The 56,154-nt window shown below is 39.7% G+C and overlaps 1 protein-coding gene across 2 annotated transcripts; it reads right to left on the reverse strand.

The window, feature by feature from the left end:
- Window positions 1-852: 852 nt before the first annotated feature.
- map3k7 (mitogen-activated protein kinase kinase kinase 7) lies at window positions 853-38,701 on the reverse strand. 2 transcript variants are annotated; one of them, XM_075459708.1, is made up of 18 exons: window positions 38,460-38,701; window positions 37,850-37,969; window positions 37,669-37,779; window positions 37,407-37,472; window positions 37,268-37,313; window positions 35,945-36,083; window positions 27,984-28,112; window positions 27,027-27,151; window positions 26,594-26,724; window positions 25,653-25,734; window positions 18,325-18,455; window positions 17,800-17,947; window positions 17,090-17,170; window positions 13,708-13,775; window positions 10,671-10,770; window positions 9,848-9,909; window positions 9,431-9,546; window positions 853-2,425 (listed from the first exon to the last, which is right to left on the reverse strand). In XM_075459708.1, exons 2-18 carry the CDS (start codon window positions 37,940-37,942, stop codon window positions 2,245-2,247), a joined length of 1,809 nt encoding a protein of 602 aa, XP_075315823.1. In that variant the 5' UTR covers window positions 37,943-37,969; window positions 38,460-38,701; the 3' UTR covers window positions 853-2,244. The 2 variants fall into 2 exon arrangements, with proteins under 2 accessions (XP_075315823.1, XP_075315824.1); XM_075459709.1 differs by lacking the exon at window positions 17,090-17,170 and having other exon boundaries at window positions 38,460-38,700.
- Between the last annotated feature and the right edge of the window lie 17,453 nt (window positions 38,702-56,154).

Below are 56,154 nucleotides of genomic sequence, written 5' to 3' on the forward strand. Positions count from 1 at the left end.
TTTTGGACGATGGGAGGAAGCCGGAGTACCTGGAGAGAACCCACGCATACACGGGGAGAACATGCAGACTCCACACAGAAAGGCCCCAGCCGGGAATACTTCAAATACCTACAGTTTTACATTCCTGTCCACATCAGATAGACAGGACCAGCAGGTGTTATAGGCGTTTACCATCATTTTACATGATTGGTCTCATCCAGCAAAGGCTTAAAATTAATTTATGAGCATGACTCTGTGACCGAAACTGATAAGAAAAAGGTTCATTCATCACCTGTTTTTTTGGGAGCGCAACGGCTGAACCTGTTATGAGTTAATGTGTTAAACTTCTTTTTTATGCAAGTTGCACATTTCCTTACTTTGCCGAGTCAATCTGTTTATACATTTTTTATCATCATGAGAGGAGTAGGTGGTAATAATATGGTAGTAACTGCACCGGTTTGAATGATTGAACCTGTTAAAAATCTGCGTAGCAATAAGCCTGAGAAAACCTCCTATTGTTACGCTGTAGGTCAGCCTCCAAAACCCAGCCATCCTTTCCAACACAGTTCCATGATGCACGCTGATGACAGGGAACACGATGTTAAAGGTCTGGTGAGAATGAGTAGATCAACGGATCTAATACCTGGGCCCAGATCCAGATATCACACTGTAACAACAATCTCGTTTAAACGCTAATCCAGGGATGGGATTGGTGAAGCCGCTTGGGTATCTCTAGCTCATGCTAAAAACAGAACCTTAAAACATTTCTCATGTGGATCATCAGCGCTTCTGAAGCAGAACTCATTAGTTCCATACCACACAAGGAAGTGATCATTTGGAAAAGCAGGAATCAATGAACATGCATCTGACACAGTCTTTGCACCATTTTGTTTATTTTATCATGCCTTGCTCATCGTCATACTGTACCTCCTACTCCTATAACAGGAAACTCTGCTTACACAGCGGGGGGGGTGTGGTAGATCAAAAACTTATGAGGGGGACTGGTGAGTTTAAAAAATTAAGACTCATCAAGTCTTTCGCTTTTTAAAACTGAATAGCTTAAATAGAAATAATATTATCTACATGGCCAGACTAAACTAGGTTAATGTGCAAAAGTACTCATGAGAAATGAGACGACAAGAAGTAAAAAGTACATGTTGTAGTCCTTGATGTAGAGTGTGTGGGAAATATTTATATTATCAGCTTACTGACATACTTTTTCCTCTCCAGAAAGTATTTCAATCATGTCCAGTACATTAAAAAGATCTTTTTACTCTTCATCCCTACTAGATGTCACATAAAACAATCACTTAAATGCAGGCAAATTCTAAGGCAACATGTGAACTAAAAACAAACTCGATACTGTACGGTGAGGTGAAGCCTCTTTCTTTTTGTCCGCAGGGGCGTTTCCAGACCAGAGAAAATATATCCTAATGCAAAAAAACAACACAAAAGCTATCATACCAGGTGAACTACTCAATAAAAAGTACAAAAAAAACATTGACACACAAAAACAATGGTGAGGTCAAACAATAAGGGGATCCCGGCTCCTCGTGTTTTTCTCTGGAAGCTGGTAGAGGATGAGGAACAGATCACTAAAACAAACCCGATGCTCTTTACTCTGCTGTAACATCTGACCAGAGGTCTGTGAGGTTCGGGCTTGTGATTAGAAGAGGGAGAGGTTAGAGATAAATACATTGATTTCAAGGAGGGAAGGTGTGCTCTGCATAACAAGGATCCCATGCGCGCACTGCAGTCTCGGACATCCTCGTCGCTTCTCGTCATTTTGCAGACGTCTCGCACGTTTAGCCGAGAAGCCTTCGTCTTGGTTTTCACATTCTGAGGAGTACGACGTGGCTGCCGGTCGCTGAGGCCTGCGAGCACACACTGACGAGCCCCGAGGCCCTGAGAGCAAACACAGAAACCTACAACCTGCACGCCTCAGGCTGCCAGCGTGCTGGGTCCATCCTAAAGCACAGCCACAGCGTCTGGGCTCATCAGGATGGGAAAGCAGCGACTGTTTGGTCACACTGTGAGGATGTGCAAAGGTATGTACAGAGGGCTTCCTGCTGGGTCTACGGTGCAACATGCAGGACACAGTAGGATGCAGGTCTCTTTACAGAGATGGACATGTGTGTGTGTGTGTGTGTGTGTGTGTGTGTGTTGGGAAGCAGAGTGAATAGTGTTACAGTTCAGGAGAGAGGAAGATTGGGGGGGTGCTCAAAAGGAGGGGGTAGTAGTAGCACTTTGGATGTCTCCGTCTCATCATGATGTGCCCTGTCTCTTCTGTTGCTGCACCCGGATCAACTCCAGCTGTTTTTTGCACTTCTGGTAGTATGTGGACAAACTCTTGTTCTCCTCCAGCAGTTTTTTGTGCTCCTGCACCAGACGTGATGTGTTCTGCTGGTCCTTCTCGTCTTGGTCCAGTTCAGCGATGAGCTCATTCCTGCACAGACAGGAGGGGAAACCAGGTTAAGTATGTTTTCAGTCCCTTTCATTTACAGGCTGATGGCGCCAGCTCCACACGGCTCATCATTTGAAAAAAAAGAAAAGAAAAAAAAAAGGCTTTTTGATCAGACTGGTAAGGATACGAAAATTGTCCGGTGACCTAGAACTAAAAGTTTTAACTATGAGCTAACACTGGAATTCATTTTTGATCTCTTGATTTCATATAGTCATTCATTACTTCAGCACATTATCAAACCTTCAAGCAGAACAAGCATATAGGTATTTTTTTTACATTGAAACCAATGTGAGGGTTGCTCCTAGTCAAGGTCCAGCAATCCAAAATCATTTGGACCCAACAGCATTCACCCAATTCTGCAAAATAGCACCTTCCCACAGTATAATGCTGCTGATTTTCTAATAGTTTCACACTGGTAACAGTTTATTTCCGATTGACTGCTTTGTCTTTGGAATCACTGCTCACTCTCTAGCCTGCTTAAGACGACAGATGGTGCTACAGAGTGAAGGGCAGTAACAATAACAGTAAAAACTATTTTTGTAATTCTAAAAAAGTTTTCAGACAGACAGAAGGCAAAAAGAGACTGGGAATACACAACCAAACAAATGTTGAGTGCAGTATGCTCCACCATAGCACCGATATTTTCAAAGTACGACCTCTGTACAAAGCTGTTTAGAAGGTTCAAAGATCTCCCAATAAAATGATCTTTAGTAAACGTAATATTTGCTTAAACTTTTTGATCAAACTTATTGATCAACGTATAATCTGTCAGCTCACCTATCAATTATCAATTACTGTTTTCATTGTGTCAGTCTTTCCACAATTTGACTCCAGATGGCAACACATCACCAACTACAAACAGATTGATTGTCATGGCATTCATGTTCTAAAGATGAACTTTAAAAACTTTGGTGACCCTCTGATCTCACATTATCCTCACTGCCACTGGTGAAAATTTGGTTTCTTTTTTTATACACTTTCAATAGTAATGACATTCCCAACCGCCCCAGCTGTTCTCTGACTTCCAGATGGTCACCTAATATCTAATCACCATCATGTAAGATTTGGTCTTCCAGCCTCAAGTTCATTCATCGTATTATATTAATTGTAAATGCTTTGGGGCAAACAAGTTTAGCCAAAGTAACTAATCTAAAACACACTTCCTGAACCGGAGTCCTCCCACAAGCAAGGTTGTGCTGAAACATACTGGAGTATGTTGATTAGTAATACTGGTACTGCCCAGCTTATGGACTATCTATCAAAAATAATAATTCAATCTTACCTGCCTGTGTTCGGCATCTATGCCAGACTCATTTGTCAAGTTTGTTTCTAGCTTCTCCACTAATATAATAGTCTGGAGTGTCACATCGTGCAGTGAAATCGAACCATCCATCCCTTTTCTATACCAGCTTTATCCAATCAAGTTCAACTTTAACTTCAAGTTACTGTGGTTAGGTCAATTTAGAATCACCAATCAACTGAGTGGAAGCCAGAGTATCCAAAGAAACCCACACCTGCATGAGGAGAACATGCCAACTCCACACAGAATGGCCCCGATTGAGATTCGAACCAGGAACCTTTCTGCTGGGGACCTTGCAAACCACCCCACCACTGTGCAGCCAGACTGGAACCACCCCATGCAACACAAATACGACATCTGCAGCCGGCTATCGTGCGGTTTCAGTGGTGGTAGAAGTGTTGCAGTAATGCTCTGTCCAGTGCTGGTCACAGTACTCTGTAGGTGTGGAAAACTCTTGATTTTAAAAATAGGGCTGGGCAACGATTAAAATATTTAATCTAATTAATCACACAATTTCCCTGATTAATCACGATTAAATCCAAAAGTGGTGTATAGCTTTTAGCATTTAGTTTTATTTTAAATGTGCTCCCATATGAATGAAAGTGCCATAACATTTGTTGTGCAAACACACTTTTAACATCAGCATCTTTCTGTAGTTTTCATGTAGAAGCCTCGCTCCACTGTCTGTTTCCTTGAATGACTTGCTGCTATCAGTTGTGTGTTTTGCCTTTAAGTGATATTTTAGACTGGAACTACTACGCTGAGAAGACATTTCAACTTGGCAGAGTTTACAGATGACTTTGGTTCTGTCGACTCCGCCGTCTGGAAGAACTTTAAAATGAAAATGGCCGAGTAAAAGTTCCGTACCCTTCTCCGTGTTTGGTGGATCCGCCGATTACTTTCTTTTCCGGTTCCGCAGCAGACAGCTACAGACTTTTACAAAACAAAAGCCTGTGAGCAGCAGACTTTTACAATAATAAAACCCGCGTTAATGTGCGATAAAATATTTATCGGCTTTAAATACTTAACAAGTTAACGCATTAATAACGATTTAACTCGCCCAGACCAATTTAAAAAGCACCTTGATGTGAATGATTCTGAACCAATGCAGGAAGATAATATAATTATTGTTTGCAGCCTACACAAAATCATAGTATATAATCATTCATTTATTGTCCCAAAATTTTAATTTCAATCATTCACTTAAAGTTGCATAGATACGTCAGTAGATTATGTTCAGCAGTTGTAAAACACCAGTGAGGAAATTGGTTTCAACATTATGGTAACTCCAGTGCCAGTTGATATGGTGGAGGGATATACAGCTCACCTCCACGTGCACACACACACTGTCGCACTTCTTTTTCCAGTAAATTAGTTCAGCAGATGGTTTGCAATAGAAATCATGGATTATGCATGTGAAGGCTGCCACTGATTGGGCCACGTATGTGTGAGCTACAACAACTTTCTGTATCATAGCTGACTTTTGCCACATCAACAGAGCCACACTGTTCAAAACTCAGTTTTAGCAATGAGGCATCAGCCATACCCTGAAGTAACTGAGGTTAATAGGCTGCCAGCTGTGAATCATCGTGTAAAACATGTCTGTACTTGTTACCACCAGGTACTGCTAACACCGTTGTTTCCTCAATCGTGGCCTGCAGATGTTTTAGGGTGGGTCACTGGTCATGCTTGTGAAGTGGAAACGTAACTGGATCATGTATGTGTGAGTTGTAACAACTTTCTAGTTGATAGGTGACGTAAGTATTCATTATTAAATCATTGAGTGAAAAGTCACAACAATTCAAGGTGACATATGTTGCCTTTTTAACAATTTAAATTCTTTTGGAGATGCATGGTCAAAATACCTGTTAGTTTGAGCACAGTGGCTCTCTGTCTCAGCTATGTTTTGACACCTCTTTGTTAACAGTTTGTTTTTGAGGTGGAGACTCTGCAAGTGCTCAACAGTTCCTCTACCTGCGCACCCAACCCACCACCATCACTCAGCTGACCCAGCCGGGCCGACCTGCTCAAAGTAAATGGCATGAAGAAAGCTTCCAAACAGAACACGACTGCCTCTGACAAAACTGTGGAATTAGATCGGTTTCAACACTTCTCAATGATGGCTATACAATGTGTTTGCATACGTAACCTGCCATCAAAACCTGGGCATCCATTGTGTAATGTAATGCAGTAACACCAAAAAACACTCCAGCTCATTTTATAGATATAGATAGTTACCCTATTGACCACTGTACTTGGACACCTACATCTTTATCAGAAACATGGCGATAATGTGATATTAACACACAGAGAGCAAAACATGGCGCTCAGTGTGGCAACGAGTGTGACGAGAGGACCAGTGTTGTGTTGAAGACACACCTTTCCCACACAGCTGTGGGTGGTCCGAAGTACAAAACATAATCTATAAAACTGCAAAGCATTTAGTTCAAGAAATGTGGCAACAATAATGTTAATCTTTTGAAAAGTAACAGCAAAAACCTCTTAGAAGTTGGTCTAACTTCGTTGCCAAAGTCGTTAGCGTTAGCTGATGCTAAATGAAAATATAAGACACTCTCTAAGACACTTGCAACTCCCTCATCTGAAGTTCAGGCACAGAGTTGGAACTAATTCCTTTGTGGCTCAGTGTCTACAGTGCAGCTTTGTACCGGACCAAGTTGTTCGGTAAAAAGTGGTTGCTGCACATACAGTCTTTAGCTAAATCTTGCTAGAACAGTATCGTTCAATGTACTTTTCCCACTGGACTCTAAGGCTCAGTACAGCTGACAACAGAACATTTCAAAGCCAGCTGGATTCATTGGTCTAGCAGCGTGGAGCTCAGAGGTGGAGCCTTAGCAGAGAAGGTGGAGTGACTTACTTTTGAAATGAAAATTGGAACGGCCCGTGAAATGAGGAACTTTCAAACAAAGGGAAACTGAAAACAATGCTAGAATTTTACATTTGTTGGTTAGACACCCTATTATATGCCCCCAAGAGCAGAAGAAAAGTTATTTTTGCATAATATGTCCCCTTTAAGGCCTCAGTATGCTTACGAAAGGCAATTCACCTCCCGATCAGTAGGCGTCGCTATGTTAGACGACCCAATCTCGCGACGTCTATCGTGAAAGTCGTTGATTGATTGTTTGCCTACCGGCTCCGTTCCACTCCTCACAGTGAACGATGGCGACCAAGAGAGAAATACTGTTGTTGGAGTCAGAGCTTGTTGATTTTGAAATGCAAATAATTTTGACCAAATGTTGACTGGCACACAGTAAACTGTTTCAAAAATGGCGGTGTTGTTGTTGTGAGAGGAAGGCGCTAAACCGGAAAAGTGATTCCGAAAATGATGTCGTTAGCCGACCAATCACAACCCTTGCGGTCTCCGCGAGTCTCCGTTGCCTCGATGGATAGACAGGAATTTTGTCCAACGCACGCAAGCGACGAAGAGCGTCTCCGGGAGGGTCTCTGTAGATGCAGAGAGCTCTCCATAGGCGACCATAAATCAGCCTTTAAGCTTAAGCATCTGCTGACCAAGTTGGCTTTGGCACCGCTCCAAGGAGACGTTAGTGTTTGCCAAGCCAGCAGTGCCATGCAAGTGGCGATTCTTCTTCTGTAAGATGTCAGTGTCAATGCTTAAGGAAGCATCTCGAGATCAAGTCTGAAGTGGATGATGTCAAGAGGTTTAAATAAGTACATCAATACATATGCATTGCTGTTCATATCTGAAAATGACTGAGCTTCCTTCTTCATGGCCAATCATCAAATCTTCGCCATACCTTTACAGGCACAGGGAATGGAAACAATTCTTTCCACTTTAACACTGCACGCCTGTTTACTTTAGATTAAATTTAATTGGATCGACCCGATATTTGCAAAGAAAAAGATAGTTAGAATACAATATCTGGAATTAGCAAGTTCCTGTTAGTTTTACAGGATTCTTCCAAGAGGATTTTTTGTAGGTGTACTTAATATTTCTGTAATGTTAAGTATGTGTAACAACTCCCCAACTGCCATGACAGGGATGATGAACAATTAAATCGAGTGTTACAAAAGAACCACTCTTTTCTTAACTGGGCCACAGCATATGATTCATAACATTCCAAAGCTGTAATAGGGCCTTGGGCTCTGTGTAGTACAATGGGCTTTAAGTACGTCCCAAAATGTTAAATGGTCCACAATTAGAAAATGCTGATAGCACGTCTTATAATAACCTGAAAAGCGTGTTGAACCCTAGAACACCAACATTGGGTGATTTTCACTGTTGCTGCTGTCTCAGTTGCATGGGTCCTTGAGTAGCTTCATGCTGCCTTTTTTACCTTTTCTGAGGAAAATGTATTTCTTGTACAGCTGGAAATAAAAGATGAGAACTTCAATTTACCGTGTATTGTTGTGTTTGAATATATTTTGATGAGAAGTATTATTTTGGGTATATTATAGCAAGTAAAATGCACCCAACGTTAGTAATGGTGTTACAAAAATGTACGTTAGAGTTCTAAGGTTAAACATCTGCAACACACAGCTGTCTTTTTAAACTCTGTAGGCCAAATAATGGCACAATATAGTAAGCTAGTTACCAAATTTGAGTATCATTTCTTTATGTAATAAAACAAAAACAAACTCCTTGTTTTTCCAAAGTCAGAACGTTTCTTAAATCAAAATAAAGCCAACTTTGTGCTCTAATAAAACACGGAATCAGCAGCATTACTGTTACGTCTGTAATACCGGTTGTGGCACTGCTTGAAAAAGGTGTTTTTCTAAATCATCGATCCAATCCAATTACTTCCTGTTTGTTCAATAACTAAATGGAACTGCAGCTCAACTGAAAGGTACTCATCCTTGAAATAGATTCACAAAGTAATAAAGAAACAAAAGTCAAGTTGACGGGCAGCTGTGCGTTCATCAGTAGCCGGCACATAAGGAGTCGAGACCAGCCTGATTAAAACTCTGCAGGTAAGGCCATATTTTGTGTAGTTTATTTTATTTTTTACACGTATCAGGATTAGAAATAATAATAAATAAATAAATAACAATAATAAACTGATCCTTATCCAGTCCTAAAATTAGGTACATAAATGGTAAATGGACTGCACTTGTATTGTGCTTTTCTAGTCTAGCTGACCACTCAAAGCACATTCACACTACATTCACCACGTCTTAGCATAGGCTGCACAGTGCTTTCTGCTACAAATTCACACACAATCATACACCAATGGACGCATCGGTAAGCAGCGTCTCTCCCAAGTATGCTACGGCACATGGCCCGAGGACGCCGGGCGGTCGAACCACCAACCTTCTGATTGGTAGGCAACTGCTGTAAGATCCAACCAAAACATTTCAATAAAGCAGAGTTTTGGACTTCCACCAGGACACTGCAAGACCTGGATTCTTTCCTTTTTCAGCCAATCAGCTGTAGATCTGCGGCTGTGCTTGGGATTATTGTTGCTGCATGACTAATTTCAACGGTTGATTTACTGGTGTGGTTATTTTGGCTGTAGTTATTGATCATATTATGAATCATAGCCCTGAATGAGTAGTCTAGCATATTTTGTAAGACTAATTTATAAATAAATGAATAATTTTGTTCATTTCAATTCTCAATTAAAATTCCAAAATTAGGATTAATCATTCCCAAGATGGATTTTAAAAGTCTGACATGAAAATGTAGGAATCCCAAGAACAGCTCCACTTACTTCCTCTGGATCAGCAGGGCAATCTCTGTCTGAACTTTCAGGTATTCTTGGGCCATCTTGCAGTGTTGCTCAAACACAGCCATGGACTCTTTGGAGTTGGGACAGGGAGCGAGGGGCTGAAAACACACAAGCCATTAAGTCTTAGTTGAGCAGAAACGGTCTGCTCAGTGGTTATATCACCTGTGAGTTTAGTGTGTGTGCATAGTGTTTATTTTAACATGGCACTGTTAGGTAACATGTTTTCAGCAGTAATCCCAACATGAAGGAGTTGATACTGTCAGAGAAAAGAGTTAAGCTGCGGCAGAGTTAAACTTAACTCAAAACAGCTTACAACTGACTCAACTGAAACGAGTCGTCAAACAGAACAGGTTATATGTGATCTTGCTCTGTGAGCTGGCAGCTGATTGGATGGTATACCTGCAGCTGGTGATCCAAGGTGAGATAAGCCATGGGAATGGAGTTGTCTGAGCCGTTAGTGTCTAAGGAGAGAGAAAGAGAGATAAAGGGCAAGTTGTTGTCTGACTGCCCAGGAAAACAAGCGCTCAGAAAACACTTCCAGACGGCCTCTCCTCTGTCCTGCAACCCTTGACCAACAGTACAAACATCTTTGGACCCGTTTACATTGGTTGCTATAGTGACTCCTGGCTTTTCTGATCATGAGTGGACAGTTCCGAGTATGTGTGCTCACACGAGGGTCCACATCCTTCCTGACCCCTTGTGCCCACATCTCAGATAAGCAACAAATAGGACATCAGCACATCCAAACCATATCATTGATACATTCACATGTTTCAGATTCTGAGTCACATTTGAATTGTATCTGTAAAACAGCTCAACAACAGAGAAATAAAGGAGCATGAAATGAACTGGTTTGTGATCTGTTTGAACCCAAAGTGGAGTGTTTGAACGTTTTTTTTAAGCATAAATAAAAGAAGCCAATAAAAGAAGTTGATTTAATTATTTCCTGCTGCCTGTGGTAGAGTGTTTATCCTCAATCCTCTGAGAACTAAAATTTACCAGCAGACCGCTGGCTCCAAGGCGGCAAGCCTGGAATTATAACAATGTGAAGGCATGACATTGCACTATTCTGCAGGTTGTGTTGGACCACATCTTCTGACAAGCACAACTCTCTGAAATAATTGGTACAGTTTATTATTTCTAATGTCAGCGCCCTTTTCCTTTCTCATTCCTGGGACCATGCTGCTGAAGCTGACTGGAGAAGAAATGGAGCCCTGAGTACCTGTGGGGTCATCGGGGGAGAAGTAGCCTCTGCCGCCGGTCTTGTCAGGTTGCATCGTCCTCACACTCGGACTGGAGGAGCGGCTGCTGTTTCTGCTTCCCTGCAGCAGAGAAAAACACCCACAGACAATCATCAGGGAAGCCAGTCACAGCTTCTCAATGTTTAAAAGTACACTGGATATATGTCAAAAGAAACGTTCATGGACATCATGGAGATGTGCCAAAAAAAAAAAAAAAAAAAAAGACAATTTTACCAATTTAATGAGTCATTTGTCAGTTAGTTTAGTTAGTTCCAGCTGTCAGAGTGATGTTGGAAATGGCCAACTGTCCGGAATATAAAGATTTGGAGAAACTATTTTCATGATTTTACTTTTGTAAACCAATACAATGGATTTGATATAAGGCGATCACTCATGGCCACACTGCAGACTTTCAGGCTTAATCTTTGGGTTTTGACAAAAATACAGTTTTAACCAAAATGAAAAATTTTCAAAGGTCCCTCCATTTTAACAGACCCAAAAGTAATTTAAACTAACTCGTTAAATGGTTCCATAGCCAGGTGGGACCAGTTTTGTTGCTATTTAATGACAAATTAGGGAGATAAAAGGTCTGAAGCTGATCTTGCAGTTGGAAGATCGACTCTGGCTGTCAGTGGAACTAGGTCATTTTATTAATGATAGAACTGTTTAACAGACAGAAATAGCAGGATGAATTCTGCAGTGTGTAGAGCTGTACTCTCTGCTCAGCTTTAGTCCACTGGTGCAAAAATACAGGAGACAAAACAATGAGCTACCTGAGGCAAATATATAGGATGATCTTAGTTGGCAGAGTCAGTCACCTGACCTCAACCCAAATGAGAATGCTTTTCACTTCCTGAAGACAACAATCAACAGGATTAAAGGTGTAGCAAAGCATCTCACGGAACAAAATCTCACTGCAGTGATAAGCTGCAAGGGATTTGTATTAAAGTTTGAAAAACAATCCTTGTTTCAACAGTAGTGACGCAATCCCATTATTTTTGAGCCTGTGATAATGACTGGACGGTAAAAATACCTCTAATTTCCAAGTCTGAAAAGGTCACACAAGACTTTCAAAACTGCTGCCTACATTTCCAGAGTTTCCTTATTAAAATGCGTCATTACTTTTATCACTTTCTCCCCACTGATTTTTTACTTTTGCTTTGAAAAAGAATGTATGATATGCTTTCAGCATGGGACTCAGCCAAAACATACAAAACAAACGAGCTTAAGAGGAGGAACCAATCCACAACACCCTAACCCTTGAAGAAGTCCATCATTTAAGATGAAAGCCATAAAGAGAAATACTACAGTAACAAGCATCCATCTTTCCATTGTTCATTAGGGGTGGGACGATATGCTTTGGTCACGATTCGATTGTATCACGATTCTAAGGAGCCGATTCGATTGTATCACGATTCTAAGGAGCCGATTCGATTGTATCACGATTCTAAGGAGCTGATTTGATTTGTATCACGATTCTTGATAATTGCGATTCTACAAGTATTGCGATTCGATATAATCAGTAATTGCAATTTTCTTTTCCTTCTTAAAAAACAAACAAGTTGAATCATAAACTTCTAGAATGAATGTCATTCCCATAAACAACGCACATCACACTGTGTCAGTCAGTCCAGCAGCTGACATTTATTTCAACTGAGACAGAAAGAGGTGCTTAACATGTACAGCATTTTTTAAAGTTTACAGTTACAAAATTAATTGAAATGTCCACACGGAACAAATGTGGGCTAGTTTTAACATAACTTAATGTAACGAATTGATGAAGTTTTTCTGGACATGGATATGACGTAATATAATCGATTCAGTGGAGAAAAATCGATTTTTAAAATCATCCCATAAAAAAATTTGCGATATGTACATGAATCGATTTTTTTCGCCCACCCCTATTGTTCATACCCACTTAATCCAATTTAGCATGTCTTAGTCTATTATAATGTTACAGGCTACACCCATCAAAAGCAATGTAGGAAGCAAAGTGAACCACTGACTTTCAACAACTGCTCGTCCTGAGTTCCAGCAGCCCCAACAAGCAAAAGCAACCCAAACTTCTTATGTATAAGTAGTTCTTCGGGTCCCAAGAACTTTGCAGGCATATCCCAAATGAACAGTTCTAATTTTGAATAGGTGAATGTCTGCCACACTAATGCTACAATGGCTATGAATATACCTAGGCCTGGGCGATGGAACGATAACTATCGAGGAACAACTTTTCCTCGAGAGAGATATGAAACATGGTCGATATACTTTTCGATTCGTCCATCTGTTGACAGACAATGCGAAGTTAATGACAACGAGAGTTGCGCTGCGCTGAACCAATCATGTGGCTGGAATACAGCCATGCCAGCAGCTAGCCGTGGCGTGTTTGTTTGTGCTGCTGCAGCCGTATAAAAGAAGAAAATGAGTGCTCCCTCGGAAGAAACAACGGAAGACACAGCCCACGGCGTAAGGGATGACATTGTCGATAATTAGGGCCCGAAATGTTCGGTGGTGTGGAGGTATTTTGGTTTTTTGAAGACTGACGCGAAACAGAGTAGTGTGCACTGTCGGAACATGTGCTCGACATAATTTGCAAAGTCAGGGAATACCACTAATCTTTTTCATCACCTGAAGCAGCGCCACCCGTTTGAGCACAGAGAATGCAAACTGTTACAAACACAGCCCGGAACAAGTGCTAATCTTCCCCCAATACCAACGCCTGTGCAGCAGCAGCAGAAGACCACAGTCTGCTTTACCCTGTGCCGTGCCGTATGACAGAAAATCCAAGAGACACCGTGATATTACAAATGCAGCAGCTCATTGTGTTGAATAGACATGCTACCAATAAGCACAGTGGAAAATAAGGGGTTCAAGTGGATAAAAAAAAACTAAAAACTATGAAAACTAGTTGCTCTCTGATAAGTAAAAAAAAAGGAATTTAAGGAAGACATTAAGTTGTATGTTACAAGAAAGCAACACAGAGAAGCTCCAGTGATTTCCTTCTTGTGTTTGACTGAGTCTCACCTGGCTGGACTCTGTTCCGATGCCCGACAGATCCTGTACAGACCGACGTCTCTGAGCCTCGCACGTGGCTGTGAACAGGGTAAAGGGACAAGTAAAGATAGGAGAAGGAATGAGACACCGAGGGGTTTGGGTAGCAGTGGTGGGGAATGATTCCTGTAGATGTTTTTTTTTTTTTTTTTTTTTTTTTAATGACTTTAGGGAAAATTAGGCCTACAGAGTCATACGGTACAGCTGCACTGAATTCTGTTTTTTCAATATGCACGATGGAGTGACTGGCTTGGGAAAAGGGCACAGGTCACTGCTGAAGTAACTGCAGTCAAAAGATGATATATCTGCTCAATTTGCCTGAAAAGGACATTAACTCACGTATTTACAAGTCATGGCAGCCCTTACTTCCTCCACAGTTTTTATAAAAGACTACAAATAAAATGACAGAATAATTATTGGGACCGATACGTCACAGATTTTTACATTTTAGCAAGCAAGTTCATGAATCCTAAATCCATATTCTTAATAAATCGACAATTTTCAGTGTTTCAAAAATGATTGCTAACACCTGTGCATTTTAAGATCCACAAGTCATCACGTGATTGGGAAAAAAGAAAAAAAAAAAGGTTTATTAGTCACACTGCTGATGCAGTATAACTCTAAAAACAATGACAGCGAAAATAGTTAAGCCTCATCATACTAACCACTGACTCTTCTGTTTGACAATGTATTGTTTTCAATTAAAAGTGTGATAGATTAGATAAGTCCACCCTGAATAAAAATCAGGCAATTTGAAAGATGAAGTGATTTGTTGTGGATGCAAGTATTTTTTTTTGAATTGTTAATTTTCCAAGTTTTGCATGCAGGAATTTATAAAGCAGAGGGTTTCACAACAAACACAGTTCATAGCTAACATGGATGTACAGGTTTAGCTCACCTTGGCTGACTATAAGCACTACCCAAGGCACAATGAAACCACACACGTGAACAAACAAGCACTCAGCAGAATACAAAGCACCTCAGATTTTTACGTGGTGACGTAATCACATGAAAACCTGGATGCCACTTGTAGAGTTTTAGCCCCAGTTTGTCAGTTGTTACTGACCAGCAGGGGGGTACAACAATAGCTGTTTAAAATGTTAAAAGATTGAGAGCTATATTGTACTGAATTGTGGAATTTTTAACACATTTTCACTGATTTGCTGTTCAGGATATTTAAGGCGAGTATGAAAACAGGGCTGGAGAGTCGCATGTGAAGTTTTCAGGATAACACATTCAACGCATTCATGGTGACTCCCTCTCTGGTGAACCATGAGGATTCCTACACAATCACCTGCATAAAAGATGAACGGACAGACCGACCAGTTTTTCAGAATGAAAGTTTGTGTGTGAGAAGTTGGTCAGCAGCACAGGAGCACCACAGGGGATTGTGCACTTTCATCGTTAGTCTTCAGAATTCCAGTTTGCCTCCACCATTTCGTGGGATGGTGTGGGTGCACTCATCTCATCTTTAATTTGTACAAGGATCAGCATCACAGCTAGTGACTCAATGAAACTCAAACTGGCAAAGGCAGCGGATTCTGTGCTAAGAATTGCTCTGGAGCCACTACAATCAACTGTAAAAACAAGAATATTACACAAGTTGCTAAAAATAATGGACAGCACTGCACATCCTCAGTGATGAATAAATGGGATGTGTTCATCAGACTTCTTTAGCTCTGCTGCAACTAAAAACAATACACAAGGTCATTTTCTGCCCACAGCAGCAGCAACATGATGACTGTTTAATGACCAAATATTTATATTAATTCAACATCCATTTTAAGCCTCATAATAAACATAGCAGAAGTATTATCCTTTACATTTTCAGTTTTTGGTGACATTTGTAGATGTTGTCCACTGTAACACCCACAGCCATTGGCCATCAGTGATTAAGGCACAATGTCATTGTATGCACATGCAATGACAGGTGCCCTTTACTCCAGTAGCACACACTCAGAGACCGATAGTCACTGGATTAAAATTGTGAATGAACAGACAAATTCAGTGCGTCCTCAAAATAGAAGCCTTTTCAGACATTCAAAGCTGTTCCCGTTCCTCTCATCCATATCTCTGCTGGTAATAATAGCTGACCCTCAATGTGAGGGAAATTAATCAAAATGACTTTTTCAAAGTTAATAGATGTAAAGAGAGCAAGAGAAGGGAAAAAATAGCCATGCTATCTCAAAGTCCTCTATGCATGAAAGCCAAGGACAGGCTAAAACGCAAAAAAACTAGAGCCGATTTACTTCTGCTACCCGTGCACTGCTGCAGCCAAGCCAGGGAGATGGCAGAAGACAGAGCTCTGAGTTTGCAAAGTTATCTCATCTGTGTTCCTGAGCTCTTGCAATGGGTTCATTTCCAGCTATTTGATTTTACAGTAGGTGACTGAAAGTCAGCATTCAAATCTGAGGAAAATGAAGTAGATACTTGACAATGGGTCTAAATGGTGATAACAGATGAGAAAGCTTGGATATGAACTCATGCTCTGCTCTTGCCAACTAAAACACTAAAAATACAGAAATAAACAATAAAAAAAAAGAAAAAAGCACAGAAAACCCAGGAGACAGGAGGCAACTCTGATGTGTGTTACTCCACGTTGAGCTCAACTACACCATCTCAGGAATTAAACAGTAATGAACACGTCTACAACCTCATCTCCGATGCTCTGTAAAACCTGATCAAAAACAGGATGTAATGATTGGAAAATCTCATGAAGCAATATTTCCTTCACATAAGATAATGTGAGAAATTTTATGGTTTCATGAAATATTCAAACTCCTCTTCAGTTTGATGATAGCAACACATCTCAAAAAAAGGTTTGGACATGGCCATGTTTAAGTGTGTATCATCCCCATCTCTTTAAAACAGTTTGTAAATATCTGGGAACCAGTAGCTGGAAACAGAATGTTGATCTATTATTGTCTGATAAAGGGTTCTATATATATAACAGTCCCAGGTCATCTTTGCCATATTTTGCATTTTTGCATTGCTCAAAATTCATTCAATTGGTGAAAAGTCTGAATTGCAGACAGTCCAGTCCAGCACTCAGACTCCATCCAATTTAAGACGAGTTTAGATTTTTCTAGAAATAGTAAAATGTCTCACTGAATGTTCGATAGGTTTTCTGTTCTATTGTACATAAAGTTTTGGTTTATTAGATCTACAAATCATTGCATTTTGGATTTATTTGAGTTTTACTCAGCATCCCAACCTTTTTGGACCTGGGATTATATATTCTGTGAGGATTGTCGTATGGAGTGACACACAGGAGAAAGCCATGCCAGATGACAGCAACCCACAGGCTCTTTCCAGCTCCACCTGATCACCAGGAATACCAGAGGTCCAGTGATACCTGTGACGACGATCTTGGGGACATCCAGAATGGTTCCAAAAGATGCAGTTTTACGGTGACCTCGTTTATACTGGGGGCGTGCTGCAAAAACACACATACACACATACAGCTGCGTACACAACAAGCATGCAGACTAAGACAGACTGTGAGCCCACAGCAGGACTGCAAATATGGGTCACATACATGCAGAGCATACAGTGTGCGTGCAAGGCAAACATGCATCAGGTCATTTCCAGGAGCAGTGGAACAATACTGCTGGCAGCCACTGCACTATATTTCATTAAACAAACACCAGCGTGCGCTCATCTCAGGGGATTACAGAAACTAGTTGTTAAAGCAGCATCAAAGTCGGTACAAACAACTAAATTAAACCAAACAAACGCTCAAATTTACATGGAAATCTATATGAGGAGAGCCCCTGCTGTTAATTCTGTCCGAGCCTTTGAGGAAGGGAAAAGATGGATAGCAGGTTCTGACTGTTCATGGTCATTTAGCGATCTTTGAATGAGGAATCACAGAAACTGCAAAGACCACTTGGGTTCCAGTAGTGCAGCCTCTTGTGGATTTGAAGAGGCGTGATTCCTACAAGGTCTGCTTCAGCAATAACAGTGGATGTCTTCTCTGCGTCATTTTTCTTATCACAGAAGAAGATCAAGCATCACTGCCCGACTTTCATGTGTATTTTTGTGCTGTGTGATGCCTGGTATTACCTGCAGGTGCAAATGACATCTTGGGCTCCAACTCGGACAAGTCGGCACTCATTCTTTTGCTGTCAGAGGATGCCAAACACTGAGTTCGTGACGGCAGGCTCTCAACGCTCCCCCCTCTGGACAACGGCAGAGTCCGTAATGGGTCTCCCTGTTAGAACAATGGAAACTTTGACTAAAACCTGTTTCAACTGCCACCAACTTCAATGGCTATCATGAGAATTATGCCACTAAATATTAAAATGGTAATTATAACAATAAAATTAAAAACATTAATTCCAGCAGTTTTTTTTTTTAGCATACAAGAGAGAACTGAGGTAGAAACAAATGTGGGATTCCGTCAGTCACATGGTGTGTGACATGCATGGTCAGCTCCGAAGCTCCGAGAGGCTTTCAAAGTGCATGGACTTACCTTGCTCTGGTTTCTGAATACTACTCTGACCATGTTCAGTCCAATAAAATCACAGAAACAAAAATAATGCCAGCGCCATAGGACAAAGATATCATATTGTATATTGACGGTCATACCTTTGGCTTGAAATGAGGTGCAAACTGAGGTGTGATCTTTATGGTGTCGTTGCTCCCTTGAGAATCACTATGCTCCATATTTGCATCACTTTTGTTGCTTGTGCTGGTGCCGGTATAGTCCACATATGAACCTGGAATTTCATGAAGAAGGTTTGATAGATTCATTTTTTTATGGTGAACTCTTTAAATGTTCAGAATCTGTTGTTGTCTACATTGGAAAAAGTACATTCATCTAAAGAGAACTAGTATGGACATTTTGACCCGGAAATGTGTGCTATGAGTTTGAAATGAATGACAAAGTTACCAGAACTATATATGTCTGGCTATTTTTATAAACCCCGGCTGTCACCAAAACAACCAACTAATCATTAAGATTCAGACACCTAAGACATCAAAGCGATTTCTGATTTAAAAAAAAAAGAAAAAAGTATCAACGAGTTGTAATTTGCTATGCATGTACATTTAAAGATGACCAACCTCCGCTTTAAAACAGCGTGAACATGATGACAGAATAACATCAGTCCTGACACCATATGCTATATTTACCCCTTTTCATTCAAGATAGTTGACATGAATACATTAATCAATTTGTTTAGGAGATAGCATTCATTCACACACTGAATTCAGACTTTTCTCTTATATTCTTGTGGGTTTGGACTGTTCTAGGGGTGTGGTATGTAATGGCTACAAGGCTATAATAGTGCACAGTTTTCTATAGCTTGTTGAACAGTCAGTATTATACTCCTGAAGGTTTAATTACACTGTAAAAGTAGTAAAATTATTATAAGCTTGAGGAAAAGGTGATGCTTATTTCACCTTATCTGGACAATCGCAGCGGGTTGTCAGAAGATGAGCTGCATCATCACACTAAGTCCTTCTAGACTTACAGCTTTCCCATAACATGTCAATTTACCATGTAAGTTATATTCATGCTAACACAGAGCATTGTGTTAAAACAACAGTCAGTGGGCCTACATGATGAGATTAATTCGATTATAGCTATAGTTGGGTTATGCTCCTTATTTGAGCAAGGGCAATTATCCTTGGATATATGGCGGACGAATGAATCGAATCATTGTCACAAAGCATGTCATACCCCTGTATGATAGGTGGCGCTGTACCCATTTCAACTAGTGGTAATAGAGCCACTTACGGTTGACCTCTTCACCACCAACAACAACAAACTCAGGCATTCGAGAAAGATGGAGAACGCAGAGCAAGATGAAGCGCTCGTTTAGTGTGACTATCAACCGAGTTATCTCGGGGTCTTAATCCGACTTGCGAGTAACCCGATCCGATCCAATTTTTAGTCAAACTAAGGTGTATACATGAACTTAATAACTCAGTCTTACTGTAATTTAGCCATTAATCCAATTATTTACAGTGCCATGTAACCCCACTGAGTGAATGGGAACAGATAAAATACTGTGAAAAAGATTCTTTGCTGCAGCAAAGTTTGACCAGTGCTGTTTTTCTTTTCTTTTTTGTAAACATTGTGAGCAGCAGGTAATATGTCAAATTAAATTAAACGCTTAAGTCATACTGAAAGTTTTAAAGAGCTGGTTCCTGGTTTGAATCCTGGCTGAGGCCTTTCTGTAAGGAGTTTGCATGTTCTTCCTGAATGTGCGTGGCTTCTCTCAAGCTTCCCCCTAACCACCAAAGAACATGCATGTTGGGTTAATTGGCGACTCTAAATGGTCCCTTGGAGTGAGTGCGAGTGTGCGTGGTTTGTCTTGTTCTGTCTCTGTGTGGCCCTGTGATGACTGTCCAGGGTGTACCCCACCCTCACCCAATGACAGCTGGGACCTGCGACCCCGAGTTGGGTTAAGCGGGTATAGAAAATTGATGGATGGATTAAAGGCGGGGTAGGGGATCTTTTTCTGGAACATTTTTTTACATATTGCTTGAAATACTCTTCACACCCTCATTGCAACCAATTAATTAAAAGTTTTGACACAAAAATGAAAAGTTTTAGTGGCCCCTAGAACGTACAATCTAGGAAAAACAGTATCCAATCATTTTGAACGGACCGTTCACAATGATTGGATACTGATGCCGTCTATCAAACTGCAATCTGCTCCTCCCTCCCCCTCCTTCCCCCTGTGCGCGTACCCTGCTCCGTGAATGAAGCTTGGCAGGAAGCTAAACAAGAGCCAGCTTGGCTAGCACCTAGCATTATTAAACGTATAGTTAGCATATACTAAATACTAAATACGGCAGCGATCGATGCTTGCTGTCAGAACAGCGCTCGTGCACCTTCGTGCTCGTGCGCGTTCATGTACTCTAGAGGCGTGCCTTCGGGGGGAAAGTGAAGAAAAGGGTTGGGACTTTTTACCTGTGTATTTTCAAAATGCAGCTTCGCTGGACTCAAAATCCAGGATCTCCTACCCTACCTTTAAAGTGATGGAGATATTTTACTACATCTGACCTTATAAAAACATTACATAAAAGCACCAGTGGAGTTATTCATACATGACTCCAACACGTTAAGTTGCTGCCAGATTAATGGGAAGCAGTGCAATGTGTTTAAGGGGCTCATGTTTGTGTCTGTCCAGTTTGACATAAATGCTGATTGATTTAAAGTAAACCAGAGACTAAAAAAATATTTAATCGCAAAGAGGACAATGCATGAGAAACAATGAATAAAAAGAAACATCTGTGAAAAGTTCTGACTATAACTGCATTGGACAAAGTTGAATTTTTTCAAAACATAAGTTTCAGCGAATTACAAAACAGGTCAAACAAAAAAAACCTGAAAAAAAAACCCAACTTACAAATAAAGTTGGGAGGAGAAGGTAACACTGCTGTCAATACAAAGTTTTTTCTAAAAAAAAGACAGAACTAGAATCAGACACAGATTGTCTTTTTTTTGGCTGAACAGTTAAAAGAGAAGGTCGGATAGGACAGATGTATTAGCTTGAATTGTTACTATCAGTAAGTAATAAGTGATTGTCTCTCTTGTTTCTGCTTGGCCACGTTGATGAAGTTGCCAATGTGCGCGTTTAAAATCATGAAAAGCTTACAATAATCTAGTCATCCGTATAGCTGTGCATGTATACGGATGTTTGTTTTGACGACAGTGACATTACATCCTACAACTGTAGTGGAAGCCAAAGAGCAAAAATTGCCAATTTCTCTAGTAATGTTATAACAAAGACCATAAATAGAGAATCGTTGTTTTGTTTTGGTGTGCCTTTTACAACGATACAATCCAATTTATTTATAAAGCACATTTAAAAATAACAACAGTTGTTCTAACTATAATAATTAAAAAAATTAATTAAAACAAATTAATAAATTAAAGGCACAATAAAACAAATGGCGCAAACACAACAGCTTGCGTACAAAGTACAAAGGATAAACTCATGCTGTGTTGAACGCCAGGAAAAACAGACGTCTTTAAATGAGATTTAAAAACAGGTCTGCCTCATATATAGTGGCAACCTGTTCCACAGTTTTGGGGCTGGAACCCTGAAAGCCGGATCCCCTCTGAGACGCAGCCCCATTCCCGGAATAGCAAAGAGAAGCTGATCAGCTAATCTCAGAGACTATAAAAGGATGTACGGTTGAAGCAAATCAGTAGGGTAGAAGCCATGAGGACATTTATACACAAATAAAATCATTTTAAAATCAATTCTGTAACGGACTGGGAGCCAAAGAAGGGAGACCAGGATGGGAGTGGTATACTCCCGCCTATGTGTTTGTTTTAAAAGGCGAGCAGCAGCATTCTGGATGAGCTGAAGACGAGAGGAAAGCCTGGGTGACCCCAACAAGTCAAGATGAATAAAAGCATGGATCACTTTTCCCAAGTCCAGCCTTGACAAAACAGACTTTAATTAAGCTATTCGTCTCAGTTTTTTTTTTAATTTTTTTTTTAAAACCCAGAGCTCATCTGTTTGTCAAATTTAAAGGATAAGACCGGTTTTTTGACATTGGGCCCTTAATTTCACATTATAACATGATGTTCTACTCACCCCTGCTTGTTGTTGAACATTTGGAGCTGTTCCGAAGATATTCGCGAGGCGTCTGGCTGCTCTCTTGAGATATTCGGCCATGAAACGGTTTCCTATGGGCAAGCTTAAACAGGCACAAACTATGCTGTTTATAATTTATTAATTACTGTACACTAGCACTGATAACGTGGAGGTGCGTCGCTTACTTAAAAACGGGTTATTGTAATTTTGATTTTATTGTCGTAAAGTGGATGTTACTGACGTCATCCTCGTGCTACTGCCACAGACAGCCCACAGACCTGCTGCCTATTTATTCATTCGGCTAAAATTCAAAATTAGTAACCCGGATTTTTTTAAGTAAGCGACGCACCTCCACGTTATCAGTGCTAGTGTACAGTAATTAATAAATTATAAACAGCATAGTTTGTGCCTGTATAAGCTTGCCCATAGGAAACCGTTTCATGGCCGAATATCTCAAGAGAGCAGCCAGACGCCTCTCGAATATCTTCGGAACAGCTCCAAATGACCAACAACAAGCAGGGGTGAGTAGAACATCATGTTATAATGTGAAATCAAGGGCCCAATGTAAAAAAAACGATCTTATCCTTTAAGGTACCAATCAATTTTCAACCGGACTGGTAACAGTAGGTTCCACATATGGCGTCAAAGACGCAAGTTTGGAGGGGGGGGCGGTGAACTGGACAGAACAATATGACCTTGGTTTTCTTGTCGTTAAAGCTAAAGTTTAAAGCCATCCATGCTTTGATGTCACTTAGACATTGCAACAGTAGTTGGACAGAGTGAGAATCATTCTGCTTGAGGGGAAAATAAATTTGACAAATGTCTGTGTAACAGTGAAACGAAAGTCCAACAATTGACCCCTGGGGCATCCCACTGATGTTTCACACTGTAGAAGATATTGAGACTAACAAAAGAACTTCTAAAACCCTTAAAATTGCAGATTCTGTGCTGTGAAAGTTTTTAAATTCAGACTGGAACACCTCTGGAATATAATTTCTGTCTAAAAACGACTGGAGCTGAATAAAGGAACCTTTCTCCAGGATTTTTGAAAGGAACGGGGGTTTGAAGATTGGCCTGAAGTTGGCCTGAACACAGGACCGGGTTTTTATTATTCAGTGGTTGCTCTGCAGCGTGTTTAAAAACCCTGGGGACACTCGTGGTGAGACAGCTACTCACCACATAGCCGTACAGAAGGCCTTACAGTAGGCAAAACGTCTTAAAAAAGGCAAAGGGGGATAGGATCTGAAGGGGAACCTGAAGGTTTCTTATGATCAATAATCTCCTTTACAAAGGAGAGAGAAGCAGGCTCAGACTGGTTGAAGCCAGCAGAGCAGGGGACTGAAATGAATGGAGGTGAGGAGTGATCTAATTAACACAAAGAAGTGGAGAAGATTCTCACAAACCTAAAGGGAGGCTTCCAAGCTGGCAGACTGGGTTTATGGTGCTGAAGAGAACACGACGCTACTGACAGCTTGATGAAATCATTTCATGAAAAGTTTCCTGTGGTGCTGTAGAGACTCCAGCCTTTCTACTCGCTCTGAAGCATTGAGTTGCTATTAACCCTTTTTTTTTTTTTTTTACTTTCTCTACTTCTCCCATGGACACATAGTGTTATAGATGTATATATATATATATATATACACATATACACACACTACCAGCCAAAAGTTTGGACACACCTTCTCATTTAATGGTTTTACTTTATTTTCCTGACTATTAACATTGTAGATTCTCACTGAAGGCATCAAACACATGAACACATATGGAATTTTGTAGCAAACAAAAAAGTGTGAAATAACGGTGCAACATGTAATATATCTGTAAACACATACCAGTTAAAGGCAGGGTAGGAGATCCTGGATTTTGAGTCCAGCGAAGCTGCATTTTGAAAATACACAGGTAAAAAGTCCCAACCCTTTTCTTCACTTTCCCCCCGAAGCCACGCCTCTAGAGTACATGAACGCGCACGAGCACGAAGGTGCACGAGCGCTGTTCTGACAGCAAGCATCGATCGCTGCCATATTTAGTATTTAGTATATGATAACTATACGTTTAATAATGCTAGGTGCTAGCCAAGCTGGCTCTAGTTTAGCTTCCTGCCAAGCTCCTGGGCACGTAATTCGTTCACGGAGCAGGGTACGCGCACAGGGGGAAGGAGGGGGAGGGAGGAGCAGATTGCAGTTTGATAGACGGCATCAGTATCCAATCATTGTGAACGGTCCGTTCACAATGATTGGATACTGTTTTTCCTAGATTGTACGTTCTAGAGGCCACTAAAACTTTTCATATTTGTGTCAAAACTTTTAATTAATTGGTTGCAATGGGGGTGTGAAGAGTATTTCAAGCAATATGTAAAAAAAATTTCCAGAAAAAGATCCCCTACCCAACCTTTAATATATAATATAGTATATATATTAATAAAACAGAATAATATTAGTTTTAGTATGTAATGTATATATAATCCTGTTTTTTTGAGTAATTTGAGGTATTTCTGAGACTGTGCTGCTTTTTATTTTTCTGCTTTGACTGTCGGTATCACGGTGCTGTACAGCTGCAGGAAGCTTAATTTCCCAGTAGGATTCATAAAGTTCTATCTATAAAAAGTGCAAAGTGAGGTAATATTTGAATGTAGGGGCACAGTTAGTCTGGCCTCACACAAGACGTGTGGTGTGTGCGTGGTGTGTGCGTGGTGTGTGCGTGGTGTGTGCGTGGTGTGTGCGTGGTGTGTGCGTGGTGTGTGCGTGGTGTGTGCGTGGCGTGTGCGCGGTGTGTGTGTGCGTGCGTGGTGTGTGCGTGTGTGTGTGTGTGCGTGTGTGTGTGTGCGCGTGTGTACAGCATTTATGCTTCCATGTATTCCAGTCCAGGTAGTATTCAAAGATTTGGCACAGCCCATATTTTTCACATTAGGGGTAGTTTAGGGGAGGTGGTTTTAGTGTATTTTCAGTATGAGGCCAATATGTCAGACCTTAAATTATATATTATTATGTGTTATGAGGATTTTTTTCATTTTAGCAATCGCATGTTATTAATGGGGAGATCTGTTGCTGTACTACAGCTACAGTAGAAACATCCATTGCATTTCCGGGTCAGAGTGCATACCCTGCACATCATCTCTTGTTGTGAAGTGCAGAAGAAATCTGGATAAACCATTTTCACATACACCTGAAAATCTCAGTGTCTAAGTATGCAAATAACTTTATCTTAGTGCTGGTGGCACATTTATCATACAGCTAAAACCATTGAAAAGATTTTTCCAAAATTACAGTTTTGCAACAAAAAAAGTAAGAGTGTGAGCTGTAAAGGAAATAAGTGATCAAAATATATGTATGAACTCTGTGCATTTGTGTCCTGTACCTGTACTGGTTGCAGAGTTGCTCTGTCCCTCGTCTGAATACTGATATGGATATTGCAGAGGTTCATCAGATCCTGGGAAGTACTTAAAAAAGATTTTAAAAGACAGTGAATACATAGTTCACACACCGTCTCAACCTGTAAAGTTCCTGAAACTTTTTACAAGAGGCCTGGATTTAAAATCTCTGCAGACAGTCTGGAGCAGTGGCATGAGAGAGTCTGCAACATTTGCTCCAGAGTATCTCTCGAGCATTTCATGACTCCAGCACGTGTGTGAAATGAGCTTCTGTGTGCTTATAAGAGGTGAAAAAGTAAGTGTGCAAAGCAAGTAAACTAGTACATCGTGCAAAGGATAAGTTACAGACTGTGAGGAATAGTCTCCCCTAATTTAACCGCGCGTGAGGGGAAAATGACTAATCTATAGGCAAGACATGTTTTTAACAAACAAGGGTTCAGACTGAGAGCACCGCCAATAAAAAAGAGCATTGTTCACTTTGATACACTTTTTATATTTTGACTGCATTACTGATAAATTACTTGGACATAAAAAATGTACAGAAATGAGTTTATTTTTTATTTCAACTGAAAAATGTCAGAGAAATGAAGTAGTTTAAAAGAAAAAAATATATATAAAATCAAGATTAATCACACAAAAATACGTTAACATTAATCCTTTGGTCTAAAATAAAACTTGAGTTTGGTATTTCTGCAGGTCGAACTGTCATTTTAGACATTTATTTTTACTTTATCTATTCAACCTTTATTTAACCAGGCAAGTTGGTTGAGAACCAATTCTCATTTACAACGATGGCCTGCAGTGATGCACATGAAGCATCTCGATGACTAACTGTTTTTTAGCTCAGGCGGTGATGTTTATTTGGGTCATGGCTTAGGTTTAATCAAAGCCTTATGCATATGTTATGTAGTGCAAAGTGACAGATTACCTTCATTAGATGAGTCATGATCTTCACTATTTCCTCCATGGAGGGCCGCTGAGAGGGGTCTTTAGACCAGCAGCGAGTCATCAGGCTCTCGATGGGTTTAGGCAAATTCTTGATTAACGGAGGTCTTGTGCCTGAACGACAAAAAGAGACAAAGTAGTGACTCACACATATTCAAAGAAACAAACAGCCTTTGACACGAGACATGAAGAATACACACAACGAATTTAAAACACAACCCCTGCCTCCTGTTGCTTCGGTCGGTAATGGCTCAGGCAGGTAGATAATGCATTCACCATCATCCATCTTTGATGTGGGATTAACTGTAGTGAGTGCTGCACAAGTCAACATGTCTATTCGGTGCTCTCTTCTGACAGCGAACATCTGAGGAGAGCGGTTGACAGCTGGACACGACCTTAAATCTCGTCTGACTCACCGTTGTGCACAGCCCACATAATGCGAAAAGCTGGTCCTCCAATTTCATCAAAGGGCTTCCTCCTGGTGATCACTTCCCAGAGAATGATCCCCCAGCTGAACACATCACACTTCTCGCTGTAATTGCTGCCTGCAAATACACAGGAACCAAACAAACCCCTTAGGTCCCTTTCAAACAGAGAAAAACAGCTTAGACTGACATTGCTGACTGACTGATAAAAGGTAATTTACTTGTGGTACATTTGAGATGAGTGAGAGGGATGTGCCTGATGTGCCTTTATCTAATTGTTTCAAATGGGAGAAGCAATTTCTTCTTTTTTTTTTTTTAAACCAAGGAACAGCTCCTGTGTTGCTTGTTTACGAGGCTTGTTATTGCAGAATTAAAGTGCTCATCTCAAAGCTATTTTAAAGTTGCTTCGCTGCGGTGTTCCGTTTTTCACACGGATGCAAATTAGTTGCAAGGAGTTCACGGAGAGGGCAGGAGTAGGTTGTTTAATTGCACTGGATTCTTTTAACTTGCCTCCAAAAACAAGATAATGACTAGACGCTAATTCATCTTTCCTCCCGACCCCCTCGCCAGGAACACGTCTCATCATTTAGCAATACATTAGGCTCCTGGCTGAATGGGAACACAATTTTTACAGTGTAGTCTCCCTGGGGAAATAAAGGCAGTAGCATCAAACCATTCATCTTCTTGCCATGCTTTGGCGACTACCATCAATAAAGCACAAGAGTACAGTGGCTGATGATGGATTAAGGATTAATGTGTCCATGTTGGAAGCAGATGCAATTAAGGTGAAAAGTGTCAATGCAAAGTTGGTGCTGGTAAGAGTACGAAAATGTGCGAACAGGGCCGTGGTACTTCTGAGAGAACCTACAGTAATAAATATCGGTAAATAAATCAGGATACAAACCAACTAAGATGTCAGCAATGCCAAGCTGTTCTAACAACTGATACTTGCCTTCAAATACCTCTGGAGCCATCCATGCTGCACTTCCTTTGTTGTTGGTCATGTGGGTCTGAATGTCACATGCTGTTCCAAAGTCACATATCTTCAGCACAGTGCCTCCTGCCACAAGAAGCAGACTGAAACAAAGAAGGTAATAAGTTCAACTTGCTTTGGTTGAGATTAGCTGAAGGCTGTGTTGACATTTTTAAGAACATTAAGTAAGTTAAATCTGCGTCGAGTCCGTCGTGAGGGAAATCAATCGGATTGGCGGTTCAGTGCAATCAAACAGCTCGAACAGACATGTAGACGTTATCAACTGATAAATTGATCATTAAAAAATGTATGCATAAAAACGGATACGATGCGATGGCATTAGTTGGAATGCAGGTTTTTGAACTCTCTAAATATAAATAGAAACCTAACTGGGCAAGCACTATGTTGGACACTAAGAACCCGGTGAATAATGAACGGACTTTATGCAAACACTACTTTTTTTTATCTTTGATCTTTAAGTACTCTTTTTTATATTGAATATGTCATACAGACAGCTGCCCCCTTCTGTACTAGACTCGTTTTCTTTTAATGAAGAAGGACTGTAGGTCCTGGCTGGCTGTTGGAAAGCAGCTTTTCAGTCCAGATGCAGGCAACGTGAGGAAGCAATGCAGGGGCCTGGGGTCCGTTTCACGTAGCAGGTTCAACCAACTCTGAGTCTATTCCTGATCTCTGAGTTGATCTACTCTGAGATAGAAAACCCTGAGTTTTCGGTTCCAGAAACGCTGATTTGAGTGAGGTTAATCAACTCTGAGTAAGTTCACCTTGAGTTTAGCGCGTGCACCACAACTTTAAAAAGCCAGCATCAATGGAGCCCCGATTCGACGAGTCACCATGGCAATTTGACTATGCAGTTATTTTATTCCCAACATAATGCTGTTTTCACACACATAAACTATGTCTTCTCATCTATATCATCCATCCATCCATTATCTATACACCGCTGAATCCGTCAGTCGGGTCGCGGGGGGGCTGGAGCCTATCCCAGCGGTCAATGGGCAAGAGGCGGGGTACACCCTGGACAGGCCGCCAGTCCATCACAGGGCCACATAGAGACAAACGAGACAAACAACCATGCACACTCACAGTCACTCAGAAGGACAATTTAGAGTCATCATATATATCATGTTCTGTTAAATAATTAAGCCTATTTAAACTAACACAGACTTCTACTGAGCCAACAGAAAGAAGGCAGATGCCCGTAAAACGGGTGGTGGCCACCACCTCTAACGGGAGGGCAGTGGCAGCTGAGGGAATCCCCGGAGGGAATCCACCCCCCACACACGAGTGCCTTTATAAAATATAATAGGCCTATATATGTCTTTTTTAAGCCTATTCATACAAATATTTATTTGTCTTTTATGTCTTTTATTCTTTTGTCCCAACACATTCTGATGGTGCCGCTCAAAAAGATAATTGTCTGTAAATGCAAAAATCTATGCGCGGTCTAATAACCATCTCCGACGAATATTTATTTCTCTGCGCAATAATGCTGCACCTTCATCCACGGGATCATTGTCAAAAGGACATGTTCGTGAAAAAAGTCGCCTCCTACTGTGCATAATGGACTTCTAGAAGTAGAAGAACTCGCTCTGCTGACTGAATGAATAAGGAAATCAAATGGCGTGTGTGGCTGAAAGAGGGCGGAGACAGAAAGAAACTCAAGGTTTCTTGAATAAAACCTGGTCCCGACCAGGTTAAGTTCAGAGAGTCTGTTACTACGGTAACTGACCGTGAGGTTAAGTTACCTCTCTTTGTGAAACGGAAAACTCAGGGTTTCCCTCATTTCAGGGTTAACCTACTCAGAGTTTTCACTAAACCTGCTACGTGAAACGGACCTCTGCTGGTGTTGCTGCTGCTTTTTTTTGTTGTTGTTGTTGTTGTTGTTTTTCTCTCCGTTTGTCTACTTGCAGGTGCTCCTGATGGTTCTCCGCCTGGTTTTCCCACAGAGGCCATAGAATGCATTCTATTTGGTTTCTACAGATGTAGCAGCTAGTTATCTGGTTTCGTCTATTTTTTTTTTAAAGTTTTTTTTGTTATCCCCTCCAAACATTTCTTTCCATCTCTGTCTCGTTTCTCTTTCCCTGCTCTCCCTCTTTCCCTGTCAAGTGTCAAGTTTGGCACTATTACATGTAAAGTATTGGAACAAAGATAAATAAACAAGCAGTACTTGGGAATCAAGCTAAGCTTTACTTTTATAAAACTTCCCTTGACAAAGCAAATGTGTTTGGCATAAAACGGTATTCAGATTTCAATTCTGCTACCATAAAGGGGAAAAAAACAAAAAACAAAAACAAGATTCCTTCACCAATGACATAATAATGTGAAGGGGGAAAAAAACCTATGTCTATGTTGTGTAACCGATGTTCCAAGCATAATGTGTCGTCATGCATTTTGTTTGCCAATGAAGAATATATTGAATCAGCATTTTGGGCAGCCCTGCTGTTCTAATGTAGCGAGCTAAATTAAATTATGAACAGAATGTGCCGGCCTTAATCATCTTACAACATCAAAAAAAACGTGTGAACACAAGAAAAACGTACTAATGGAAAAAATACTCGCAATCAAAAGGTACTTGTGACTTGACAACTTTTATTGCTTCTTAAACTATGAAATATTAGGGCTGGGCAACAATTAAAATTTATTAATCTAATTAATCACATGATTTCCCTGATTAATCAAGATTAATTGCATTTGTATGCAAAATCCAAAAATGAATTCAAAAGTAGTGTATAGCTTTAAGCATTTAGTTTTATTTTAAATGTGCTGCCATATGAATGAAAGTGCCATAACATTTGTTGTGCAAACACACTTTTAACATCAGCATCTTTCTGTAGTTTTTATGTATGTATTTTCCTTGATGACTTGCTGCTATCAGTTGTGTGTTTTGCCTTTAAGTGATATTTTAGACTGGAACTACTACGCTGAGAAGACAATTCAACTTGGCAGTGTTTACAGATGACTTTGGTTCTGTCGACTCCGCCGTCTGGAAGAACTTTAAAATGAAAATGGCCGAGTAAAAGTTCCGTACCCTTCTCCATGTTTGGTGGATCCGCCGATTACTTTCTTTTCCTGTTCCACAGCAGACAGCAACAGACTTTTACAAAATAAAAGCCTGTGAGCAACAGACTTTTACAATAATAAAACAAATGATAAAACAGGGGTGGTTTGTGGCGTAGTGGGTTGAGCAGGCGCCCCATGTACAAGAGGTTAAAGTCCTCGCTGCAGCTGGCCCCAGTTCGAGTCCCGCATCGGACGGCCCTGTGCTGCATGTTGTTCCCCCTCTCTCTGCCCCCTGCTTCCTGTCTCTCTGAACTTTTCTATCCATTAAAGGCACAAAAGCCCCCAAAATGTTTTTATATAAAAAAATTTAAAAAAACATGCGTTAAAGGTTGGGTAGGGGATCTTTATTCTGGAACATTTTTTTACATATTGCTTGAAATACTCTTCACACCCCCATTGCAACTAATTAATTAAAAGTTTTGACACAAAAATGAAAAGTTTTAATTCAATTTCAATTCATTTTTATTTATATAGCGCCAAATACAACAAATGTCATCTCAAGGCACTTAGATAGTAAGTCCAATTCAAGTTAATTGGAATTCAATTAATTAATAATAATCATAATTCATAAAATAATCCAATTCGTTCATATAGAGCCAATTCAAAAACAATTTCCTAGCTAAGAAAACCAACAGATTGCACTGAAAACTTTTTTTAGTGGCCTCTAGAACGTACAATCTAGGAAAAACAGTATCCAATCATTGTGAACGGTCCGTTCACAATGATTGGATACTGATGCCGTCTATCAAACTGCAATCTGCTCCTCCCTCCCCCTCCCTCCCCCTGTGCGCGTACCCTGCTCCGTGAACGAATTACGCATCCAGAAGCTTGGCAGGAAGCTAAACTAGAGCCAGCTTGGCTAGCACCTAGCATTATTAAACGTATAGTTATCATATACTAAATACTAAATATGGCAACGATCGATGCTTGCTGTCAGAACAGCGCTCGTGCACCTTCCTGCTCGTTCATGTACTCTAGAGGCGTGCCTTCGGGGGGAAAGTGAAGAAAAGGGTTGGGACTTTTGACCTGTGTATTTTCAAAATGCAGCTTCGCTGGACTCAAAATCCAGGATCTCCTACCCTACCTTTAATGCTCGATAAAATATTTATCGGCTTTAAATAATTAATGCGCTAACGCGATAATAACGAGTTAACTCAGCCCTATGATATACATTAAATTTTTCAATTTTAGATACACTATAATGACTTATTTACACAACTAATAGAGACGCATGAGTCGACGTATAGCGTTTTCCCACTGGACAGTAGGATTAGTCTCAACACGGCTCTACTCTCTTCTCAACTTGATTACCTCAGACAATGCACCTTTTTTTTTTTTTTAACCTGCATTTTAAGACAATGCACCTTTGATGTGGGCCATTTATTATAGTGCCAACATGTGAATCTGCAGTGACACAGAGCCAGGAAACAAAAGTTAGCTTTGTGTATAGAGTGGTTAACACACCATTTATTTGTGCAACCAGCTTTGAACAAAATTTGACCACAGCACAATGTTGATTCTGTGACATGTTTTTAGTATTCAATCCATTAAATGTTTGACCCACCATGGATTTGAATCCAACAGTTCACAAGTTTTGGGGATTTCAAGTTAAATGTCCAAGAGTGCTTGGTGATCATAAACCAGCAGAGCGCTGGCATTTAAAGTGACAAAAACAGCACACAAACACGAACTTCACAGCTACAGAGGGCAGGCCACACACATTGGTGCCATCTTGGAGGTTACGGAATCTTCAGTTAGCATTTTGATTGTTAAAATTCATGACAGTGCAATTAGAAAAAAAACCTGCAAAAGTGTGGATTGTTTGGAAGGGTTGCCAGGAGTAAGATTCTTCTATACTTAGGTTTGGAAAATCCTATCTGAACTTCACACACTACTTTTGGTAAAATATATGGAGATGTCTGGCCATAATGCAAAGAGTTATCTGAAGTTATTTAGAGTAGTTAAAGTCAGATGAGAGGGGAATGGTCTGACAACTAAAGCCGTCAGACTCAAAATGTGTGAAATGCAACAGGAAAATGACCATAAACACGCCAGAAAATCTATAACAGAATGGCAAAAAAGAGAGAAAGATCAAGGTGTTGTGATGGCCAAGTCAAAGCGTGGACCTCAGTCATGATGTCAAGTGACCTTATGAGAGCTGAGTATAAATGAATGCCCACAAACCTTGTGGGCACCCACAAACACTGTAAGAAAAGTTGGCCAAAGCTCCTCCACAACAACACTGGAGGCTTAAACACACAGAGACATGAATCATTTGAGCTGTCGTGACTACAGGTGGTTTTTCACAAACTGCTTCTGCATTTAGGCTTAGGTTGTGTGAAAATACATAATAACATTGGGTAATACTGTATGTCATGTGTTTTTGTGCATCTAGGGTTGTGTTCATCTAATTTTCAAGATCTAATCTAATCTAATCCAATCCAATCTCGAGGCCTATTAAGATTCACAACTATACAAACTACAGCTTAATGTCCAAACACAGTGTCCTGAATGTGCTGATAATGGAGAGAAAAAAATCCCATTTACACAAGCACAACAATCACAATCACTATAAACTTAGAATTCTGGTACTTCTCCAGCCAGTGCTTACAACTACAACTAAAACTAGTCCTGAAAGCATTCTCTGCGACTGAGCACTGGCAAAAATATTTCTGAAATTAATGCTGAAACTGAACTGTACATAAATATGGTCGACTACCCCAAATGTTATATGTTATGTAGACAATACTGCTACCAGAATTCTTAATACAAATTCAACCACAACTACTGGACGAAACACTGACAACCCTATATGTTGTGTACTCCTGCTTAATATGTGTTTTTCATAGCAGTGCTGTCACATAACAGCACCTGCAGCTGGGCGGGCAGAGGGAGGGTCCAGTGCTTGCTGGCCTGCAGTGCTACAGCAATCCGACTCCTGACAAAGCAGCTAAGTTGTGCACCAACCCATTTCCCCTACATACAAAAAGATCAAAAGACCCGATGGTTTATGCATGCCCGTTTTATCTCTTCGAAATATCATGGTCTGCCTTTCCAAAGTTTGTTTTACCAGTAATCTACCTTACAGGAGTTGGGAAGCAGTACGGTTGCACCCTGTATGCTGAAAACATGTCATTAGCGCTGGAAAATGTCTCAGCTTAATTTTTTCACAAGGAAATCTAAAGTTCAAAACCATTTAGGTTAAGAGAACCCTTACCATTAAACACTCGAATACCTCATTATTCCTCTTAACATGCTCTTCAATGACAGAACATTACAGTTTGGTTTGTTAGGAGTTTTTTTTCCCCCATTGTACCACATAACTGATACCATGTGATGATATTTTGGTACTACCGTCGCCGAGGTTCCAACCCAGAACAGCTCACTCCCAGGCATTCAGCGCACACACTGAGGCAGTTCCCTGCTCCAGGCTGGCACACTTTACAACAGAAATGACAGATATCTCATTTGTGTGCACAGATTGCATATTGTGTGCTTGACTCATGGATACTTGAGCGTTTATATCAACTGAGGGTATAAATTCACAGGTGGATTTTTGTGACTGGAGCTGAGCGCCGGAGTTGTTATCTCTCCCAATTGATATTTAAACGTACGGATTTTTAAGTAAAAGCCTGCTGTAAACTAATTCAGTGCAAGAACGCCTCTAAACGCCTCTGTAGGCTTCACTTGTCTTTGGAAAAAAGCATCAGGTAAATGAAAATAATGTGATAAACACACACTTCATGGAGTGTGACTCGACTGTGTTGCCGCAGCTTCACATGCAGCGATCCTGTTCACAGTTAGGTGACACTGTAACGGAAAATAAAGCATCCAAAAGCCATGCCGAGTTCAACCATACTGTACAGCAGTGTTTCCCAACCTTTTTTGGCCTGAGTACCCCCTGAGCCTTCTTGTCACACCACAAGTACCCCCTCACACATACAACGCGTGCGATGATTCTCCAAAAGTAGAGCAACACAGTGGTTATTACATGAAAATCATTTCATTTAATATCCTTAACTTGAACATAAAATTCTCAGGCTTTCTCTCTCTTTTTTTTAACCTCAGTTGAATTCAACAAAAGAATAAAAAACATTTTCTTGAAATATAAATAATTAACCAAAATAGTATAAATACTAAATCAAAATAATCTTCCTTTGTTATCCAACTTAAACAAGTAACATTTGTCTTTTTTTTAAGAATACATGAACATAACTCATTTCTCTCTCTTTTCAAGAATACATTAACAGACCTAACTCATGTAACATTCATCACAAAACTGGAGTCTCCTTCATAAACAGTCCTCCATAAAAGTGCTTTTTCATAGTTAATATCTGAAACAAAACCTTTATCAAAATACTCACTACTGTAGTATAATCTGGTCTTTAGTGAGACACTTGAGCTTGCTTGTCTTTCATCAGCTTTGCTAGATTTATCTTCTTTAAAATTGTATTAAATAAATAGCATATTACTAAATTCCACAGCAGACATTATTTTGTCCACATATTACGAGCTTGGGACTAAACACTTTTGTGTGACGCCTTTAAAAAAAATAAAAAATACTCCCCGTGTGCTGCGTACCCCCGGTTGGGAAACACTGCTGTACAGTACTGTTTAAAGTAATGGAAGAAATGCCATAAGGAGTGATTAACTGCATAGAAAGAACTTTTGTTGGAACACAAAGGAAAAACATATTTACATCCAAAATGTGAATCCATGTTGAAAAATCTGTACACTTCTGGCTTTTAACTATAAGAGAACATAGCCCCGACATGAGTCCAACATTACAACTGAGACAATTGAAAGCAATTTGGTGAAAGTGAAACAGGAGACCGGAGTGTGAGGTGAGGCATACTTGGGTGGCTTGAGGTCCCTGTGAATGAGAGCCTTTGGTTTCATGCCATGGAGATAGGAGACTCCTTGGGCACACTGTAAACACCAGCTCATGGCATGGGAAGCAGTGTAATAAGGGAGGGGTTCAGCACCATGCAGCACTGTGGACAAGAGAACACAATCACAAACGCTACCACCATAGACCAAAACCAAGCAGAAAAGCTGGACGCTGCAGTGATTCAGGACCTCGTCATACACAGAAACATAGAGGCCTATATCCCATGGAGTTCACTCTCTTCTTCACATAGTTGCTTGAACGACTTAAAGAAAAAACTGGGACCACATGGTTTACAAAAAGCATTGACATTTTAACCAAATTACATCAAAGTTATGGGACCCCAATGTAGGTCCCAGGAGTAAATTTGATAGAGAGATGAAGTGTGAAGCACAGAACAACACCACATGGTTGGGATGCGTTTAAGCAAAAATGATCACATTGCTCCGACCTCTGGTGTGTGAGGGAAACTGTTCCGGACAAAGTATTGATTACATGTGTTACCTACTAAGACTCTTTCAGAGCTGAGAGCCCTCTGACTGCACAAACAATGAAAATCTTTAAAACTCCAACATCTTGTGACGTGGGTAACAATTTTATAATCCAGGAGTTACATTTTTTATCATTTAATGTCCTCAACAAAGTATTTGATGAAATCAAAGCAATACTGCCACATGAACACACTTGATGTTGAACACACTTATTGTCAGTCGCTTTGGATAAAAGCGTCTGCAAAATGACCGTAATGTGATGTAATGAAGGTCCATCAACCAAAAACATCAGCATAAATCCTCTAATATACACAGACACATCTACGCGCTCAAAAACTGTCTCAGACGAGGCAATCTCATCTGGAAAATACAATCCTCTTAAAACAATAACCAAAATGAACCTTAAGTAGAGACAAAGTGTAAAAAGGAAAGAAAAAAATCATATTGTGTGATGCGTGGTGATTCATGCAGCTTTACGTCTCCAGTAATTACAATAACTTTAACTCTTGAGTTTTTTTTAAAGCTAATTTTTGCATAAACAGTTATTAATGCTGCATGTAGCATCTCTTTTATTTCCTTGCTCCTTCTGAATATTTAATGCAGGAAAACAAGGTTATACTGGATGTCACTGTGCAATGAGAGACAAGTGGCTCGTCATGCAACAGTGTTAAAGTCAACTGAACAGGGTTGTTTCTTGTGTCTGTGCAAGGCTGTGCTTGTTTTACAGCTAGCAAAGTGGAACATGTGCTGTCATTTATAATATAAAGTTTTTTTACTCCATTACAACATCTTGACTCACCATTGTACAATGATCCACCTTCAGCATATTCCATCACCAGACAGACCTGAGTGGGAAAGATGCCCATAGAGGTTCTTAGAATCACAGACTTACATTTCAATCATCACATTGCAGACACTTAACATTTTAGTTAACTTACTGGATTTTTGCATGCGCCATACAACTTCACAATATTGTGGTGGTTCACACGTGAAAGCTGTCGGAGCTGGAGACAAAGGGGAAATATGACAAACGATTCTATACATGTGTGCATCACTTTGAGCACACAAAAATACATCTCATCAGGTACTCTGTGTATGAAGCTTTCTGATACATCTGTAACATTAGATCCTTACCAAGTGTGTCAATTAAACACTGGGACGACAATAAGAAAAAAAAAAATCTAGGAACGAGTTCAGTACCTCAACAATAAAGGCTTTCCTCTCCGATTCACTCTCAATGGTCTTGATTGCGACATCATTGCCTTTCCATTTGGCTTTGCAGACGACCCCAAATGCTCCTCTTCCCACCACCTGAAAATAGTGACCACATTAATAAAGCTTAACAGGCAAGTGGGCAAACTCATAAATAAACTAAACCCACCTCTTCAACCTCAATATCTTCATAATTGATTTCTTCAAATGGATATCCAGGTGGAGTTTCCAGCATTTCGTTGGATGGCAAAGTTAGAGACATTACTAGCTAAAATAAGCTAGTAACTTACTGGAAAAAAAAGCAAAAGGTGGACAGAGAAAAGGTTAGGGTAATTATTGCAAAAGACATATTGACATGGCATAGTTGTATAAGTAGTTTATAAGTAACCATGCTTATGGGTAATTAGCATGAAACAATATGATCAACAAGCTGTCAAATACGGTCAAACGGCAGAACGTTGGCTTTCTGTCAGATTTTAAAATGCAGTAAACCAGCTGACTAGCTAGCAGAGTTAACAGTAGCTACCTTGGAAAAAAAACTGGCACTGAACGCCCGAAGAGCTCAAAATGTACTTTCTGCAAACGTCATGTTAAGTTACAGGCATCACAGCACGAGTATAGACCGATGTTGACCACAATTCCACATTTACCACACAACAGTCACACGTAAAGCCAGGCTTCTTTATCAAGGCCTATTAGCGAAGGCTGGCTAGCTAACCTAGCTGCTCGGCCTTGTTGCTAAGCTAACTACCGAGACTTCTTAGCTTAAACAATCCAACCATTCGTTGTTGATATGTCAGCGCTGCCGGATCTTCAGACATTGGGATATTTTCAACTACTCATGTGTGAAAAATCGAGGAATAAAGTCCATTTTTAGAAAACGTTTCTCCCTATTCGCTGCACAGCCAGACATAACTTTTTCAAAACTCGTCTCGCTGGCTTAGTAGGACTGTTATTCTTCGCAGAAACATAGCAGCTCCATCAGGAAGTGTGTGCACAGTGCAACTCTGTCCCCTGAACGCCGAGAGGAAGTTGTTGTTACAACCCTTTAAAAAAAGACTACGCTTTCTAGAAAGGGAAAAAAATGTTTCCAACATTGCTGAACTAATTGTATTAACCCTCCTGTTGTCTTGCGGGTCAAAAGTGACCCACTACCATGTTTAGCTGTAGAAAAAATACTATAAACTATCCTTTTGCAACTTGAAATTTTATGACTTTTCCTAAAGCGACCCAACACAATGTTAGCACAAGGGTTAAAGTAATGTAAAAAAAAAAAAAAAAAACTATTGCGTTTCCTGTTTCGGAAACATCTGAACTACTTTTGTATCTTAAGTGTTATTTTCTTCTCTAACCATCTTGGATTTGATTAAAGTTTTTATGAATAACAAATACACTCTAAAAACTCAGACGCTGTGTCTTGTTGTTGGAAATGAACAAGCTCAGTCTTGACTTTTCTACAACCAGCAAGCTTTTCAAAGGATTTCAGATGTGTGTGAGTGAAAAAACTACTGAGGATGGAGAAAACTTGCTCAGATCAGAGTTAACTCACTGTCAGCTCATCTGTGAAATCTACATTGCCTAAAAGCCTGAGAGACTTTGAAACAACTCAGGAAAACTCTGAGAATTATTAGTATATTCCGAGTGAGGCATGTATTATCAGTATGAGACCATTTATCATCATATGAAAAAAAAAAAGTTTGAAAGTAGAGTTAACCTAAGGTGGTTAAGTTTAGGTTTAAATTAATTAAGTTACAATTAAGTATCCATGATTATTGTACATAACAGCAACACTCTTAAGGAACCTTGCAACTTCATTAACTAATGTTTATAAAGGATGCATTTGCTCATAATTTTGTGTATGCAGGAATTTCATTAAAACATCTGAGCATTTTGACACTGCAATTAACATAACTTCTTGGCTTTTTTTTTCAGAAGAAGTACTTCTTTACTTTAACATTATTACAAGTGAGAGCCTCCCCGATCACGCTAACAGTTATGTAACACCAGAATTACATTTGTGAGGGGGTATGCTATGTAAACACAACACTTGATGAATGCTAATTATACGCTCCACACAAAGGGAGTAATAAAGCAAGTTCCCAGTAGAGGAAACCACTAGGCAAGCACAACTCATACTAATGAGCATGAACTAATTTGTTGTGATATTGAACAGAGGTTTGTTAATAGCAGGAGCCATCCCTCTCCCCTGAAATAATTATTCTAATCGCTCTTTTCAAAGGTGATTATAAAGCTTTCACCAGGCAGTTTTTCTGGAGTTACCTGCAATGGCATAGGGTTTGGGACCTGTGGTCAAAAGAAAGTTGCCTTTTTGTGTACTCTCAGCTGTCAAAAATCTTTTTTTGGAAGTCAGACCTGGTGAACCATTTTTCTTTGGGTCATGCAACCATCGCTCCTTGGGAACGCGTTCTACAGCCATTTGGCATAATCAAGTGGCACTTGAGATGCCAATGTACGGAGCCCCTAAAGAGACATGGAGGGATTTTGCGAGATCTCGCAAAAGTTTTTTTCCCACGTCAGTGAACCGGAAGTAAAACAGACACAGCGATGGAGGAGCCTACCCATCATCCGTGGGAGAAGTTTATTGATTTCTATTTTAGTATTAGCCTAACATATAAAGACATCAAATCCGTTCTTGCACGTAGACATGGCTTTGACATAAGTGAGAGACATCTGAAAAGAATACTCAGGGCGAGGGGGCCTTCTCGTCGTAATGGGTACTGTGATCTTGCGGTCCTGGTTGAATACTTCCGGTTCACTGACGTGGGAAACAAACTTTTGCGAGATCTCAGAAAAAAAAAAATCCCTCCATATCCCTTTAGGGGCTCCGTACCAATGGGACTTTTACCAGTTTGAATTTTGAAATTTGACTTGATCTAACTTTTAAAGCTACATCATTAGTTGTATGAGGCATTCAGAAAGATGTGACATGAATCTACCAGTGGCGGCCGTGCATTTGGTACCTGGGCCTTCAGTGGGGACTTACCCGACTTAATCCATCTCTTACTTAATGCCACCACTATGACTATTAAAGAAACCATCAATACTATACAAAAAAAAAACAATATAACAAAGCGTGGCATTACACAGAGAGAGAGAGAGCGGCATTTCACGTATTGAGGGTGAATACCATTATTACTAAAGCAAGTAACCCAGCCAAGACAACTCCAAACTTCTACACTACAACCGCAATGTGCCATGTACATCATCTGGAGCAGTCCAGAATTAAAATTCATCTAGTAACATGACAACAACATAGAAAATAAGTTTCAATAGACTACATCCTACTCACCAGAGATGCACATTATTTATAGACACAATCCATCATTTTGGCACACTTGCAGTGGATATAGTCAATATCAGACATGCCAGTCTGTATAGCTGTGGAATGCTCGGGGTTGGCCGACCTTACTGTAGATTCAATCTACTATTATCTAAAGTCTTAGGCCAATTTCAAAATTGCCTTTAAAGATAACTTTCTAGAAAAGGAAGTTGCCAGGCAAACTACAGTTGCTTCATATGCACAATAATTACAATAAGTTTTAGGCTACTGTGGTTCTGCACTCCACAGGAGGGGCGCTTCCAGGTGTCAGTAGAAACTGATACAGAAGAAGGCTGTCCTACTTTTTGATTTAAGTGTTTCTTTTGATAGTGAGACCCAATTTAGCCTTCAAAATACCAGCTTGATCATAAATACTATACCCTACTGACCTTTCTCAGGTACCCATCCATTTTCAATACCCACTTAATCTATCAGTCGGGTCGTGGGGGGGCTGGAGCCTATCCCAATGGCCATTGGGCAAGAGGCTGGGTGCACCCTGGACAGGTCGCCAGTGACACACACTCACTTTTTCCTCAGATTTTCTTATGGTTATTCAGACCTCTATACAGTCTATACATCTCTGCCATCTCTCATACGTAACAGTATAAAAAAGGCTGAAACTCACTGAGCCATTATGCAGATAAATATCTTGGCAACCCTTGGACGATTTTGATGATCGACACCTCTATCGATCAGACAGACAGAATCAAGAGAACCGAAGGATAGCCTCCCAAATTTACCTTAGAAGGACCTATGACGATCCAGAAGGAAGTAAACCCAAAGTTAGTATATCATAAGAAGAGGGCACCTTTCGTCTTCATGTAAACAACCAGAACCTTCGGGATTCATTTCAAACTAACGTAGTAATAGAGTAGACATAAGCAGCCTTTTTTTTTCGCGCTTTTGACAACAAAACAGAAAAGGTAAGACACAATTTATCATTTTGAGAAGTTTTTTCTTTGCTACTCTTTGGCTGTTACCTCACCAAGTTTTCGTGGCACTTTGATGATACAGACACCCTTGTTGTCAGCAGAGTCGTGAGGGTTGCTTAAAGTTTTGTGAAAATGTTTGTTTTGGGGTTTTTTCCCTACATGCCCATATAATTGCTTGGTGTTTGAATTGTATTTTGTTTGGTGACACTGCTTGGGGGCTGCACGGTGGTGTGGTGGGTAGCACTGTCACCTCACAGCAAAAGGGCTCCAGGTTCAACTCCCAGCTGGAGCCTTTCTGTGTGGAGTTTGCATGTTCTCACATGGGTGTACTCTGGTGTTAGGTTAGGTGTCTCTAAAATTGTCCTTAGGAGTGAGTGTGCACACGTGTGTGGTTATTTGTCTCTGTGTGGCCTTGTGATGGACTGGCAACCTGTCCAGGGTGTACCCTGCCTCTTGGCCAATGACTGCTGGGATAGGCTCCAGCCCCCCCGCGACCTGACCGATGTATTAAGTGGGTATAGAAAATGGATGGATGGACACTGCGTCATTTTGTTATGCTACATGTGGGGGATTGGTGTGTCCTAGCGTGCACATAGATTAAGATTATGATTTTAAGATTAAGATCAGATTTATTGTCACATTGTCGTACATTACAGGGAACATACACAACATTTTTCCTCCGCTTTACCCATCCAGGATGGCACCTGTTGAACACACACATGCACATGCACTGGGTCACACATTCATAGAGACAGATGCCACACACTGGAGCGGTGGGCAGCTATTCGCAGCGCCCGGGGAGCATGGGGGTGCCTGTACATATGCCTGTACTGCACGCATCTCACGCAGCCTCCTGTTCAGGGGGCTCTCGTGCCTTTGCACAGTAGCAATCAGCGTGTTATGTGTTCTAATGGCCACACTGTGTTGCTGTTGTACTTCCAACAGCTGGCCTCTCCTTCAGATAAGCCTGATAGTGATCACTCACTGTCTCCTCTTCCTCTCCACTTACATTAGTCCAGTATATTTCATCTGTTTGTGTGCCACTACATGGGGACATTTCTCACAATTAGTATGCTTCCATTTATATTCTTATGTCAGCATCAGCACTCTCCTACACAGGAAATAATCTGTTTCCTCTTCTAAGTCATATGATTGATTATAGTTCACTTGTGCAGCTGATAAACATTTGTCTTATTTTATGGCTTTTAAGTGCCACGTTGCACTGAAGGTTAACATTATGGATATCTCTGTCCCTGATAAGACTTACATTGTTTAATCAGAGTGGAGGGGAAAAGAACACAAATATGCACTCCTATCATTTTCTATAAGTAGAACAACTTCCAAACCTGACCCCCTCAAACGCTCTGCAATAAGTAAAGTGTTGACACTGAGGATTTCAGGTCATTTATTTACTAAATATATTTTCAACTTTACCTAAATGCTTCGTTCACTTAGGCTGAATTTATTTGACACATGAAATAAATCACCTGAAAAATAATCCCAAAGGTTAAAAAGTATTAGTTGGAGGAACTGTCTCAAAATGCAAAACGCGCATAGCTGAGTCACCAATGACTTGTAGAGTAACACTTAAAAGAATGGCTTAAATCCAGTATAAGTCTGTTCCAAGTTTGTAGGAACGAGGCTCTCACAGCCAAGACATGTTGAAAGCCGAGAAAGAAATGAATGCATTATTTGCCATCGCTCTGTTCTCTCCTGAAGAGCCAATTTAAAGGAAGTTGCTACCCTGCACATTCTCCCCCCCACCTGTTCACCATGTGAAATAACAACTTCAGCCTCGTACATTTGGTGGTGGTTGTACCACTGTGGAGAACCAGCTGGGACTGACCTTTCTTCATTGTTCTACCAACACGTCAGACTTGATAAGTGCTCCAGGGAGGATGAGCCCAGGGGTCGACACTACCTTTATGTAGGCTTTCCCTCCCATCCATACCAGATGGCCTGTGTGATGAACCCTGTGTTGTTTCTCATGTGGCATAATGCCTCTGATCAGGCTTATCTGAGGGGAGTGACTGACCTTTTCATTCGGAACACAAGTACTGTTCTTTGGGTAAATTTTGTGACAGGAGTTAGAATAGATGATACTGAGACATACTGTGTCTGGAATACTTTTTTCAGCACATACAACAAGATAAAAGTTATACTAAACTGCCCCCACATCTATTACGTTTCCAATAAAAAATTACTTACATAAATGATAAATATCTGTAAATATTCATTAAATTTTTGGTGTTGGAATAAAGCCCCAAATCAGAAAAAGTTGTGGCTGTACAAACAATGATAAGATTCAACTCAATTCAATTCAATTCATTTTTATTTATACAGCGCCAAATACAACAAATGTCATCTCAAGGCACTTAGATAGTAAGTCCAATTCAAGCCAATTGGAATTCAATTAATTAATAATAATCATAATTCATAAAATAATCCAATTCGTTCATATAGAGCCAATTCAAAAACAATTTCCTAGCTAAGAAAACCAACAGATTGCACTGAAAACTTTTTGTTTTTCGGTCCAATCTCCCGGCCTGAGCGTGCCTGAGGCGACTGTGGAGAGAAACGACTCCCTTTTACAGGAAGAAACCTCTGGCAGATGATAAATACTAATAAAAAAAATGTAAAATACGAAGAAGAAAAAACGTAGGGACTTTTACTTTGAAACTTATTTCATTAATGAAAATATGAGCCCAACACATTTCATGTTTTGTCTCATAAACTACATTTGTTTTTGTTTTAATATAAATACATTTTTGAATTTCAGGCCGTCAACTCATTCCAAAACATAGTTGGGATTGAGGCGATATTGGACGAGTAATCAGACAAAAAAAAACAAAAACAATAATAATCGTGATTTTAATTTAAGCCATTAGTGTCTGCAGTTCTTGTAATTAAAAACAATGAGCAGTGTGCATGAAAGGCTCAGTCTTTGATGAGCCAAGATGGGCAGACGATCACCAGTTTGTCAATAAATGTGTCAGAAAATCATTAAGGTTTTAGGGATTTACATGTTTCCCTCTATACAGTGACTTATATCATTACACTGTACAAGAAATGTAGTGTGTAAAGTACACAAGCTGATATGGAAAACCTTTGTCAAGCACTACAATACAAACTTACATTCACCAATGTTACATAAAACTTTATTGTGCAAAAAAAATCCATTTAAAAGAAGACTTGTGTTAACCTTGTCAACAGGTGGTATCACTAAGTGGAAATGTGTACCAGACCAGGTCGTCAGTTCCCTTTTTTGGAGGAAATGGACGTGGTGTGCTCCTTATCACAGATAAAAAAAAGACCATCCAGACTTTAGAAGCAATAAGTCCAAAGGTCAGGCTTTGTGCAGCATTTTAACAGAACATTTTCCAACAAGACAATGCAAAACCACATTCTGCCCACATTACAAAGAGAGAAGAAAAAGGCATGGCTACTGGACTTGCCTGCATGTAGTATAGAAATAAAGAATAATAGAACATGTGCAGAACAATTGAGAATATGTGTAGAGTTTTGAAATTGAAAATCCCGGTGTACTACAAATGACAATACAAATATTTTTACTGCTTGCATCGAGGGACATCATTTGTCAAGGGTCAAAATTAATCTATTGATGAATGATGTGGGCTGTACGGTGGTGTGGTGGTTAGCGCCGTCAGCTCACAACAACAGGGTTCAAATCCCAGCTGGGGACCTTCTGTGTGGAGTTCGCATGTTCTCCCCGTTCTTTCCGGGTACTCCGGCTTCCTCCCACTGTCCAAAAACATGCATGTTAGGTTAACTGATGACTCTTGATTGTCTTCAGTTTTGTTTTTACATAATGAAGTGCCCATTCATCACAAGAAAAGAACATTCAAAACCTGTGACACTTTCTGGAAGTCAGCTCTGATTGTATTGTGACAGCATTTAAATGACCGAGGCAGTGATTAATATCCTTAATGTGCAGCATCTGCTGTTAAGCCTTATTCATTTTTACAAGTGAAGTTTTTAATCAGCAGATTAAGGCCTGATGTAACATAAAGGTAAATCTATTTTACTTCCCATGTTTGGAGGATGCATCAAATCTTTTTTTTTTTTTCAGAGGTACAGTTCATTAGAAAATACAAAGCTGAAGCTACTACAGCACCAGCCAAAAGTGTCAAACCTTGCTTTAAATGAATGGGTATGTGTCCACCCTTTTTACTGGCACTGCATGTACAGTGTGGACATTTTTTTTACACAATTGTAATGTTAGTGTTCTATTCATTCTCTGAGGAAAATGTTGAGTACTTATATCAAGTTGTGTTTTTTGGTTGTTTGTTTGTTTATTATTGTTTTTTCAATTGAAAAAAAAAAAGCTAAATTCTAACACAGAGCATTAAAGGGAGACAAAACACTTTTCATTACAATCATTTTGTAATTTGAGTTAAATTTTCTTATCGAGTTTTACTAATACAATTTATTAAAGAAAAAAGGTTAATTGATGACTCTAAAGGAGTTAGTGTGAGTGTGGATGGTTGTGTGTCTTTTTGTCTCTGTGTGGCCCTGTGATGGACTGGCGACCTGTCCATGGTCCCGATGACACCAGCCCTCCCGTCAATTAGATTAAGCAGGTCTGGATGGAAAAATGATGACTCAAAATCCAGAATGACTTTTAAGTGTTGCGAGTAAACTCTGCAATGTGGTAAAAAAGTTTTACCGTTCCAACTTTTTTTCAGAAAGTGCTAAAAATTTATGTATTTCCAAAAAAAAAAGGCATTAAAAATGTTGCATTCAAACTATCTGCAATTAAATTAAAGTCAAAGTAGGTGCAAGAATCACATTCATCTGTTTTTCATACAGCCATTTTGGGTGTCCACCATCATTTCTTTCCTGAGAGGCCGCTTTTCTTTTCTTTTCTCACATTTTCTTTCATTTTATCTTATTCGTTTTGCATTTCGCTGAGAATGGCAGCATAAGTGTTTGAGGAGAATCACACACAATTTCAACAAATTGCAGAACTGTTGGATGGTATCAAAACTTGTATATGTCCTAAAAAGAGCTCCCATGAGATCCATGGCAGCAAACAACATTTTCTTTGGAGCTGCCGGGGCTGTCTGCAGATTGGTTTCAGCTTTAGAGGATGTGATTATGGAAACAAATCACTTGTACACAATGGTTTGATGCTGAAGCAGTTTTAAACTCAGTTAAGAGCTCTGTGTTTTTATTGAAAACATGAGAGCTTATCATGGGTCTCACTTAGCCTGTGACAACACTAAAATATGTGTAATAGTCTTGAAATGATGTTATGACTGCTCCCACAGAGTTCCTGATAAAACTTTTTTTTTTATCAAACCTTTTCTACCTGGCTGTGCCCCAGAAAATGCAGCTGCAGCCAAAAAAAAAAAACCTTCTGAAAGATTTTCATGTATTACTTCAACCGCTTATCTGGTTATTTCACAACTTAACACATAGCTGCTTTCCACATTATATCCAAGGTAATACAGTCAGTAATTCCTGACAGATTCTCTTTTGATACAAAGACAGAACCTTTAGGCACGGCAAGGCATCTTTATTTATATAGCGCATTTCATACCATAGGCAACTCAATGTGCTTTACATAAAGACAAGGCATTTAAAAGATAAAAATTAAAACACAGTTAAAAGCAATCAAAGAAGAGGGGGGAAAATAAAAATATAAAAAATAATCATTAATTAATTAATTTAAAAGTGAAGAGTGCAGATAAAATACTTTCAGGTGTCATATGCACAGCTAAACAGAACTGTTTTCAGCCTGGATTTAAACATTGTCAGAGTTGAGGCCTGTCTCACATCTTCTGGAAGACTGTTCCAGATTTTAGGAGCATCAAACTGAAACTGAAACGCAGCCTCACCTTGTTCCTCAACCTTTAGTTGAGGAAGAGGCCAGCAGCAGCACATCATCAGTGTTGTGAATCAAAACGCCTTGAGGAGTGGGATAAGGTAATGTCTGTACCCTTAAGCTGGTGGACAGTATCAAGGCGAGAACACAGAGGAGCCAAAGTGTGTCTCCTGTGGGAGGGTGAGAGAGGGATCAAGGGCTTTCTTGTTATTTGCGATTATTCCTCCTTGTATCTGCGGGGCTGCTTTCGGGTGTGATAAGAAACAGCAAGAAAATAGACAGAGTTTTAAAGCTGCTCTCTCTCAACTCACAAGCACCATAAGAAATCGTTACAGTGTGAGGAACTAATTTCTTTTCAGTGCCATTGGGTCAGGTGTACAACCTTTCAGGGATTTAGGAGGATTATGGCCACCCCTTGGCAACAGTGCTCTGGCTGACCGCAGACTTTCATTTTGTGGTGTCTGTGCAATGGATCACACAACATGATCTCTATACTCCATGTAACGCCTTGGAATGTTTCATTGGAGACACTCCACCATGCAGAAATGAAACCAGTACTTGTCATTTGTAGGATGTAAGTTAAACCAAAAAGAAGAAGAAGAAACTCTTCAGATGTAGAACTGAGCTACCTCCTAAGTTTCTGCCATTGCAGAAGAAGCTGAAACAATCAAAAACAACTGAAAGACCTGAAGTTGTTGAAACAATTTACCAATTTATAAAACACTAAATATAATACAGAAGGCCCTGAACTGTGAGCAGCTAAGTTTCTAAATCAAGAAAGAATAGAAAACATTTTGCTTTCAAAGTGACTGTAGAGAAATGAACATTTTTCATAGTGACTCAGCTTATATGGAAACAGGCTTTATAATATAATTTATTAAGTCAGTTCATGGGACTGTGATGAGCTTTGAATTCATGCAATACATTTGAGTGTGTGTGTGTGTGTGTTTGTGGGTTAGGAGAGTAAGGAGTGTAAGAATCGATCCAACCTGGTTACTCGTGAGGTATTTTTATTTTGTTGATGTCACTTTTAGGTTTGCAATCTCAAGACGCTGTCCTTACTAAACTATCAATGCAGAGTTATTTTTACTGTGCGTTTATTTTAATGTGTTTTTGATTCTTCAGCGATACAATACAGTGTACACTGAAACATTGATTACTGTTACCTGAGTAAAGAAAGGTTAAAGTGCTGAAAATGTAAGGCACTTTTCTTGGTAGTTTTCTAAGACCATAATATAAAGCATCAATTAGAAACATCGTTCAAATTTAGGATGAGAGAATTATGTACAGGTGTCACAAAGCCACAATTGACTTACCTTATAGGGATAGTTCGCCTCTTTTGACATGAAGCTGTATGACATCCCATATTAGAAATATCATTTATGAACATTGACTTACCCCCTGCTGCGTCCTGTGAGCCGAGTTCCAGCCGAGTTTTGGCGTTGACGAAGGTAGTTCTGGCTAGTTGGCTGGGGCTAAACAAATAAAGCGTCTTGCTTCTCAAAACAATATGCGTTCAAAAGAGTAAAACATTTGCATCACAAAATCGTTCTCCAGGAAAAAGTCAGACCTCACATTGCTTGGCTTTATTTTTGCCTCCCTTGATTTCAATGCGTCCAGCCACCTAGCGATAGCTGCACCTGTTACGGTGTTTGCTGCTCGGAAGCAGGGGACTGCTCGCTCTGCACTTCGGTCTGCACAGTTTACATTGGACGCATTGATAACAAAGAAGGCAAAAATAGCACCAAGCGATGTGAGATCTGACTTTTTCCTGGGGAACGATTTTGTGATGCAAATAAATGTATTACTCTGTTGAACGCATATTGTTTTGAGAAGCAAGTAGCTTTATTTTTTAAGCCCCAGCCAACTAGCCAGACTACCTTCGTCAACGCTAAAACTCGACTGGAACTCGGCTCACAGGACGCAGCGGGGGGTAAGTCAATGTTCATAAATGATATTGCTAATATGGGATGTCATACAGCTTCATGTCAAAAGAGGCGAACTATCCCTTTAACCATTCAAGCCAGGAGAACAATTTTAGTGGTAGAATTGCATAAACTGACTCTATTTTTGACAACATTAGCGCAGGGATCTTGTTTGAAACTTAACTGAAAAGTCCCAATGGTTTGGGATAAACACACATGATCTCACATGGTGACTGTGGATCAGCGGGTGGAGAGAGGTTATCCTCCAACCAGATGTTTGATGCTTCGATCTTCAGCATATCCATGTGCAAAAGTGTCTTTGGGCAATACATTAAAACCCACATAGCACCGTATCCCCCCTGATAGGTTGATTGATGTTTGATTAAAGAGGAAAAGCCTCGCATGAATACCCAAGTACAATAATGAATAGTTAGAATGATAAGAAGTATGTACATTAATTCTCACAACTTACATAACTGTGAGGGACCACGTCAAACCAAGAGAGGAGACAGGAAAATTATTAGAAAATAGGGTTTCTTTATTTAACCCAAAAATACTGAGCTCATAAAAGAGGTCAAAGAAACAAAACTGAACTCAGGCAAAAATGTGAACAAAGTAGCTGTACAAACAAAACATAACTGACCTGAACAAAGAAATGACACACAAGGGTAAATGCTGGCTGATCAGACCAGTAACACACACATTAGGGGTAACTAAACAAAATACAATCACTAACTGCAACAAATACCACATTACAGCCACATTAATAAATAAACTAAGCACCCAAAAATAAGAACAAAGTCTTGCAATTTAAATACAAAAATCACTTAAATAGGAAACTTATTTAACTAAAGAACTCAAAATCTCCTCCACCCTCCAGCAGGAACTGGTGGTTCAGTCCAATCAGTGTTTGCTCAGCTCGTCAGGCAACTCCCACAGAACAGGTAAATACCAGTAAAAGAAACAGAATTAAACAAACAGAAACCACAGGTTGAGAAAGAATACATAAGTAACTAAATGTGCGCGCTTACAAATAGAACAAATGTATTTAACCCAAACAATAAACATTTTATTGGAACTAAAGTGATGAAAGTGATGTGTAAAAGAATACTACATAAGAGAGTTGCTGACTAGAGTGTGGCCATGGGTTTGGCCATCACAATAACCTACATAACAGTCACCTCCAAATTTGCTGACACAAATCCAAATGAAAAGACTGGTTGCACTAGTCAGACACCAACGTGACTGAGGCCTTGGAGGGATTCCATAGCTCTGTGGTCCTGCGTTTTTCTCCACATGGTTTCTTTGCAGCTGAGAAGACTTTTGGCAGCTGCTTATTTTGCCCTAACCTTGGCATGGCTGATGAACTGTGACATCTGATGTCTGGACCAGTCAAAGAAACTGCCTGTAATGAGGGATCTGCAGCTTGAGGGACAGATGCCATCCAATTTAAGATACAGTTATTCCCCAGTGCTGCTGGAGCCACACTGGGCCTGACAGGTTTAGAGTATTGATGGCTGTCACCTGATGAGTTATTCTGACATCCACTTTTGCTTGAGAAAGCAGGAATACTGGCCATGCCTTCATGTAAAAATGTGGCTCATTACATTTAGCTTAATAGAAAACTTAGAGTCTGGCCTCATGCTTTGGTGGATGGAGGAAGGAAGGTTTTTTTTTTTTTTTAATTAGTTTATTAGGACAATATCAGTAGACCCAAAATCAATCTCACAGGAGAAGGAATTACAATATATCCATTTCTTTTTCATACACACACAAAACAAAAACAAAAGAAAAGGAACCCCATCCACCATCCCCTCCCCCATTGGTCTATACTTATAATTTTTCCCAAGCAAACCTAAGCATTTTATAGTCTATATAGTCTATATAATGTGCTCTAATCTATGGCTAGTACTTTACAAGTCTACCTAAAAAATTAAAAATAAATAAATAAATAAATAAATTACGGGTTGGAAACTAAAGATACTTTGTCAAAATAAAAGAGGAGAGGCTGCCATGTAGTGAAAAAATTCTCAACGGATCCTCTTAAAGAAAATTTGATTTTTTCCAGTTTTAAGAATAACATCACATCCTCTATCCAGGTATGCAGTCCTGGAGCAATTGGTGACTTCCAATGTAAGAGGATACGTCTACGGGCAATTAGAGAGGCGTATGATAGCACATTCAATTTTTGTGCACTGAACGTAGGGTAGTTCAGAGGCACCCCAAAAATGAGCAAGGTTTTATATCAGTCTCTAAAACTTCAGACATGATTTTAAAAAAATTCTTCCAAAAACCTGTCAGCTTTGAACAGGTCCAAAAAGTGTGGGCAAGATGTGATGGAACAAAGGTACATCTATTTCAGGCCTCACTAGTACCAGGAAAATATTTTGCTCATTTGACTTTGCTTAAGTGCATCCTATGTACCACCTTAAACTGTATTAGGTTAAGTCGGGCACATGATAATTCACTTGTAGTTTGGCTTTATCCCACCATTCGTCCTGAAACTGAACTTCCAGTTCGGCCTCCCATTCACATTTGATTTTGTCAAGAGGAGAAGGGTTTAATTTCTGAATAAAAGTATATAATTTGGATGTTAGTCCCACTTGCATAGATGGCTTATCAAGAATATGTGGCGATGATGCCTCCTGAGGCAGATGTGGAAATGTAGTACAATGGTCCTTAACAAAACTCCGAATTTGAAGATATCGAAAGAAATGGTTTTGGGGGAGATCAAATTTCTCTGACAAGGATTTGAAATCTGCAAACACACCATTGAGGAATAAGTCTCTAAATGATCTGACACCTTTATAACTCCAGAATGCAAATGCAGAGACAAGCTTTGAGGGCAAAAAGTAGTGATTATTGCATAACGGTCCAAAGAGGGCTAAATTATATAATTTGAAGTGTTTTCTAAACTGTGTCCATATTTTCAATGTTGACAAGACCACTGGATTAGAGGTATAATTTATTGTTGGGATAGGCAAGGAGGAACATGTCAAGGCAACAAGAGAAGTCATGTGACAAGGAAGAGACTCCATTTTACACCAATCTAAACCTCCCTCATATCTCCAGCTCAGTATTTTATGAATATTTGCTGCCCAGTGATAGAAAATAAAATTTGGGAGACCCAATCCCCCCTCCCATCCCACTGCCTACAGAGCACTCCTTCTTATTCTTGCCACCCCTCCTGCCCATACAAATGAAAGAATAATCTTATCCAGTTGCTGAAAAAATGATTTAGTCAGGAAGAGTGGAAGACACTGAAAAAGAAACAAAAACCTGGGCAAAATATTCATCTTTAAAGTCTGCACTCTGCCTGCCAGTGACAATGGCAACTTGGTCCATTTTTGTAGATCTTCTTTGACCTTAGTGAGTAACTTATCAAAGTTAAGTTTATGTAGATCCAGAAATGAATGGGCAATGTTAATCCCCAAATATCTAAAACTGTCTGAGGTGAGATGGAAGGAGATGTGACCTTGTTTAATCTGTTTTGCCAAATCATTAATTGGGAAACAAACTGTTTTTTGTAAATTGATTTTATACCCTGAAAAAGTACCAAAATCTTCCAAAATCTGAATTATTCTATGTGTACATGAGACAGGATCTGTAATATAAAGTATAAGGTTATCAGCATACAAGGAGATAAAATGCTTAGCATTTCCTCGACGTATGCCCTGCAAATGTGTTGATGTTCTCAATTTTATAGCTACAGGTTCGATGACTAACGCAAACAATAAAGGTGATAGTGGACATCCTTGACGTGTTCCACGGGAGAGTAAAAAATATGAGGAGCACTGATTGTTTGTGTGAACACGTGCTTTAGGCAAATTATACAGTAAGTGTATCCAAGAGATAAAGTGCTGACCAAATCCAAATTTCCCCAGTAATTTAAACAAGTATCCCCATTCAACCCTATCAAAGGCTTTTTCTGCGTCTAAAGAGAGTACTACTTCAGGCTTTGTTGCCATGGATGGTGCAGATATTATATTTATAAGACGGCGAATATTGACGCCCTCTAATAAAAACCGGTCTGATCCTCAGAGATAATGGAAGGGAGGCACGACTCTAACCTTTTTGCCAGAATTTTTGCAAGCACTTTAACGTCTACATTTAGGAGAGAGATAGGTCTGTAAGAACTGCATTCTGTTGTTTTTTTTTTTAAATGACTGAAATAGTGGCCTCTCTCAATGTGTTTGGCAGAGTGCCCAGGGACCGAGAATGCTCGAACATTTGAAAAAGCAATGGGGCTAGCTGTTTGGAGAACTTTTTATAAAATTCAGAGGGGAATCCATCTGGTCCTGGTGTTTTACCATTATTCATTTCCTTTATACTACTACATACTTCGTCCAGTGTGATAGGTTTATCTAATGATATTCTTGTTAGTATATTAATGGTTGGCATATCTATGCTATTTAGAAATGTATTCATATTCATGTCTGTGTGGGGGGGCTCAGATGTATAGAGCTTGGAATAATATGTTTTGAAGGTGTCATTAATTTTCATGGGACATGTTGTAATATTATTAGAATTATCCAAAATCTTTGAAATGTATCGAGATGCTGCTTGTTGTTTGAGCTGAAAAGCCAGCAAGCGACTGGCCTTATCGCCATATTCATAAAGTCTCCCTTTTGACCTCAATATAATTTGTTCCGCCTTCTTTGTAGAGGTATGATCGAATTGGGTTTGGAGGTTCACTTTTTGTTGGTATAACTCCGGTGTGGGAGCAATACCATATTGTCCATCAATTTCAGATATCTTCTCCATTAAATCAGTTTGTGTCTTTCTGCACATCCTATTATGATAAGTAGAATAAGAAATTATTCTACCTCTTAAAGTAGCTTTCAAGGCCTCCCATAGTAATGATGGACTGGTCTCATCAGACTTGTTAAAACTTAGAAATTCGTCTATCGCCTGATTAATTGCAATGCAAAATGTATCTTTAGACAATAGGAATGTGCTAAATCTCCATTGTGGATTTCCTGCTGCTGGATAATCAAATTTAAAGTCAAGCAAGAGAGGGGCATGATCTGAGATTACTATTGCTGAATTTTCAGAAGAGTGTACAGATAATCTATCCTTGAATACATATGGTGTACATGTGAAAAGAACAAGTACACCTTGGTGTTTTGATGTAAATATCTCCAAGGATCGCAGCCTCCACAATCTTCCATGAATCATTTCAATGTCCTTGTCATTTTTGATAAGTTAGTCACCCTAAAGCTAGAGCGATCCAATTGAGTGTCCATAACACAATTTAGATATCCCCCAAAAATTAAATAATGTGTGTCCATATTTGGGATTAAAGATAAAAGTGTAGACATATTCAATTCTTTATTTATATCAGACACAAGTGCATGGTCCATATCATAATACAAATACATAGTAAAAAAAAATAAATAAATAAATAAAAAAATAATAATGATAATAATAATAATAATAATAAAAAATTGTAAAATAAAAAAACATAAATTTATCATCATCAAAATTGGGAGCATACACACATACTAGTGTGACAGGGAGATGAAAGAGTCTGCCTGAGACATTTATGAAGCGCCCATTACAATCTGGTATTATGTTTTGGGGAATGAACTGTAATTCTTTAGAAATCAGGATAGCTGTCCCCCTTGCTCTTGCATTAAATAAAGAATGAAACACTTGTCCCACCCATGGGCGCTTAAGTCTTGTATGATCCTTCAGTTTCAGGTGGGTTTCCTGAAAAACAATATCTGCCCTGCTCAGTTTGATATGTTGGGACACTTTTGCTCTTTTAACAGGACCATTTAACCCTCTAACATTCCATGACATGAATTTGACATGTAGCTTTTCCTGCCCCTTGCCAGTACTATTCATGGAATTCTAGTATCATAATCTGTGGAAATATAGACTACGCTCTGAAATTCATGGGCAATGATTCGCTTAACAGTACAGGTTTTATAGCTGAGACCAATGTAACCCCCCACCACCCAATAATCAACCCCAATAACAAAACAAAAAAAACAAGATTAACAAAAAATAGCACATAGAATAAAGTAGCAGCATTAGAACAATCTGCTATAAAGCCTATGCTCGTCCCTCAAATGAAGCGAGCTGCAGGTCCCTCTCCCAATAGCACTTCCAAAACTTCACGCAACACTGGTGTCAAACCAAAACTTAAACTCAAAAGTGGCAAGAGAGCCGCTGCTATTTAAACATATCATATTCAACATGCACATGTTATAATTATAAATCACTCTAGTTTACCTAACAAGCGTTTTTTGCAGGACATACCTTACTGTTATTGAGAAACACGAACCTTTTTAGTCCCTGCAGACCGTCTCTGAATGTCCGCAAGCGTTAATCCTCTTCAATCGGTGTAGTCGTAGAGAGAGATTTCATTTGTTTGTAGAAAGTTTCTGCTGCCTCTCGTTCTTTCGGTCACTACCCACAGCT

This window comes from Odontesthes bonariensis, chromosome 24, assembly GCF_027942865.1.
Source record: "Odontesthes bonariensis isolate fOdoBon6 chromosome 24, fOdoBon6.hap1, whole genome shotgun sequence".
NCBI classification, from domain to species: Eukaryota; Metazoa; Chordata; class Actinopteri; order Atheriniformes; family Atherinopsidae; genus Odontesthes; species Odontesthes bonariensis.

Bases quoted from the DNA above. Each gene is read 5' to 3' on its own strand.
- map3k7 (XM_075459708.1), bottom strand. From the start codon at position 37,942: ATGTCTCTAACTTTGCCATCCAACGAAATGCTGGAAACTCCACCTGGA. The intron at 37,314-37,406 runs GTAAGTTAACTA...TTTCCCACTCAG, and splicing joins ATGGCGCATGCAAAAATCCA to GTCTGTCTGGTGATGGAATA. The intron at 9,547-9,847 runs GTATACCATCCA...GTGTGTTTTCAG, and splicing joins CCTTGGATCACCAGCTGCAG to CCCCTCGCTCCCTGTCCCAA.